Below are 72,089 nucleotides of genomic sequence, written 5' to 3'. Positions count from 1 at the left end.
GGTTTCCAGTTGCCCAGGGAGCTAGAGATCTTTTTCCAGCTCTCTAGGCTCACAGTCTTTCTCATCTTAGTCCCCGTTCACCTTGAAATGTACTGGGACCCCTCTATTCCATCCCTTCTCCCATCACACTTCAGTTCAGTTCAGTCTTTCAATAGTTTCTTTTACAACTATATATTAAATTCCTATTATTTTTTAAGACATTAGGCTGTAGAGATTACAAAAACCAGAGAAAAGGGCACATTTCCTGCTCTTTGGGAGCTTCTAGTATTGTTGGGAGAAAAATATAAATACACAAAAAAATTATAACACAAAGCAGAATGTAGCAAGTGATTTAACAGAAGTATAACACAAGTTCTAGGAAAACTTATCATGAGGAGGATTGATATTTATTTGGGAATATTGATAGGGAAATAGTAGTAGATATAGCTAGACTTGGGGAGGGAGGGTTTAGGGCCAGATTATAGAGATTTTTGCTGAGGAAATATAACTAGACAAGAAGACTACCTCTAGTTCTGATTTATATCTTGCCACTGGACCCAGATGGTTCTGGGGAAGAAAGAGAGACTGATGACTTTGCACAGTCTTCCTTCACTCAAATCCTTTTCAGTTGCATTTCATCTCTTCCCCCATGCCATATAACTCTTTGAGAAAAAAAGACAATTAAAAAAAAACAACCAACATGACTAGACATTTTGGTTAGGGTCAGGTCATGGAAGTCCTTGTGGTAGAGTCTTAACAATAAATAATTACTAAACACCTACTGTATACAGAACATACAGTTTTGATAAAACATACTCCAGTAAGACTTATTCTTACAGGCTAATTTGGAATATAGAATGTGAATACAGAAAATTATAATAACAAACAAAATAGGACCAACACTTTAGAAAGGTACCAAGCAAAGAGCTTTGTAAAAGTGGATTTATTTGATGATATGAACCACTGATTTTTTTTTTTTAAGCAGGAAACTTATAAGATCAGATCATCAAGCAGATAGGACATTGTCTGACATTGTATATAACAAGTTAGGAAGTAGAGATAGATGCCAGAGATAAGAAGATGGGCAGTATAACATAGTGGTAGAAGACCTGGCAGTGAAGGACCAGAATCTACTTTAATGAATATGGGCAAGTCATTATTTTGCTGATCTGGGGTTTGTTGGAGTCAGTGCTTTCCAAATTGATGAGTTAATTGTTCAGGGTGAGCTTTCACATTTCGGAAATCCACAAACCAGGATTTCATTTATTGTCTTGTTGATTGTCTAGACTTAAGAAAGTGTCAGTGATGCAGATTAAGCTCAAAAGTGTGCCTACATAATTTCCCTTTCCCCCACTCTCTTTGAATGTTAAACTTTTACAATACATCCCAGTCCGTGGCCTCAAGTGTCCTCAGGTGCACAGCAGGAATGGGGGTGGGGAGATGGAGGGGGTAGATAGGATTCAGCGATCTCAAAAGTCCCTAGAGCTCGAAATCTGATGATTGTAACATCCAAATGGATTAAAAGGTTGGAAAACTCCAGGCTAGAGGTAAAGGGGGACCTACATTAGGGCATCAATAGTCAAAGAGGGAAGTTTTGGGGAAAATTATTTGCATCCTGACTAATCCCAGGAATGCCTTTCCCTATGTGCCTCTTGGTATTTTCTTATATTCCTATACTTCTCTTCCTACACATTACCACCAGTCTTAGTCTCTTCTGAACAACCATTTTTCTATTTATTCTCTATTTTCCACTTTCCTCTTCATTTAAATATACACCAGAGAATGTTCTTCCCAACTTCTAGATTTCCACTTTGAGAGAGATCTGGCATGGTGCCTATCAAATATTGGGTTTGGAATCTGAAAAACCTCAGCTACTTAATAGCTAATTACTCGACCTTTAAAACTCAGTTTCCTTATCGATAAAATGGGGTTAATAATATTCTCTTAGAGGGTTGTTTCGGGCTCAGGGGAGATGGTTATATAAAGCACTCTTAGTCTCAGATACCATTAAGCTATGCAAAATAACATTTGAGACTCCTATACCTCACTCTGAAATGCACCATCCTAGTCCGAGGCATTTTGCTGATGCTCTATGAGTAGGAAAAAGAAATGAAAGAAAGAAGGGGCAATCCTCAGAATATCAAAATCCCAGGGCAAGGATCAGAGAAGGTGGAAACGGGAAAATGGAGACGAGGAAAAGAGAGCTAGAATAGATAGAAGAGCAATAAGCATTTATTAAGCACCTATTATTTGCTGGAGAGAGAGAGAGAGAGAGAGAGAGAGAGAGAGAGAGAGAGAGAGAGAGAGAGAGAGAGAGAGAGAGAGAGAGAGAGAGAGAAAGGGAGAGGGAGGGGGGGAAGGGATGAAGGAAGAAACTAAACCCTAAATAGTATTACTCAAAATAGTATTTGAGATGGGATTGGAATTCACTTTTTTGAAACTTCATATCCAATATGTACTCTATGCACTGTGTAACACTGTTCCTCAGGAAAGAATATCTCCATAGATTTGATTCCACTGGGGCTCGAACTCAGGACCTATTTTATGAAAGGTATACCTAATAACTCTGACACTAGCATTCATTCACTCATGACATTGTGTTAGGTGCTATGAGGGACATAATAAAAGACACAGAAGACATAATTCTGAACCTCAAGAAGCTTATTGTCAAGTTGGAGAGTAAATGCAGATACACATGACATAGTTATAGGATACAGACAGTATAGCAGACATGGACCAAATTTCCTAGCTCCATCCCTATTTTTCCCCCTATTGTACCATGCTCCTTTCTCTTCTCTAAAGAAAAGATAATAGTCCAAAGGAAATGAGTTGGGCTATTGCAGAAATACAAAAATGAGTTGTTGAGATCTCCATTTTTGCTGAGGACAAAGCAATTGCAATAAAACCAATAATCAGTAGCATGTGTAAAATGGCTTTCACATCTATGGAGTGCTTTACAAACATTATCTCATCTAATAATAATTTAACTTTCTTATTGTACAGGCAAGGAAATCGAAACCTAGAAAGATGAAGAGGGTTGACTTGCACGGATTGTTGCAGAGGAAGGACTGGAATCCAGTTCTCCTTGCTTCCAGATCTGCCTTTTTTCCCCCTCTTTATAAGGTCAAAGATGGGGGGGTGTAGAGAATATTCTAAATTTAATAACACCATTAATAGCAACATAGAATTTTTAAAATAATGTAATTAGTTTTCTTAGGTTCACTTAGGTGTGTGAGTCAAAGGCATTTCTTTACATAATAAAGTTTGAGCATCACATTTTAGGAATTGTACCAGTAGCCACAAGACTTTTATATAAAGCCCTGAATTTTTTTTATTCCATCAAAAGGACTCATGCATGTCAAATAACTATTGAGTTAACTTTTCTTCTCTTACTATGTAATCGTCAATTGAAGAAACTGGGGATAGTTAGCTTGGAGAAGAAAAAAAAAATCTTAGGAGAGACATGCTCATAGATTCAGAATTCTAGAACTAGGGTTCTTAACTTTTTGTGTATGTATGATTTTGACTTCTTTGGTAGGGAGAATAAATCTAAATCTCCTTTCTACTACCAACCCTCTCAATTCTTGAAGATAACGGCCAGATCACTCTCTCCAGTTTCTTTTCTTTTCTGACCAAAATGTCTTAATTTCATCCAGCTGATTATTACATAGTAAGATCTCTAGACTTTTTCTGCTGTCGGTTCTGAATGCCTGATAACTTATTGACATTCTTCCTAAATATTATTATCCAAACTGAATCTAACAAACACTCTGGATATTATTTAATTAGACAGAATTATCAGTTGTTTGCCAATAATATGCTAGTGAGTACTTAACAACCAGCTCTCTTGAAGGAAAAAAAAAAAGCTATATACATGGTTCATTTTGAAGTTTAATCTTCAAGATGAACATTTTCTCTATCACTTTTTTTAAGACCGATAAATGAACAAAATAGTAAATTGAGTCCTGATTTATAGTATTTGGGAATTTCTGAGGTGTAAATGCTGACTCTGAAAGCATGACAATCAGTACTGGTTTGAACTGGCTCTGGGAATACTCTTGACTATAATATACTGGGTTTTAATTCACGTTAATTCGTGTTAAATGATTATCAGACTCTAATGATGATGATTCTTAAAGTCAAATCTCAAATCCAGACCCAATCTCTCAACTAACCTCCAGTCTTGCATTTCCAGCTGCCTATTAGATGTCTCAAACTTAATGTCCTATAGACATATTAAACTTCATATGTCCAAAGCAGAATATATTTTTTCCTGCAAAAAACCTTGCGGTGGTACCTTTTAGAACTCTTAAGGAAAAGGAGTCAACCAACCTCTGGAAATCTGCTCTGTCAATTTGAATGAGGATTGGGGAATTGATCTTTGCAGATGCTTTCCATTCTAAAAATCAAAGTTGATCTTTGAGTTCGTTCTCTTTAATTTCATTGGAGCAGCTCGGTGACAAAGTGAGTAGAATGTAGGACTTAGAGTTAGGAATACTCATCTTCCTGGGTTAAAATCTGGCCTCAGACACTTACTAAGTCGCCATGCGATCCTGAGCAAGTCACTTAATCCTATTTGCCTCAGTTTCCTTATCTGTAAAAATGAACTAGAAAAGGAAATAGCAAACCAGTCCAGTATCTTTGGCGAGAAATCCTCAAATGGTATTACAAAGAGGCAAAAACAACTGAAAAAACTTTCATAGGTCTCTATGACCTTTTATTTTTTCTTTAGAGTTATTTATTTGAGTTTAAATTTGTTCAACTTGGTCCCAAGAGGCACAACTAAGTAGGAGCCATAAAATTATAAAATCAGATTCATTAAAAAATATAGAAAGTACAAAATAACAATCAGATTTAGGTTCTCTATTAGGAAATACTTTTTAACAATTACAGTTGTGTTAGAATTTTACTGTAACATTTAGAGTGAATTGGACTTCTTTACTAACGTAAGGAATTCAAAAGAATTCACAAGAAGTGAATATCCTAACAAGAAGTCTTTAAGCTTCCCATATATAAAAGAAGTCATGGAGGGATTCTTATTCTGAGAGATCCAGATTTTGTAAGATGAACTCTGAGGTCCTACCTCTTCAAAGAAAAAATTCTAGTGATTCCAATCAGTGTTTTCATATGGAATTGCATAGATGAGAGAAAATCTGTGCTTTCATTGTCTGTTACATTTGGCTTCCGTACTATCTTAAAATCTTTCATCTGTTTCATCAAATGCTATTTAAATCTTGTACTGTTATTTAACTTTTTATGTGTTTGTATTTGACCTTCTGAAATAAATTTTAAGTTTCCTGATGTCGAGGGCTAGGTTTCAATAATCTCTAACTCACAAGCCCACCATAGTAGATGTATTGATAGCTTTTGTTTTTGCGTTTTTATAACGCACATACATATACATTTGCATATGTGTGCATGTATGTATGCATATCTAAGACCTCCTTCCCAGAAAGCTATAATTTATCATAAAGAAACCAACCAACATGTCCAAAAAAAAAAAAAAAAAAAAAAGTCTGACATTTCTTGCAGTATTCTTCATTTATAGTTTTCTATCTCTTCAAAGAAGTGGAGGAAGAAGTGGCATGGGGTTATTTCTTGAGACTAGATGACCTCTTTGTTTTCTTTCCAGCCTGAGAATGTAATTATCATAAAACAGAATAAAATGAATCTATGGTTTCTGTCTGGCAAGTATATAAAGGAAATAAAATGAGGTTTACCTTTTACCAAATTTACAGGAAATTCTTAACTTGTTCTGGAGACAGATTCCATCTCCCTTCACAATCTTCCCCCTCCCCTTACATTGTTACATTTCCATCCTTTTCCATGGCTTTTTTGGGGGGAAATCCTAAGAAATCTTATCCTTCTTTACCCATCTCCTCTTTCCCTTTCCAGCCTGTACCAAGAACTCTGAAATCTCAATTAAACTACCAGGCAGGATTATCCCATCAGAGTCCCTGACAAATTTCAAATCCCACGCCCTGAATTAAGCAAGCCTAAAAGCGTCCCCCTGTCCCACCAAACCTCTGGTTCTTTTCTCTGACCTTCTCCTCCCCCTCCCTTCTCCCTTCTTAATCCTCCCAGTCTCTGGAAACCAGTCCAGGTGGCTTTTTAATTCCCCTGGTGCTCTTGGCTTTTGCCAGAGCTTGCCTAGGATAACTTATTCCATATGTCTGTTCCCCTTTGTCACCCAATTCCCTTTCTCCTCCCCTCCCCCAGCCGCCCACCTGCTTTTCTTGCTCAGATTTCTTCTTCTTTTTTTTTTTTTTTTTTTTTTTTTTTTTTTTTTTGAGCCTTTCCTGTTGCATGTCTGGCTTGTGTCCTGGCTCTCCAGTCTCCTTTGCTCCCTGCTACCTTAACAAAGGAAAAAATAAGATGGATCTCATGGTATTGATTAATTTTGCTCATTTGGTTTTTGGAATTAAAAACAAACAAACAAACAAAAAGAGCTAGCATTGCAAACTATTTCTGCTGAGTTGAGCTGTTAAAAGAAGGAAAATCATAGGCTCCTATTGTTGAAGTAGTGAGACCTCACATTTATATAAAACTTTAAGGATTACATAGCGCATTTCTCACAACTTGCAAATAATTTTGCAAGAATCATTATCCCTCTTTTACAAAGGAGACACAAAGAAGTTGCTTGTGTTGCCCTGGGTAACACGGCTAGGTCTTGGGTGCAGTCATCTTTTAGAACTTACTATCAAGTACTTCACAGACAATCTTTTGCCTCTAAACAGGAGAATACTTCCAATTTTTAGCACAGGGTCTCTTCTACCAAAAAATACTTGTTGCATAAATTTCATTTGACTAAACCACCTAAGACAGATAATAATAATTCACATGGATAATGGGATCTTAGAGATTTTTTTTTAAAGACTTCCGTGTTGGAAATACCATGCAAGATCACAGAATATGTGTTAGACAGAACCCCACTGCACAATTCACCCAGTTGTATCTATATGAATAAAAATCTTTCTAAAAGTTCCTTGATCATTACCCCTAAGACAGCTCATTCCAGATGAGAACAAGCACTTATTATGCACCAGCTAAGTGCTTTAGAAATATTATTTCATTTGATCTTCACAAACAACCACTCAGAAAATTAGGTGTAATTATTCCCATCTTACAACTGAAGAAATGAGGCATAGAGATTGTTATTTACCCAGAATTACATAGCTAGAAAGTGTCTGAGGTTGGATTTGAATTTAGATCTTCCTGACTCCAAGTATAGTACTCTATCTGATGTACATCTCATTTTTGATCTAAATAATAATGACTCCAGGTATTTATTTCTTTTAGTATTTATTTTTGCAATTTTTCAGAGAAAAAGCTGATGAATTTTGGGTACAAATTGAAATACAGTTTTCTTATTACCTATATTTTTCTTTCTTTTTTGGGATATAACTAATATGGAAATATGTTTTGCATAATTTCACATAAACAATTGATATTGTATTGCTTATCTTCTTTTTGAGAATAAGTAAATGAATACATGAATAGTAAATGAAAGATTTAAAATCAAGTACAATCTGATGAACCTTACATTCTAATCAGTATTACTAGTATACCCATCTCTTCCAGAATTTATCATTTCTGATTGATGTGGGGTCTTAACTCAGAATTATTTTAATTTGCATTTCTCTAATCAATAAGAATTCAGAGCATTTTTCCTTATGGCTAGAGACAGCTTTGATATTGTCTTCTAAAAATCGCCTGATCATATTCTTTAGCAATCTATTAATTGGGGAATTTTTTTTTTCTTTCTGTAAATTTGACTAAGTTTCTTTTTATTTGAGAAAATAGGCTTTTATCAGAGAAATTTGCTGAAATTTTTAATATTATTTCATTATTTAGGATACCTTTTATCAAAATACAGTTTCCTTGATTATCTTTTTAAAATTAGGTATATTTTTGTTTTTGCTTTGTCTGAGATCATGATTTTTTATTCCTACCTTTTTTAACTTCAGCTGAATCATTATATGTCTGTTTGCTGTCTTTCTTTTTCAAGTGTTTATCTTATAAACAACATATTGTTGAATTCTGCTTTCTAATCCATTCTGCTATATAATTCTATTTTTATGGGTGAATGCATCCCATTCACATTCACAATTAAGATTACTGACTGTATATTTCTCTCCATCCCATTTTCTTCTGTTTATCCTTCTCTCTATTTTTATGCTATTCTTCCTAAGAAGACTTTTTTGCTTCTGACCATTGCTTTCCTTAATCTACTCTTTCTTTTTCTCATCTCCCCACCCTTTCTCTTATCCCTTTCCTCTCCTATTAACTTGTTGGGTAAGATATATTTCTATACTCAACTCTATGTATGTGTTTGTATTTTTCCCTCTTTGAACCAATTTCAGTTAAACTAAGGATCGAGCATTGTCCATCTGTTTCCATTTTCCCTCCCACTGTAAAAGCTCTTTCTTGTGCACCTCTTTTATGAGCTACCTTCTCTTCTCCCTTCTCCCCTTTTTCTTATCCCTTCATTTTCTTGAGATCATCTCAAATAATCAACTTATACCTATGCCCTTTGTTTATGTAGATACATCTATAATCATCATAATTAAAGTTTCTAGGAATTATATGTATTTTCTTCCCAAATAAGAATGTAAACTGTTTAACTTATTTGTCTCTTATGATTTCTCGTTCATGTACTTTTTTATGCTTTTCTTGATATCAAACCGTATTCAGCTCTGTTCTTTTTATGAGGAATTGAAAATTCTCTATTTCATTCCATTCCTCTCTCGCCCTGAATTATATTCAGTTTTGTTGAGCATTCTTGTTTGTAATCCTAGCTCTTTTACCTTCAGAAATACTATATTTCAAGCTCCCTACTCCTTTATTGTGGAAGTTTGCTAAATCTTCTGTGATCCTGACAGTGGTTCCATGACTTTTTAATTGTTTATTTTTGGCTGCTTGCAATATTGTCTTCTTGACCTGGGAATGCTGAAATTTGGCTATATTATTCTTGGGAATTTTCATTTTAGGCTTTTTCAGGAAGTGATTGGTGGATTCTTTGAGTTTCTATTATATCTTTTAGTTCTAGGATGTTGAGGCAGTTTTTCTTTAAAAATTTCTTGAAATATGTCTTGATCATGGCTTTCAAGTAGTTTAATAATTCTTAAATTCTTAAATTATCTCTCAGTTGATTTTCCAGATTAGCTATTTTTTCAATGAGATATTTTACATTTCCTTCTATTTTTTCATTCTTTTGATTTTGTTTTATCATTTCTTGATGTCTTATGTAGTCATTAGCTGTCACTTGTCCAATTCTAATTTTTAAGGAATGATTTTCTTCACTGAGCTTTTGTACCTCATTTTCTAATTTGACCTATTTTGCTTTTTAAGGAATTGTTTTCTTCAATGAATTGTTGTGTCATTCTTGGCCTTTAGCTAATACTGTTTTTTAAGGATGTTATTTTCTTCAGTATTTTGTCTCTTTCTCTCTCTCATTTTTTAACCAAGATGCTAATTCTCTTTTTACAATTTTCTTGTGCCGCTCTTAATTTTCTTCCCAATTTTTCTTCTACTATTCTTATCTTTTTTTTTCTTTTGGTCTTCCAGGAATTTTTTGTTGGGCTTGGATCCAATTAATATATTTTTGAGGCTTTGGTTATAGTTTCCACATTGTTGTCTTCTGAGTTTGAGTCTTGGTCTTCCTTACCACTTTAGCATATTTTGATGATCAAGTTCTTTTTGTTGCAGTGGTTGCTTGTTCATTTTTCCAGACTATTTCTTGACTTTGAACTATATGTTAAAATTGGAATATACTCACCTGAGGGTGGGGAGGTACTCTCTCAAGCTTTAGGATTTATTGTGCTATTGTTTTTAGAGCTACTTTTGAAGGTCTTCAAGTTTTCAGTGCATCCAAGATGGTGTGACCCAGGCAGAGGTTAGTCACTGCTTTCCTGCTCTATGCTTTGAACCCAGAAAGGGCCCCTGCTTCTCTGAAGCCACAAAGTGCTAACCCTTCAATCTATCTTGTGACTGACCACAAGCACTCCTCTATGCCCTGGAACTATGCCCTAGAATGTTTCTGGACTGAGAGCTCACGAAGTTGCTGTTGCTGTCACTATTGTGGCTGCCTCCAAGGCTCATAATTATGAGCTGCTGTGAATATGCTTGGCTGGTTCCCACTCCAGTGTCAAGCACTTCTCCTGCCAAACTCCTAAATTGCTTAAGCTAGAAAAATGTCTCATGTTGACCTTTTATTGGCTCTACCACTCTAAAATATGATTTGAGGCATTATTTTAAAGTTGTTTTGAGGGGAAATTTGAGAGTTTGCTTGGGTTGCTGTCTCCAATTCATTATTTTGGCTCTGCTCCCAATGGAATCTCTTAGTACAATTCTTTTTTTCCCATTACAGTATTTTATTTTTTCCAAATACATGCAAAGATAGTTTTCAATATTTACCTTTGCATTCAACATTTATCTCTGCAAAATCTTGTGTTCCAATTTTTTCTCCCTCTCACTTCCACTTTTCCCTCTCCAAAATAGCAAGCAATTTGATATAGGTTAAACATGAATTATCATAATTCTTTTTTTTAAATTTCAGCACAATTTTTGACACAAAATAAACATTTAGTAAATGATTTTTCATTGAGAACCTTCTAAAATTTGAAACTGCTTTAATGAAACTCTTTATTCCTAAAATCACCAATATATTCTTTGTGATAAATCCAATGGTCTATTCTCTTTTATATACTGGTAATTTTGATCACTCTTTTGTTTTTGAAAATATTTATCAGATTCATACCCTTTGAATGCTTATCACTCTCCTAGTTTTCCTTTGATTTCTTTGACTGTCTTGTTTCAGTTTCTTATACTGGATTCCACTTTGTGTAAGCCCTCACATCTCAGTACTCAAGTTTTTATTTGTTTCCTTTTCTTTGTTTGGAAGGGTCAGCCATTGTCATACTTTCACAGATCTTTGCTGATGCTGCCAAACCTACATACCTAGGTATGACCTCTCACCTGAGATGAGCAGCAGTGCCAAATCCAGTTGCCTCCATATCTCTACTTAGATTCCCTGCCTGTCTCCTCAGATTGATATGCTCCAAATTGCAGTCATCTCTTTTTGAAAGCCAGCCCCTTTCCCCAACTTTCTCATGTCACAATCCTCCTAGTCACTCAAATTCCTAACCTTGGAGTCTTATTTAACTCTTTTGATGTTTCTCTAGCTAATTACCCAAGAAATTCTATTCTTTCTGAGTTTAATGGAATATTCCTCTCTCTTTTTGCCTACTCCACTTTAACAAATCCTCAATAATTTATTCCTATATTTTTGATAGCTCAAGTGGTCCATCTTGGCTTCCTCTAATCAAATCTGATATTAGATCAATTTCCGTTAGATATGGTTTTTATCATTGTCATTTCCCTGCTTAAGAACATAAAAAAATTTCTTCTTGTCTAGTGGATCAAATCTAAATTTCTTAGACTAGCATTCAAGATTCTCTATTATAATTTCATTTTTTCACTGTTTTAGTTTCTTTTAAGTATTATTCTTTCATATATATTGGTTTATCAATTAGATTGTAAACGCCTCAAGGTCGTTTTCTAATTCTTTTTCTCTTATAGCATCTAACACAATGCTGAGAACATAGGAACACTCAATAAATGCTTGCTATCAGCAGACATTAATATGTTCATTTTACAAATAACTGAATGATATTAATATCCAAATCTTGCCTCATATTGCAATGATACACAAGAACAATCCTTTTCTTTCATGTTGTGTGAAATTGGAGTGCAGCTGTTCAACATTCTCCTTGAAAGAGACTTGGAGACTGTTGAAGTCTTTCCCTTAGTCTTCTGGCCAAACAACCTCAATTGCTTTAATTACCCCTCCCTCCCTTTGCCCTCCCCAATAGGTCTCATTTTTTAAACCCTTTCATAATTTAGAAGGGAAAAAGAGATTCCTATAAACTAGAGAAGGGATCCTCCAGTCTTTCATTTTTTCCTCCAATGGATTATGTAATTTTCACTTTTCAATGAAAATGAAATGCTCAATTAAAAAATTCATGGGTGTGAGATCAAGAGAGGGTGAACATGATTGAAAGGGATATATGTATAACCTCTTTTCAAATTCTGAGATTACATTATAAAAAATGAGATACAATTTCTAAGGTGTTTTCTGTAAATTTCCACAAAATTTCTAGCACTTTATAAATTCTAGATATGGTTTATTATTATTATTCCATGAATAAGCCTATCAAGGTCATTTGCTTGACATGTTTGGAAAAAGGGTTGTTTTGGTATTTTTAAGTCATATTCTCCCTTTCCAAGAGAAGTATTGGAAAAGGGGCCATATCGATTGCCAGTCAATGATAGGCTAGTCTGATTTGAAGATCAAGTAGGATAATCTACTGAACCAAAGTGTCCTGGGTTCCCCTTGTGAGAGCTACCTGGGATCAGATGCCAACTCCTTTGGTTGTGTCTCAGACTAAGATCAAATCCCACCAACCAGAACTGAGATGGAACATCAGTTCTGGAGGGATGAATACATCTTTCCTGGACCCTAGTCTTCTCTCCTCCCAAAGGCAGCTTCAGTGAATTTGAGAATGTAGGAAGGCATCTGCCCCCACAATACTAGCAACCCAACGACAGAACTGTCATAAACAACTACATGCTGTGCTTATCTCTGCAAATATTGACTCTGCACAATCAAACATGTACTTTAAAAACAACAATATTTTTCTATGGACAGAAGGTTCTGTTCCATTCATCAAAGACCAAGTAGGGACAGATGATAGGAGGAACACCTGAGAGGTGAAGGTCTTGAGTAACTGCTGCTCCTGTTCTGGAGAGCCTTACTGAATTATTCCAGTTGGAAGTGTGAAAACATCCTGTGCTGGAGACACCTGAGTGTATATATTGACACTGTGGTATGCCCAAAGTTACCTAAGTTGGAGAATTTCTAGAAGAATGACAGGTCATTTCTCTATGTTGCTCAAACTGTAAAAAGTACTTTCTTCACAACAATCCCATTTTAACAGATGAAGAAACAATGTTCACAGAAATTAGTAACTTGCTCTTGAGTCATAGAATTGAATAGAAGTATTGAATATGGGATCCAAACCTTGGGTTTCCTAAGTCCAAATCCAACTTTTTTTCCCCCCTGACTTCACTGGAATAGTAATGATTATTACAATAGGTAACATTTATGTTACCTTTGTACTAGGCATTGTGCTAAGCACTTTATAATTATTATTTTATTTGATCCTCTTAATAATCCTGGGATGTAGATGCTATTGTAATCCCCATTTTGGAGATGAGAAACTGAGGCAAAAAAAAGTTAAATGACTTGAACTCAGGTCTTCCTAATTCTAGGCTCAGGGCTGTGCCACTTAGCTGCCTCAAAAAGAGAAGAGATAGCTTTTCCAGGACCACCGACCTGTTTCTCAAACACACACACACATATGTATATTATATATATATATATCTTTTATAACTTTAAAGGCTCTGTCACCTGATCCTTAATCCTTGATCAATCTGGATTACTCTGATGACTCAGTGAGAACCCAGAACACAAGTCTAGTTGTATGACCTGGATGAATCTCTAAGATGGTGGATCCTAGAATTTAGAATTACAAGAAGCAAAGCTCAAATTTGAATATATTTTCTGATCCAAGTGCATATGGGCAGGAAGAAAAAACTACATGCTAGTGATTGTATGCACTCACCTAAGGTTACTAAGTAGATGAACCTGATGGGAACTGGTCCAGAGAGATATGTTGGCTAATGGCATTGTACTGAAGGTGCAGGTGTGTACTCGTGCTCGAGCACGCGCGCGCGCGTGTGTGTGTATGTGTGTGTGTGTGTGTGTGTGTGTGTGTGTGTGTGTGTGTATGAGAAATTGATAGGAAGGATGACTAGAGTAGTAGTGATAGAATCAGGTGACTATCCAAAGTCTCCCACACTCCATAGATACTCTCCCAAACCACCAATCACTGAAGAAATCAAAATTTCATCATTTTTAGGTAAGTTAGGGAAGAACAATTGGATGTAATGGCAGAGGAAAGGACAAGAAGTAAAAATACTAATGAAGATAATAGTGAACATGAAAAGGATGGATAGGAGGGAGAAAATTCAGCTGAAAGATTCTATGAAAATCAAATATAGAGAGGGAAAAAAGGGAAAGAGAGGTACAGAGGGGGACCAAGATGCTTTGGCAGGAGGGCAGAAGGGAAATTGATTTGGGGGTGGCAGTTGGAGAGAGCACGGTGGGAAGAGAGCCGGCACACAAAGACTGTGGAAGTGAGTGGGTGAGCTGGTGGGGGTGGTAGAGGGGGAGGACTTGGGAACAACACACAGAGATGGGAACAAATGGGAGGTACCCCCAGACAGTCTCTGTGCAGATTTTCTTCAGGCACCAATAGCTGAAAGCAATGGGAGACATGAGAATTACAGAATTTCAGCATTGGAAAAAACTCAGGAAGTCACAGGATCATAGATTTGGAAATATAAGGGAACTTGGAGAACCTCTAATTCAGATGAGAACACTTGGGTCAAGTGACTAATCCAAAATCATAGCAGACCTGGGATTGAAACTCACATACTCTGATGCCATATCCAGCTTTCTTTCCACAATTTCAGAAATGTCCATAACTTCACTTTACTCTCACCCTTTGGCATTCTCCTTCTGGACAAACACTTCCAGTCCTGGAGAAACTTTTGCCTTGGAGCTCCCTCTCTCCTAGTTGACCATCACTCCCAGACCACTGATTCAGGAACATTTCTAGTCATGCTCCTGACTTTTTGACCATCTCTTCCATGGCCTTGTCAACACTTCTCCCCCTAACCCTTCCCCTTTTCTGCAACTCTGAGTCATGCCATTTAATTAATTCATTCACTATATCAGCCTGCCTCTTTCTCATTTAGTTCAACTCAAGTTGTTGTTCATTCAGTTGCATTGACTTTTTGTGACCATAGCATGTCAATACTGACCATGTGGTTTTCTTGGCAAAGATACTAGAGTGATGTGCCATTTCCTTCTCCAGTGGATTAAGACAAACAGAAATTAAGTGATATGATTTGGGGTCACATAGCTAGTAAGTGTCTGGAGTAAAATTCAAACTCAGATCTTCCCAACTCCTGGCTTAGTGCTCTATCCAGTGATTCACCTAGCCTAACCCATGCCAAAAATCCCTTTTATAACGTCTCTGACCAGTGATTATCCATTATCCATTTGAAAACCAACAGGGGTGTGTTTGGAGAAACCATTACCTCCCAAGGCATACCATTCTATGATTAGACAGTCCTAACTGTTATGAATCTTTACTTTCTTTTTCACCAATATTAGTTTTTCTGTGACTTCTTCAACTTTTCTGCATATATATGCATATAAATACATATGTATACATATAGTTCATATAATGTAACATATAAAATAACATATACATATAATGTAACACAATACGTATAATCCATCTTCTTTATGAAAATCCTTCAAAAATCTGAAAAACAAAACAAAACAAAACAAAAAAAAACCTCATTAGGTTCTCCCCTTAGCTTCTCTTCTCCAGGAATCTCTAGTACTTCAGCTAAGCCTTTTATAGCGTAGTTGCCAATTTCTTTGCCATTCTAGATGACTGCTCTGGTGATTTTTGTCAATACCTTTCCTACAATGTGGCTCCCAGAATTGAGCATGCATTATCGAGACAATCACACAATTTCATCTCCCCTATTCCTTCCTCCTCATAGGTACAAGAGGATTCTACCTAATGAAGTCATTAAAACTCACTAAAATGTTCTCAATTATCCTCAAAGTACAAGCTCATGATTATTTGCAGGAAGGATAATAATAAGCTATAAGCTGTGACAGGGAATTGTTGCCATTATGCAGAAGGGAATATGAAATTTAGGAAAAAGCAAACAGGATTAGTCCAACTTGCCAATGAAGACTGGTCAAATCTTTCCATGAAGCCCGGTAATTATTCTAAAATTCTAAAAGTGGATGTCCCATTCCTCTGCCCACCAAACTCCTACAATGGTTTCCCTCCTTTTCTTTGCCATACCAAATCTAACTTTCCTTCAAAGTCCCTAAGAGAGAGGATACCTGGATTCTGCTTTTATCTTCCATCGAGTAGTAATCCTGTGGCCTAAAACAAGGATAATCTCCTGGCCTCAGTTATCTTATCTGTTAACAAGACATCATAATGTACTGAAAACAAAGATAGGTCTCATTTTGGGCTTGTTTACTCTCTGCATTTCCCATCTTGGCATCTGGCAATATTCTATTCCTAGTTGCTTTCTGTGTGTAAGACTGGTCTTTATTTTAGAGTTCTTAGGGGCTGAAATATCTTCTAATTCTTTTGTCTCTCCTATACCATCTAGCACAGAAAAGTGTACCTTCAAGAACCACTGATTGAATTGAATTCTTTCCTCCAAATTTTTTCCCTCTCTTGCCCTTCCCTAGATGTCAAGTAATCCAATATATGCTAAACATGGACAATTCTTCTATAGATATTTCCACAATTATCATACTGCACAAGAAAAATCAGATCAAAAAGGGAAAAAAATGAGAAAGAAAACAAAATGCAAGCAAACAACAAAAGAGTGAAAATACTATGTTGTGATCCACACTCAGTTGAATTGAATCCTTTTTTTCCCTCTTCACCTTCTTGGAAAAAAAATTTAAAAAGTTATTTACCCAACAGAGTATACATATGTAAGTTCACCCTGACTTAGGTTTTTAGATATAAGACTATAAAGGACTTTGGAGGACACCCCCTCCCATTCTAAGCCACAGAGAAGATAGATGGCCAGGGCCAATGGTCAAACCATCTACATTTTTTTCCACAAATCATCTATGTCCAGGGTTAGATTTGTGAAGACAATGTGCTCAGTAATTGCTTTCCATGGTAAGAACAACAATTCATATTTTTATAGCACCTAGATTGTAAAGAAAGCAAACTTTACTCTGTGAGGTCAGTTACGTAAATGTTATCCATTTTATATACAAGGAAACTGAAGCTGAAAGAAATGAAGCTACTTTTGGTTTTTACAATTAATAAATATTCACATGAGACTTGAAATCAGGTCTTTGTTGACTCCAAGTTCAATACCTTTTCCCTCATGATGAGTGAGTGGAGAAGGCAATTCAGTTTTTCTTATAAAAAGCATTATGCGAAAATTTGAAGGACAGAAAAGACTTAGTTCCTGCCTGCAGAAGGTTTAAAGTCTTAGAGAGTGAAGTATCCATAGATTGGGACAAAGTTAATGTATAAACCCAAAATTAATTAGATTGTAATGTTCTCACTATTCATAAGTGGGAGAAAGGATTTTGGAGTTCATTATGGAAAATGAATGAAAAATGGTTAATTTGGGAAGGCTTGATAGGATGACTTCCTGAAGGAGAGAAAGAAAAGCACACTTTTAATGAAGAAATCTCCCAAATTCAGCCTTGAAAAAATGAGCTGATTTGGGTAGCAGAAGGGCTGGGGAAGGGTCCCACATTCCTTTTTGGAGAAGATTAAATTTTTCCTAGTGCTATAGAGGAAGGAATTGGGATTTTGGAATTAGGAGGCACAGGTCCGAATCCCGGCTTTTTTAAGAAAATCCTGCATAATTTTTAGTCCTTTCCTCTCGGGGCTACAGTTTCTGGGTCCCTCTTAATTCTAGTGTCTTCTCTCTGTTGATCATTTCCATTTTATCTTGCATATAGTTTGTATGTACAAAGTCCTTAGCTCGTTGTCTCCCCATGAATTTATGAGCTCCTCAAGAATAGGGGCTATGTTTTACTTTTCTTTATTCCCAGCACTTGGCATAGTGCCAGGCACATAGTAGTCACTTAGAGATCTCTAAGAGTCTTTCCAACTTGTAATTTGTAATCCAGGGTTCAGTTTTCAAATTGGATTCTACAACAGCCTGCCATTTCTTGGTTTGCCCTTAGGTCTTCCTCTACTTTTCTTTCCCCCCTCCCCCCAATCTCAGAGCTGAAGCAATCTCACAGGCTGGCATTGGATCCGTGCAGAGAGGCTCCGCTTAATTACAGAGTGAACAAGACTTGCCTGTAGAATGGGGGTCTATAGATCATTCTCTTAGGCGGGAAATAGCTTGGGGATGGGGGAGGGTGGGGGTGGAGGTGGGGAGGAGAGCACGGAAAGCTTAGTAGCATTTCAAACTGATTTTTCACAACAGAAGAGTTTTGCAAGAAACCATTTTGCTTGTAGCAGCTGCTTTGCATGCCATTAAACTCCTCTGATGGCTCCTGGGGAAGGATGCCTTGGGGACAGGAGTGGGGCGGGGGGAGGGATGAGATTTACCCATGTGGATCAATGTTGCACAGATCAGTTTCCCATACCTCATGTAGGGTTGTTTTTAAGACAGGGACAGCTGCTGACCAGGCCTTGGGGGGGGGGGGGAGACTTACACAGGGTTTTTATGTTCAAAATAGTGATGAAGGGAGGGGGGGAGAGACAGTGGGCTTGTGTGTGTGTGTGTGTGTGTGTGTGTGTGTGTGTGTGTGTGTGTGTGTGTGTGTGTGTGTTTGTTAAGACAGTTTAGAGAGACAAGGGAGAGGTCCAGGGAAGAAAGCATGCTGAGTAAATTTTCTTGGGATCTTAACATTTTCTTCCCCTTGGAGAAGTTGGCAGCTTTTTTTCTTCTATTTGCTTGGTTTCTGCCTACTACTCCTTGGGCTAGAATCTTGGGAGTGGGGGGGAGCCAGCAAGCAGGATGAGATAATGTGTGTGGGGGGAAGGACTAATTTACTTAGTAAGTAATCTGTGTGCCTGGTTTTAATTGAACCAACAAGAAAGAGGGAGGAAGGAAGGAAGGAAGGAAGAAAAAAAAGGAGAGAGGAAGAAAAGGAGTGAGGGGGAAGGAGGCAAGGAGGAAGGAAGAAAGAAGGAAGGGAGAGATGAGGGAGGAGAGAACAAGAAAGGAAGAAAGGAAAGAAGGAAAGAAGGAAGGGAGAGAGAGAGGAGGGAAGGAAGGAGAGAAAGAAGAAATGAAGGAAGGAAGGAGGAAAAGAGAGAAGGAAGGGAAGGAGAAAAAAGAAAGAGAAAAAGGAGGGAGAAAAAGAAGGGAGGGAGAAAAAAAAAGATAAGATGAAAAAGAAAGAAAGAAAAACAGAGAAAGAGGAAAGGGGAAAGTTAACAGGGAAGGAAGAAAGGAATGAAAAAGAAAGAATCAGGAAGAGGGGTATGGAAAGAAAGAAAAAGGACAGGAAAAGAAAAGAAAAGGAAGAGGAATTCAGAATAGAAAAGAAGAAAGACCAAAAAGGAATGAGGGGCACCGAGCCAGGAATAATTAAATGTAAACTCCCCAACTCTCGAGCCAGGGACTTTTCCAGCTGAGAAGAGAAGGTGGCCATACTCTGGCACCCTGGCAGAGGCTGCATATTTTCCTTCTAGCACGGAGAGAGAGAGAAGATGGAGGGCGGGGGTCCCGGGCTGCGGGGTGGGGGCAGGAGGATACTGTAGACAGCTTTAGGATTCAGAAGCCGGCTCTGTTTCAGAAGCTCTCGGGTTCGGATAAGATGGAACTCTTGTTCCGCAGGGTCTGAAAGGTTTATTTCACCATTCTAGATAGGCTATCGCCAAACAGATGTAGTCTTGTTCCTCGAAAGAAAAGCTCTGACTGGGAGGAGGGGAGCAAGCACCGCTCTGGGAGGCAGCAGCCGCGTTCAAAATTTTCACAGATGCTCCAGGGTTTCTAGAAACCTTTTCAAAAGCCAGTTCTCCATCCTTCCCTCCCTTCCTCTCTCCATCCCTCTGGTCACTTCTCTCATCCCTTGCAGCCAGCAGCCCCGCTCCTCCTTCCTCCTCTTTTCCCTTCCCTGTCCATGTCCCCTCCCTTTAAGAATCGCCAGGGAACTCTCTCCCCCTTCTTTCACCCCCTGTACTTTCTCAAAAATGGTCTGAGAGAGGGTTACTCTGGCCTAACTATAATTGAACTAACAGAATCTCCTATTCACAAAGGGCTCCTTTGCCAGTACAAAACTCTCCTTTCCACAAGTGGGGAAACTGAAGCTTACTCAAGGTCGCAAACTATTAAGTGACAAGGCTGAATCTTGAAACCTTTCTCTTGTAACTTGCCTGGTGCTTTCCTTCAATATACCAGGCTTCTTCTTATCTAGGTAATGTGACCCCAGGAATGGAACCTCTTTTTGCCTGGAGATGGGATGATCTAGAAGCTTGACTATTTAAAATTGGAAAGGATGTTAGTAGTTTTCTTTGTCTTGCCATAGAAGAGAGGAGACTGGGTGATTGGGTTCCCTTAACCCCTCAAAAGGAGGGAAAGTAATAGAAACAAATAAAAATGCAAAAAAGAGAACAGGAGGAAGCCCAGGGGAAAAAAACAAAAACAAAACAGGACAGTTTTGAAAGTTAAACACTGAATTTTATTATTTCTTTTGAAAGGAAAACAAGCTGAATATGAAAAGAGATTCAAGGTTTCATCTATAAGCCTCTTTTTCTGTTCTACTTTGAATATAGAAGTGCTCATTTTTTTTTGGTGTTTGTTATGTTCAGAATTTAAAAAAAATAAAAATAACATAAAGATCAATACTTTAGAGATCATCTGGTCTGTTTCCCACCTCTGGCTACAACCCTATTTTGCAACACTAACTATTGTTCATCCATTCTTAAAAGCTCCAGTGATAGATGCTTCATTACATAGTCCATTTCATCAAATCAATTCATTAAAAACAAACAGCAAAACACTTTTAAAAGCTTCTACCATATGCTAAGCTACAGATTAGATTAAATCAGTCATTTATTTTGTACCTACAATGTGCCAGCACTATGCTAAGAACTGGATGACCAAAAAAATCCAAAACAAAACAACCCCACAAAAATTCCTGCTTTCAAGGAGCTTACATCCTAATAAATTAGTCTATCAAAAGTATTTATTAAGTACCTCTGTGTGACAATGTGCTAGAGATACAAAAGCAAAAATGAAGCTCCTTCTGACAAAAGGTAAATCATTCTACAGAGGGAGACAATATGTGCAGATTCAAAATGCTAGAAAATTCTTATCAGTAGTATGTTGCAGGAATAATTAGCTATGGTGTTATTATTAGTTATGGTGTTATGGTGATGATTGCAGTGTTCCTGTTGAGGTATATATTCTTCAATTTCTGATATTCCATTTTCTTTAACTTTTAAATGACTTCACTCAAATGAGAATGGTCAGCTATCATTCTGTCATTCAGCAATAGCTGTGATATAATCCCCCCAGAGAAGATAGAAGTATTTCTCAAAGAAGATAGAACTATTTCTTTCTGATATTAGAAGATTTGTTCTGCAAATTCCTTAGAATATGTTATCTAAACTTCACAAGCTTAGTATCCCCCATCTGGCAAGGAAAACTCATTAAAAATAAGAAAAATAAATAAACTTCCAAGCCTGGGAAGTTGACTCAACTAAGCAGAAGCTCTGAGACTTTGGTGCTCAAATGAAAAATAATATTTTAAAAAGTCCTTTAAAATGTTTCTCTAACATCCCTTATGAACTAAGGATATGAGCGTTCTGGGGGCTTCTTTAAGGGAAGAGAGAATGGATAGAAACTGGGGACCCCGCTCAAAACTCCCTATTGTTAATTGGTTAACTTTTTCAACATTACACTCTGTTGCCCCCTGGGGGTTAGAGATTCAAACACCTCTAGAAGTAAGGTCATTTAGTGGGCAAAAACGAAGTGGAAGTGAATAGGACCCTTTAGGATGGGATATAATTATATGAGATAGTTAAATGCGGTCCAAGCAAGTCTCATATCAATAATGTAAATTTTGGCGACCTCTTTTACAGGGAGAACTACTTCCAAATGCCCGGAAAATGGCCTTCATTAAGATAAATACTTCTTGATATTAGAACCCTATAGGTCTGATTTTATCTACATGTGATATTACATATAAGTCTGAGACAGACTTATGTATTAAGGATCTGGAGTTACTTTCCCAATCTACAGGTTGGGTTTCCAGAATATGGCTGGCTAAATCTTCCTGTCAAGGTGCTCTTGAGAGGCAAGAAAATTCTTCTAATACTATTATTACCTTGAATATTCATTCCTGTCTGTTCTCTCCAATGTGATAACTAATGATCAGTGCTTTAATATCACTGAATTCATTGATATCTCTTTGATATCATGGATAACCAATTAATACCAATTAGTTATCACAAGGAGATATCTACTGAAAACCTATAGCAAGAACTAAGGTAAAAGCTGGGGCACAATCTCCCCTCTACCACTTTGGTCCCTAGGGAGAATGGGTTCAAAATAAAGGGAGCTGTTACAAACATTTGCCCAGGCAATTTTACTTATGAATATGGCATAGAAAGTGAACCAAGGTATTTTCTTCCTTGCAGGGTGTAGTATCTTTGTTGCCCAGTCTGTCTCCTGCTAGGCTAAATCAAGAAGATTGTTCTTCCTTTCCCCCCCCCCCCAATTACATGTAAAGATAGTTTTCAGCATTCATTTTAGTAAGATTTTGAGTTGCAATTTTTTTCTTCTTCTTTTACTTTCCCTTCCAGAGAAAACAAGCAATTTGGTATTGGTTATAATATACAGTCATTTAAAACATATTTCTATATAGTCGGTTGTGAAAGAAAAATCAGAACAGAAGGAGAAAGCCATGAGGGAAAAAACCCAACAAAAAGTGAAAATAGTATGCTTAGATCCAAATTTAGTCTCTGTAGATTCTTTCTCTGGATGTGTATAGCATTTTCCATCACACATCTATTGGAATTGTCTTGGATCACTGTATTGCTGAGAGGAGCTAAGTTTATCAACTTTGATCATCACACAATCTTGCCATTACTGTGTACAATATTCTCCTAATTAAGCAGATTGCTTTAGGGTCTCACTTCCCAGTGGGTTTGCCCAATGGCAAATTATAGTATAGACTTCAGAACCTGACTCTCGGCTGATCTTTTGAAGTTCAAGGCCATGGTCTTTTTTTTTTTTTTTTTTTTCCTTCTCCCAATACTCATTCATGAGATAGAACAGAAAGAACAAACAAAAAAGGTAAGAAAACAGCAGGTCATGTGTTCTGGAGCCACATGGAGGTCTGGGGTAGGAGATAAGGGCTCAAGGTCTCTTCCCACCCAGAGGCTTATAGCATGCATTCCCTTGCTAGATTAGTCTTTTTTTTTTTTTTTTTTTTCCTTTTTTCTTTTTTTTCATACACTCTCAGTTCTGGCACAGAAGCGAATAAAAAAAAGGATTTTATTCACAATTCAATAAGCAGATAGAAAGTAATCACAGAAGACTTATGCATGCTCTGAAGTGGGGAGCAGTTATATACATGAAAAAACAGGCTGACCATAAATTGGCTACAATGCAAGTCTACTTCTCACATTCCCAGGAATGGGATTTTACTGGAGAGTCCCTATTATACTGCAAACACCTCAAACATATCCCCTTCTCTCTAGTTGTTGAACCTTTTGTCCAAGCCCTTACCAAATCTGTCCTAGACTAGCAGCCTCCCAATGGATCTTCCTGCCTCTCTCCAACTCAACTTTCTCTTAGATGCCAAACTGATGCTCCTGAGTTATTAGGGCTGATCAAGTCATTCCCCTTAATTCATGTAGCTTCAGGGGACTCTAGTGCCTTCGGGATACATTACAAACCCCTATACTTGATTGATACTCAAAGCCCTTCAAGATCTGACACAAGCCAGTTTTTGTGGACTCACTTTCTCTTAGTTTCCCTCATTCACACTATGTTCTAACCAGACCACTCTTACTTGTTTGTTCCCTGTACAACAGATTCTATCTCCTGTCTCCACATCTTTGTACAGGATATCCTTGAATTTGTTTGATCTTCATTTCTGAACTTGGCTGTTTTCAAGGTTCAGCTCCAGACTCTGCCTCCTATAGAAAAAGCTTTTCCTGATTAATCTCTCCCCACCCTTATTACTTTGTACATTCTTCATTTTTACTCATCTCTGCACACGTTGCTTCTCTCCCTGATCCCTTCTTCCTGATTAAAATTCTTTTGGATAGTCACTATATTTACATATATAAATATATTTATTATATATATTTATATATTTTGTAAATATGTTTTACATAGGTATATGCATGTTTACAAAACATAGATTTATAAAATACAAAATACACAAATATATTACAAATATAGATTATAGATAAATATATATAGAATACATAAAATCTATGTATGTAGATTACATACAAAATATAGATTCTATATAAAACTTATTTACATATAAACTATATTTTATATAAATATATACATATGCTTACAAAATATGAATTTATACATAAATATGTGTACATATATGTGTATATTTATATGTCCAAATACAATGGTATCCCATTCTTAAAACTGTACCTTTTAAGTAGGGAAGTGTTTAAAAAATATTTGTTGATGAATTCTATTATGATATTTATCATTTTTCCTCTTGGTCTTTTACTTAGTCCCTAGAAAGTATTTAGTTCAGAACACCTCACTTTACAAATGAAATTGTGGCTAAGGAAAGGTAAATTATTTGTCCTATTTGGGATTTTATTGGCAAGGAGACTGGAGTGGTTTGCAATTTCTTTCTCTGGCTCATTTTACCGATGAGAAAACTGAGACAAACAGGGTGAAGTGCCTTGCCCAGGTTGTCACAAAGTTAGTACGTATCTGAAGATGGATTTGAACTCTTGAAGATGAGCCTTCCTGACTCCAAGCTTGATGCTTTATCCACTGCGCCACCTAGTGCCCAATGATGCAATATACCTTATAGCTCATTACCCTCTGTAAAGTTACATTTAAGTTCCAAGCTGTTTCTTTCCCTATCTCCTAATCCTGTACTTGTTTCATATATATATACGAAACAGTTCAATATATATTTCAACATCAGTTCTTTCTCTGGAGGTAGATAGCATATTTCTTTATATGTCCTTTGTAGTTGATTTGAATATTCATATCTCTTAGAATAGCTTAGTCATTCACATTTACTCTTTATACAATATTCCTGTTGCTGTATATAATGTTCTTTCAGTTCTGCTCATTTCACTCTTTATAATTTCATGAAAGTCCTTCCATGTCTTTCTAAAAGCAAACAGTTCACCATTTCCTTTAGCACAATAGTATTCCATCATAACCACATACCACAATTTGTTTAGCCATTCCTCAATTGATTGGCATCCTCTCAATTTCCAACTTTTTTTCCCACAAAAAATCTGGTATAAATAAAAATAAAAATAAATAAATATAAAAACATAAGTTATTTCCTTTTTTACTGTTCACCTTAGGAAATAAACATAATAGTGGGTATTGTTGGATCAAAGGGTATATACATAGCTTTATACTTCTTTGAACATAATTCCAGATTGCTCTCCAAATTGGCTGGATCACTTCACACTTCCACCAATACTGTATCAGTGTCTTAATTTTTCCATATTCCGTCCAACATTTCTCATTTTCCCTTTCTATTGTATTAGCCAATCTGATAGGTGGTGAAATGGTATCTCAAAGTTGTTTTCTGGGGAAAGATACTGGAATAGTTTGCCATTTTCTTCTCTAGAGGATTTTTTGGGGGTCAGGAAATTAGAGGTTAAATGACTTGCCTCTCATCACACAGCTTGGAGATATAAGTGGATTTGAACTCAGGTCTTTTTGGCTTAAGGTTTGAACCCAGGGTTGTTAACCTCAATCTTTCTATTACACCATGCAAATTTTTGATTCTCCTGTCTTCTAAGCTTACTTCTGTGCTCATTCCAGAGCTCTTAAAATACATTGACACTTTTAAGGGGGTGTTCTAATAAAGAGAATTGTTTGAATAAACTAGTCAAACATGCTTTTTATACAGTCAGACACGGAATATTCTCTCTGTGCCCTCTGTATGTCTGGCCACACCACATCTACATGATTTAATCCAGCAAGCCCCTAGAAGGCAGGATCTGTGTCTTTCCAAATCATCTGTGTCTTTCTAAATCACTCTATATAAAACCTGGCCCTGGTCCACATGCAAATAGGTGCTTGTTAAAAACATTTTGACAACAAAGATGATGAAGATGAGATAAAAATGTTGGCAAAATGCCTGGAATATAATCAAGAGGTGGCCACGTTACTTCCCCAGCATCTCAGATATGTGTATGTGCCTGCATTTTTATTTTTAAACTTAGATCTCATGCTGTGATGCTCCTCAGTGTTCAGAAGAGAAATTTTCAATCAGGGCATTGGCTCAAAACATTGATGGGCTAATGAACTTTAGCTTCCCTTGACTTTATGCCCCTCTGGATATTAGGAACTGGGGAAGAAATCAGTGAAAGTAGGTTCCAAGTACCAGGTAGGAGAAGAGAAAGGAGGGCAGAAAAATAGAATCACCCCCAGCATGCTCTCATTTCATCCCTCTCTCCCCTGAACTTTTGTCCTTCATTATTTCTTAAGGAAAAGGCAGGGAGAGTGACTAGATGGAAGGAGGAGACAATCTAAGCAAGTTATTCTTTTAAATGGACCTTCAGTTGCAGTCTGACTTTGGAAAATTATTTTTTAGACAAGAATCACGAGATCCTTATGTAAGCAAAGAGCAGAAGGACTAAAGAGGGAATCTTCAGAAAGGACCTCAGTGGCCCTATGTCCTACCTGAAAAATGACTCTCTCACAAAGGTCTTCCTGCCTTTGCCTCAAGATTTCTCCATTGAAAACAAACCCACTACTGCTGAAGAGCTTTAATTTTCCTGAAACCAAGCCGAAATCTGCCCTTTTACAACTTCCACTGTTATTACTATTTATGCCCTTTGGGGCTAAACCGAACAAATCTAATTTCTTCCTCCCCCCCCCCCCTCCCCGACAACCCTTCACATCTTTGATAACAGCTGTCACGTCTCCTCCTCCTCCTCTTCTCTTTTCTTCTTTGGGCTAAACAAATCCCATTTCTTTTGACCGATCCTCATATTGTCCTTTACTATCATGGTTGCCTTTCTGTGGATACCTTTCAGTCTAACAATCTCTTTCTTAAATTGGTTCCCAGATTTAAACACATTGTGCTAGATGGTGTCTAAGCAGGCAGAGTACTAGTGGACTATCATCTCTTTATTAATGGAAAACTGGACCTCTATTAATTCAACATGCGATTTTCCTAGCTCTTTTGGTCACCCCATCTCACTATTGACTTACAATGAGTTTGCAGTTCACTAATTCTCCCCCACTGCTTTTAGACTCCCAACCCTCTCCCAACAGTTATTTTTGTCTTCCTCATCTTCTCCTTGTGAAACTGATTTTAAAAAACAAAACCAAACCTCTGTTATAAGACCTTACATGTAGCCTAACTCGGTACTTTTCTGAAGTGAGAACACAAGACGGGGACTGAGGTTAATCTCGTGAATGTGAACAAAGTTAGTGGGCAGGGATTTTGGAAAACTGCTTAGGTCCATCAGAATAGTTTGCTTGTATGTAGTATTTTGGGTTTACAAAGCAGCTTACACACATTATTATACTGAGCTTTATGACTGTTGAGGTTGTTAGGACCAAAGAATGCTATCCTCAGCTCACAGATGAAGCTGAGGAGTTTCCCCCAATATTTTACAATTATTAAAAAACAAGCTGAGATCTGTCCCCACCCACGTCTTTTGATTTCCAGGGTTTCTGATTATGAGTCCAGTGCAAACATGAACTGATTCTATATCTCTACTCCCATTTCTGGGAATCTAGGATCAAGATTAATAGTCCTTTTGAAGAGGTGGACAAAGTAATATCCAGAAATCTGTCTAGTCAAGAGATTAGGATGATGTAAATAGAATGTTAGTCCTGAAGGACAAAATCCTGGCGTTGTCTCTTTTTGATCACCTACAAAATGAACTCGATCATTAAAATCCCTTCAATCTCTACATATTATATTCATGAAAAAGTCTCATTTCTCCCGGCTCCCCCCCTCCCCCCCTTTGTTCTTTCATTGGAGCAAACTGGACAATGTCTTAAACCCCTATATGGATCCGGATCTTGTTAGTTTTTTTGTTTGTTTGTTTGTTTGTTTGTTTGTTTTTTTTTTTTTGTTTTTTGTTTTTTGTTTTTTTGGGAGGGGGGGAGTTGCTGTTGTAATTCAGGTTGGAGACACACCATTTAACTTTATAAAGGCAAGGGTTCTTAACGGAGAAAGGAGCAGTTGTAGGGCACTTCGATATTAAACCTAGGTAGTGAGCAGTTTAATGGGCCTCCAGATATTAGAGCTAGAAACAGGAATTCTTCCTGACAAGGGTCTTTGTTTGGACCATTCCCAGGGAGTCTGAGAGGTAATTAAGCAGGAGTCTTGCCTAGAAGGAGAGTAGGAGGGATGATTCCATAAATCAAAGCGTACAAAGAATGGAGACAACCCTTGTCCATCTGCTATTGTTGGGGTTTGGGGGGAGTTGTAAACGACAGAGCCCTTGGGCTTTCTCTTACACCTGGTAGATTGAGATGACCTCTCAAGGACCTTTTCCAGGGTTGTGGTCTCTGGAGTTTATAATCCTACACCAATGACTTCTGAATTTGGGAGCATTGAGGGAAACTGCCCATTAGAATGGGGGAACGATTCTGTTTAATTAAACCGAAGGAGTACCAAATACCACGTAAAGAAAGGGAGCAGGACATAGTTCTTTTACCGCGAAAAATCTCCCTGCATGACCGGGGAGAGCAGGAATGTGGCAGGATCCACCAGAATTCAGGAAAATCCAACGAGTGTTGGTTAAGCACCTACTATGTTCCAGTTTCTATGCTTGACGTTAAAAGTACAAACACAAGAACGAAACAAATTCTTCCCTCCAGGAACTTCTATTTCATGGATTGTAGGAATTTAAAACACATGGCGGTCCTTGGCGGTGTCATTATGGAGGGGCTTGGCGGGATAAAGTTAACTCATTCGGTACTGAAGATTCAGGGTAGGGTCCAAGAGTAACTTTCTCGCCTCTCCAGTTCAAGAAAGTGCCGAGAGAGGGGGACCCGAAAAGGGTTGTGCGTGCCATTGTGGAGGGGCTTAGCGAGATAAAAGTTAGCTCATTCCGTCCTGAAGATTCAGGGTAGGGTCCAATAAATTTCTTGCTTATCCAGCTCGAGAAACTACGGAGAGAGGGGGACTTTAAAAGAGTGGGAAAGCCATTATGGAGGGGCTTAAGGGGATAAAAATGAGCTCATTCCGTACTAAAGATTCAGGGGAGGATCCAATAAAATTATTGCTTCTCCAGCTCGAGAAACTGCCGAGAGGGACCCTAAAAGTGTGAAGCGATTATGGAGGGGCTTAACGAGATAAAAATGATCTCATTCCGTGCTGAAGATTCAGGGTGGGATCCAAGAGTAACTTTCCCGCCTCTCCAGCTCAAGAAATTGCCGAGAGAGAGGAACCCGAAAAGGGTGTGGGGCTATTGTGGAGGGGCTTAGGGGAATAAAGTTAGCTCATTCCGTACTGAAGATTCAGGGTGGGATCCAAGAGTAACTTTCCCGCCTCTCCAGCTCGAGAAAGTGCCGAGAGAGGGGGACCCGAAAAGGGTGTGGGGCTATTGTGGAGGGGCTTAGGGGAATAAAGTTAGCTCATTCCGTACTGAAAATTCAGGGTGGGATCCAAGAGTAACTTTCCCGCCTCTCCAGCTCGAGAAAGTGCCGAGAGAGGGGGACCCGAAAAGCGTGTGCGTGCCATTATGGAAGGGCTTAGGGGGATAAAGTTAGTTCATTCCGTACTGAAGATTCAGGGCAGGATCCAATAAAGTTCTTGCTTCTCCAGCTCGAGAAACTGCGGAGAGAGGGGGACCCTAAAAGCGTGTGCGTGCCATTATGGAGGGGCTTAGGGGAACAAAGTTAACTCGTTCCGTACTTTAGATTCAGGGTAGGATCCAAGAGTAACTTTCTCGCCTCTTCAGCTCGAGAAACTGCTGAGAGAGGGGGACCCTAAAAGAGTGTGAGGCCATTTTGGAGGGGCTTAGCGAGATAAAAATGAGCTCATTCCGTACCGAAGATTCAGGGTAGGGTCTAAGAGTAATTTTCCCGCCTTTCCAGCTCCAGAAACTGCGGAGAGAGGGGGACCCGAAAAGCGTATGAAGCCATTATGGAAGGGCTTAGGGGGATAAAGTTAGCTCAATTCGTACTGAAGATTCAGGGTAGGGTCTAAGAGTAATTTTCCCGCCTTTCCAGCTCCAGAAACTGCGGAGAGAGGGGGACCCTAAAAGAGTGTGAAGCCTTTATGGAAGGGCTTAGGGGGATAAAGTTAGCTCAATTCGTACTGAAGATTCAGGGTAGGATCCGATAACTTTCTTACTTCTCCAGCTCAAATCACTGCTGAGAGAGGGGGATCCTAAAAGAGTGTGAGGCCATTATGGAGGGGCTTAGCGAAATAAAAATGAGCTCATTCCGTACTGAGAATTCAGGGCAGGGTCTAAGAGTAATTTTCCCGCCTCTCCAGCTCGAGAAAGTGCCGAGAGAGGGGAAGACTAAAAGAGTATGAAGCCATTATGGAGAGGCTTAGGGGGATAAAGTTAGCTCAATTCGTACTGAAGATTCAGGGTAGGATCCGATAACTTTTTTGCTTATCCAGTTCGAGAAACTGCGGAGAGAGGGGACCCTAAAAAGGTGTGCATGCCATTATGGAGGGGCTTAGCGAGATAAAAAATAGCTTATTCCGCACTTTAGATCAGGGTAGGATCCAAGAGTAATTCTCCCGCCTCTCCAGCTCGAGAAACTGCCCAGAGGGACCCTAAAAGTGTGAGGCCATTATGGAGGGGCTTAGCTAGATAAAAATGAGCTCATTCGGTACTGAAGATTCAGGGCAGGGTCCAAGAGTAACTTTCCCGCCTCTCCAGCTCGAGAAACTGCCGAGAGAGGGGAACTCGAAAAGAGTGTGGGGCTATTATGGAGGGGCTTGGCAAGATAAAAATGAGCTCATTCCGTACTTTAGTAAGTTTCCCGCCTCCCCAGCTCGAGAAAGTGCCGAGAGAGGGGCACCCGAAAAGGGTGTGCGTGCCATTATGGAGGGGCTTAGGGGGATAAAGTTAGCTCATTCCGTCCTGAAGATTTAGGATGGGATCCAAGAGTAACTTTCCCGCCTCTCCAGCTCGAGAAAGTGCCGAGAGAGGGGAACCCGAAAAGGGTGTGCGTGCCATTATGGAGGGGCTTAGGGGGATAAAGTTAGCTCATTCCGTCCTGAACATTCAGGGTAGGATCCAATAACTTTCCCGCCTCTCCAGCTCGAGAAACTGCGGAGAGAGGGGGACCCTAAAAGCGTGTGCGTGCCATTGTGGAGGGGCTTAGGGGAACAAAGTTAGCTCATTCCGTACTGAAGATTCAGGGTAGGATCCAATAACTTTCCCGCCTCCCAGCTCGAGAAAGTGCCGAGAGAGGGGGACCTTAAAAAAATGTGAAGCCATTATGGAGAGGCTTAGGAAGATAAAGTTAGTTCATTCGGTACTAAAGATTCAGGGTGGGAATCCCATAACTTTCTTGCTTCTCCAGCTCGAGAAACTGCGGAGAGAGGAGGACCCTAAAAGGGTGTGCGTGCCATTATGGAGGGGCTTAGGGGAACAAAGTTAGCTCATTCCGTACTTTAGATCAGGGTAGGATCCAAGAGTAATTTTCCCGCCTCTCCAGCTCGAGAAACTGCCGAGAGAGGAGGACCCTAAAAAAATGTGAAGCCATTGTAGAGGGGTTTAGGGGGATAAAGTTGGTTCATTCGGTACTTTAGATTCAGGGTACAGCTCAAGAGTAACTTTCCCGCCTCTCCAGGTCGAGAAACTGCCCAGAGGGACCCTAAAAGTGTGAAGCCATTATGGAGGGGCTTAGCTAGATAAAAATGAGCTCATTCGGTACTGAAAATTCAGGACAGGGTCCAAGAGTAACTTTCTTGCTTATACAGGTCGAGAAACTGCCGAGAGAGAGAGGGGAACCCTAAAAGAGTGTGAGGCTATTATGGAGGGGCTTGGCGAGATAAAAATTAGTTCATTCGGTACTGAAGATTCAGGGCAGGGTCCAAGAGTAACTTTCCCGCTTCTCCAGGTCGAAAAACTGCCCAGAGGGACCCTAAAAGTGTGAAGCCATTATGGAGGGGCTTAGCGAGATAAAAACGAGCTCATTCGGTACTGAAGATTCAGGGCAGGGTCCAAGAGTAACTTTCTTGCTTATCCAGCTCGAGAAACTGCCGAGAGAGAGAGGGGAACCCTAAAAGAGTGTGAGGCTATTATGGAGGGGCTTAGCGAGATACAAATGAGCTCATCCCGTACTGAAGATTCAGGGTAAGGTCCAAGAGTAACTTTCCCGCCTCTCCAGCTCGAGAAACTGCCCAAAGAGAGGGGGACCCTAAAAGGGTGTGTGTGCTATTATGGAGGGGCTTAGGGGGATAAAAATTAGCTCATTCCGTACTGAAGATTTAGGGTAAGAGCCAAGAGTAACTTTTTTTGCTTATCCAGCTCGAGAAAATGCAGAGAGAGGGGGACCCTAAAAGGGTGTGCCATTATGGAGGAACTTAGCGAGATAAAAATGAGCTCATGCGGAGAAAGGGAGACCCTAAAAGAGTGTGAGACTATTATGGAGGGGCTTAGCGAAATAAAAGTTAGCTCATTCCGTACTTTAGATTCGGCGTAGGGTCCAAGAGTAACTTTCCCGCCTCTCCAGCGCGAGAAACTGCCGAGAAAGGGGGACCCTAAAAGAGTGTGAGGCCATTATGGAGGGGCTTAGCGAAATAAAAGTTAGCTCATTCGGTACTGAAGATTCAGGGTTGGATCCGATAAGTTTTTTTGCTTATCCAGTTCGAATATGTGCGGAGAGAGGGGGACCTTAAAAGAGTGGGAAAGCCATTATGGAGGGGCTTAGCGAGACAAAGTTAGCTCATTCCGTACTGAAGATTCAGGATGGGATCCAAGAGTAACTTTCCCGCCTCTCCAGCTCGAGAAAGTGCCGAGAGAGAACCCTAAAAGAGTGTGAGGCCATTATGGAGGGGCTTATCGAAATAAAAATGAGCTCATTCCATACTGAAGATTCAGGATGGGATCCAAGAGTAACTTTCCCGCCTCTCCAGCTCGAGAAAGTGCCGAGAGAGGGGAACCCGAAAAGGGTGTGTGTGCCATTATGGAGGGGCTTAGGGGGATAAAGTTAGCTCATTCCGTCCTGAACATTCAGGGTAGGGTCCAAGAGTAACTTTCCCGCTTCTCCAGGTCGAGAAACTGCCCAGAGGGACCCTAAAAGTGTGAAGCCATTATGGAGGGGCTTAGCGAGATAAAAGTTAGCTCATTCGGTACTGAAGATTCAGGGCAGGGTCCAAGAGTAACTTTCCCGCCTCTCCAGCTCGAGAAACTGCCGAGAGAGGGGAACCCGAAAAGCGTATGAAGCCATTATGGAGAGGCTTAGGGGGATAAAATTAGTTCATTCCGTACTGAAGATTCAGGGTAGGATCCGATAACTTTCCCGCTTGTCCAGCTCGAGAAAGTGCCGAGAGAGGGGAACCCTAAAAGAGTATGAAGCCATTATGGAGGGGCTTAGGGGGATAAAGTTAGTTCATTCGGTACTGAAGATTCAGGGTGGCACCCCATAACTTTCTTGCTGCTCCAGCTCGAGAAACTGCGGAGAGAGGGAGACCCTAAAAGCGTGTGCGTGCCATTATGGAAGGGCTTAGGGGAATAAAGTTTGCTCATTCCCTAGTGAAGATTCAGGGCAGGGTCCAGCTCGAGGGACTGCGGAGAGAGGGGAACCCTAAAAGGGCGCGAGTTTAGATTTATTTGGAAGCTCGAGGCAGATTTGTGGCGAGAACTGTGTTGAGAGTGGAGTTTTTGAAACGAGAAGGAATGGCAGATTTGGGTCTTCTCGAAGACGCTCTATAGCCATTCCCGATTCCCTTGCCCTATCTGTGTCCTTTTGGTAGTGACCCATGGGGAAGACAGAGAGAAGTAGACAAGGAGAGGGCAGAGAATGCAAGAGACAAAGACGTGGACAAAGGAGCTGCCTAGGTGGAGGGCAGAAGGAGATTGGGGCTTGGTGATGGGGCGAGGTACGTGAGCGCTTCTGGGTCGTTTCGCATAATACTGGTGAAGAGGGGGTGGTCTCCAAAAGGGGGAGGGGAAAAGTTCGGGGGGCGGGGAGAAAAGGGGCCCTTTAGGACCCGGCAGCACCGGGTGGGGAGGAGAAGGACCAGAAGGAGGCGGCTCTAGAGCTTCGGAGGTTGCCACCTGCCTCCACCCCGCCCTCGTTGTCACAATTGCCAACATGCTGCCGAGGCTGAGTGGCCCCGCGTTGCTGCTGCTGCTACCTCTGCTGCCTTCGCTGCTGGCTGGAGGAGGGAGCCCCGGGGCCCTAGCCGAGGTGCTGTTCCGCTGCCCCCCTTGCACCCCGGAGCGCCTGGCCGCTTGCGCTCCCCCGGCCGCGGGACCAGCTGCGCCGCCAGCGGTGCCCCCAGCTGCCGCGTCTGCCGCCGCCGCCGCAGTCCTGCCCTGCACCGAACTGGTCCGGGAACCGGGCTGCGGCTGCTGTCCGGTCTGCGCTCGGCTGGAGGGCGAAGCGTGCGGTGTCTACACCCCTCGCTGCGCCCAAGGGCTCCGCTGCTACCCAAACCCGGGCTCCGAGCTGCCCCTCCAGGCGCTGGTTCAGGGCGAGGGTACTTGCGCCAAGCGACGGGACACCGAATACGGCACCAGCCAGGAGCAGGTTGCAGGTAACGGAAGGAGGAGGCTGTGCAGATAACTATTTTGCAGGGGGAAACTTGACGGCACCGAGGGGCTGCCGTTCTAGTCTTGAGGAGAGAATTGGGATGGGAGGTGGGAGAAAAAGAGCCACTATTTCCAAAGATAAATTTTGATTAGAACGAGGGCACTTAAAATCCCTTTTAGGAGGGAGGGCGGATGGCTAGGTGAAAGTTAGAATGGCAGAATAAAGGCAAAGGGAGGGAATGAGTATGTATATAGAACCTACTGTGTGCCAGGAACCACGGTAAGTGCTTTCCAAATATTTCCTTTGGTAAAGACGCGGAAAGAGTACGGGTTTTTATAATATAATCCTAACCTGGGTTACTTACTTTAGACGAATCATTTGGTCTCAGGCTTAGTTTTCTTATCTGTACAATGAGGGTATTGGACTCTTACAAACACCTTTCAATCTAACGATCCATGAAAAAAAAAAAAAAACCGCACACACTCACCAACTTTACTATTTTTTTTTGGGGGGGGGAAAGGAAAGGAAGAATTCTCCTCTTCATGTGGGGAGTGGTGCAGAGAGAAATTGGGATATAATTTGGAAATAAAGAACCTTCTTGGATCCGAGGAGGGACCTTAAATACACTTCTTATGTGGGTGGAGGAAAGATTCTTGCCTACCTCCTTTGGAAGGGATGTTGAATGGGGACAAAGGTGCTCCTTACGCTTTTAAAGGTTTTCTCACTTTTAAAGGTTTTCAGAGTCGGGTGCTCTGCCCACCAGAAAGTACACTTTGCTCAATGCCCTGCCTGGATGAAGGAAGGCAAGAACGCTTACCACTTACCACTATTGTAGTAGCAAGAGCCCCGGGTTTGAAGTCAAAAGACTTGATGTCTGCTTACAGCGATTTACTTGTGTGACCTTGGAAAAGTCCTTTCCATTCACCAGGGCCCGATTTCCATTATTTGGTAAAACGAAAAGGTTTTTTTTTGTGTGTGTTTTTTTTTTACTAGTTGATAGATTTAGATGATAGAGAGAGGAAGAAAAAGACATGGCTATTATTTTGGAGGGAGAATTGCTTTTTAAAAAAGGCAAGACTTCTATTTTGGGAGGGAACAGGGAGGATACTTCCTACAATGTTGGAAGCATAGAAAGGAGGAAACATTTAAGTGGGAGAAAGAGAAATGCTGCTCTTAGGGAAGACAACGAACATTCGGGTTCTGGATAATTGGGTGAACACTCTTGGGTGATGGTGGGGACAGTAGGGAGGACCAATCTCAACTTTTTAATAAAAGTCCCTCCCTTCCAGATGGCAGAATAGCGTGTATACTCTGTGGGGGTGGGGGAGGGTGCTGATTAGCTTTTAGGCATATTTCAGGGAGGCCATGTGGCATAGTGAAAAAAGATCTTCAGATTACGGTCTGAAGACTTGTATTCTAATGTTCACTATGCTTACTTTGGCATATGACCTTGGGAATAAATGGCCTCACCTTTCCAAACCTCAGTTTCCATATATTGAAAAAAGGAAGAATACTGATCTGTGTGATTTCAAATGCCGTCTTCTAGTTCTCTAATTCTTTTATTCCAAGACTCCCCCAACTCTTACCCGTTTCAATCTGTGGCTTATGCCTCTGCCCACATTTCAGGAATCTGAGAGGTGCAATTAAGTCTCAAACAATTTACATTTATTGTTCAACTGGGAAAGTCCTTGAAGCTTCATTCAAAAGATGAAAGTAACATAACTTTTTTTTTTTTTTTTTTTTTTTTTTTTTTTTTTTTTAAGTGATGGTGGGAGGGAAACATTTTCCAAGTCATTATCTTCCTTCATTAGAGAGAAAGCCCATTTCATTATTAAAACCTCATTTAAGCAATCTTTAAGTGTGATTTTTTTTTAAAGCCCTCAACCACCCCAAACAATGAAGCTCAGCAACATGCTCAGGGTAGGTTGGTTTACTTATTTTATTTTATTATATTGCCACCTGTACTAGTCGCCTGGAGTAAGATGTCTAGGAAATTGTAATTCTTTTCTCCCCTAAAAAACAAACAAACAAATAAATAAATAAATAAATAAATAAATAAATAAATAAATAAATTAGGCAGTGCCTACATATCTGCTGCATCAGAACAGAGTGGGAACAGGGTTTCAAACTTTAAAGAGCATGAGACCATGCAGGCTTGCTTTCCCAGACTTTCCTTCCAGTCAATCTCTCCCCTTCTTTGCAATACTCCTCCCTCCCCCATTCCAACCTCCTCCTTCTATTGTTTTATATTTTTTTCCCCGGCTCTCTCTCTGAATGGAATTATAGAGGAATTATGGGTCAGAGTTGAAATCTTTCTCCTACTTCTATAACACATTTTAATCTTAGCTGAGGAACCAGAGTACCTTTTTCCCTTCTCTCCTCATCCTTTGCAGAATGCTTCCCCGTTTCCTTTTCTTTGCTTCAACTTTCAAGTAATTAAAATGAAACCTCCATAGAATAGTTTTTCTTGCATTCTTTCTTTTTTAAAGGTCTATCCTTCTACCCATTTTACACCTGCCGGGCTCTTCTCTCCCCTCCCCCGCCTTGTCTTTTCCCCAGACTCATTCATTTCTTAGGCTCTCTGCAGTTGGGGTAAAAGCACTGTGGTTTATGAATTGCACTTTTGGACAAATTAAATATTTTCACTTGCCAGGTTGAGCTTTACTAAGGACCCTGGATGAAAAGAATCATTTGAAATTTAATTGTTTTAATGATATGTACTAAGTATTTTGGTTTTTTGCTTCTTAAATTTTTAATTACAAAATAAAGCATATTGCCTTTACCCCAATCTTGAAACTAATTTCCCAGTCCCCAAATACCACAAAAAGTTAGGGTGTTGAGAAGGGAACAGATGTAGGCTAATTCTATTCAGCCCTCTCTTGCAGCAGGGAGGGGGGAGGGGATAAGGATGGGGGTGGAAAGGGAAGGAGGGACAATGGGGTGAGTTCATGGGAAGAGTGTCGCTCTGGATTTTCTATCTGGGCTATGGGACTTCCTTCTGCCAGAGAACTCCAGCTGCTGCCTTCTCATCCATCCATCTAACCCTGAGGTCCAACCTGAGATTGCCTTTGGTCCTAGATGTCTGTATGTCAGGGTGGATTTAGGAGAGAGGCAGCAACCGGGAGTGAAACTGGAATAGGAGGAAGAGGCAGGAATAGAGCATTTGGAACTAGAGAAGGGGCTGGGGCTGGCTCCTCCGTGTTCCCAGAATCATATTGTATCCCCATTGTCACAAACTAGGGACACTGGGGAGAAGGGATAGCACACAATAGGAGAGAGCCTGGGACTGGTAGGGACACCGGCGGGATAGAGGTTTGGGACTATTGGGACACTGGGCCAAGAAAGGTAAGGGTATAGAAGGGATATTGGAGAGAGAGGAGTTGAGGAATGGATACTGGGATAGAGGGGTTGGAATTTGAAGGAAGAGAGTCTGGATCTTAGGGGAGACCCTCGAAGCAGGATTGAGAACATGAATACTAGAGAGAAAAAGAAAAACTGAAACTGTGGGGACACTGGTCAGGGTCTGGAGATGGAGGAAGGAATACTGGAGGGAAATGGGCTGAAAGGGACACTTGGACAGAAGGAACAGTGCTTGCTTGAGAGTGGGTGGAGAGGACAAGGAATGCACCACCACCCTGGGGAGAGAAGGGTTTGGGAGGAGCTGGGCTGGGGGAAGAGTGTGTGTGGGGAAATATAGGCTAATTGTGAGTGTAGTAAGGCCCAGGGGGCTGAATGGAAGGATCCAAAGACTTCCTAACTCTGGAGTGACCGTGAGCTTGGGAAGACATCAAGGTTCAGCCTTGAATCCTACTTGTCAGCTCCAAGCGGGCTCATCCTTTCTCCTGCCCCCTCAGAAGAACAAACCCTGGGAGCTTAAATTCCTCTCTGTGCAGGTTGCTTGCAAGAATTTTAAAAATACCCTCTTATTTCCAGGCAGCAAAAACTCAGCAGTTCCAGCTCTGTGCTCGGTTCCTTTGTCTTTGTTCCCAGGACTGGGGGCTGCGGGCGCTTGCTTCCGGATCCCAAGCCTGAAAGAAGGGGACAGAATGGGATGGCATGGATCTGGGCTGGGGCTGGGACAGGACTGGGCTGGACCGGACCTCATGGCATGGGCGAGGATGGGCAGATAGTGGAAAGGGAGAGATTTCAAGCAGAAGAAAGAACAGGGGTGTGTGTGTAGGGGGGGGCTTGAGAGACAAGGAAAAAAGAATGGGGGGGTCAAGGGGAAGAGAAAGGGAATGAAAAAGGAAAGGTAATCTTTGCGGAAGATGATAGGAAGTAAAGCACCCCTCGGGGAAACTGGGGAGGGGGGGTCACCTCCTTTAGGTGAATGGGGGAGGGGTGGGGCAGGAAGTGTCTGGGAGAGCCTTGGAGTTCGGGGCCAGGGTTTTTTGCCCCAGGCTTGGCTGGGTGATTTCACCCTCCCTCCCTCCCTCTCTAGCCTCAGTGTACAAAGGGGGGGATTATGCTGAGGGGAGGAGCCAAGCGAAGTAGCCGTCTGGCCCGGTGCTGATATAAAGGTACTATAGAAATGCTAAGTAATTCAAAGTCCCCTGGCCAGCCTTCGCTTCTGCCGTTGCTGGGGGAGAATAAAAAAAGGGGGGGGGGAAGGGAAGCGTTCTGATTTACAGTGGTTGCAGCCTTGCTTTTCTTTAAAAAAAAAAAAAAAAGGCACCCGGACTTTTGGCTTAGAATGCTCCTTTACATCCATCTTGCATAAATTTGCATACCGACTTCTGGAGCTTGTAGGACTTCAAAGATGTGAATGAATGGAACTCAGTGACGCTGACTCCCTTCTCTTCTCTCCCCCAGCCCCCACCATCTCCCTTGTCCTCCCCATCGTGGGTTTCCAGACAGGACGCCCCGAACTCTCTCTCGCTGCTCTCCCTGACTCACCACTGCAGGTTGGAGGCGGGCGGAGCTGAAGGCTGCTGCCCACTGGAGAGACACGGAGTTCCTTGGCTGAAAGGACAGCCAGGGTGTGGCCTGGGTGCACTCGAGGGCCAGGCTTGGGCCGGGGAGAGCATCCCTGCCTACACAGCCTTAGGGCAGAGAAGTTCTGATTTCTCCAATTAGGATACTTTGTGTTCCCATCCCGAGCCAGCTGTTTTCCTAGATTAGGCCACCTGTGAATTGTGGCAGGAGAGCCCCAAGGTTGGCCCAACACATAGGTCTTCTGTTGGGGTGCTCAAAACTTCTGTGCTTGGGGATTGAGACAGCCCCAGGAGGTAAATGAATCTTTTGTTCATGTTCTACTGAGCCTTACTTTGCTCATCTGTAAAACAGAGATAGTAACTGACTACTAGGGTTGTTGGGAAGAAATTTGAGGATATAAAGCCATAGATTCAGTACTGCAAAGGAATTTAGAAGTAAACTTGTCCCTCTTTTTCTCACTGTCATTCATTTTCCAATTCAGTAAACAAAGTGCTTTCATGTAGAAGGTGCTTAATTATTATTATGACATTATTTAATTATTAATTATTATGAAATTATGACTATTATTAACTTCCTTCCTATGTACAATAAAAATACAGAGATAAAAACCAAATGGTTCCTCCCTTCAAGAAGCTTATATTCTTCTATACAAATAGATACATTTAAAGCATAAACAAGAGGGAGAGAGTACTAACAACTTGCCCTGTAGATGGTACCTAGCTAATCAATTCTTCCTCTCCCTATTTTAATCTAGAGAGATAATTAATAATCATAATAATAGATCATATTTTTATAGCTCTTTAAGGTTTGCAAACATCGTGGTTATATTCTTTTGATCCTCATAACACTTTTGAGGAGTAATTACAATTATTTTCCCCATTTTTACAGTTGAGGAACTAATCATTTAATTGCTCTGAGCCTCAGTTTCCTCAACTGTAAAATTCTATGCTATATCACCAACATTTTGATAGGATTTCAGAGGCCATCTGTCCCAATCCTTATATTTTACAGTGAAGAAATTTATCCTAGGTCACAAAAGTAATAAAGTGGCAAAGGTAGGTTGTTTTTTTTTTTTTTTTAAACTAGGTTTTCTAATAGTCATTGATGCTCTTTTATCTGGATTATCAGATTAGCTAACTGGTATCCAGCAGAGATGCCATTAAGAAGATATCCATTGAAAAGGTAAGTTTTGATATGCAAAAAGTAATGAAAGTGATTTATGAAAATGAAGTGATTTACTTAGAGTTGGAGGGAAAGGAATGTGAGCCCTGGGATAGGGAGCTAATAATGCCAAAAAAAGGGAGGCTAGTGAACGTAACATAGACTTCACCTCCATTATTTGACTATTTCTTATTGATACTTTTGGTCATTTTCAGATATGCCTACCCCTCCACCCCCATCCAGGACATCCAACCTTATAACAAAGAAAATCAATTAAGTAAAACCCACCAATGTAGTATCCCACACTTCTAAAAGTGTATGTCACTTTACAAAGTGATAGTCTCTCTGCTCCATGGGAAAAGGAGGGAGGTGTCAAGTTGGTCATTAAAATTACTAGCAATTCCAGCATTGACATTTAAAAAAGGAAACAGGAAAGAATGATTTCTGGATGATACAGTGGGTGTCAGGCTGCATGGAAATCTGCCTCTCTTCCTCCCAGCTCCCTCCTTCTTTATTCCTCCCCCCACTGGCACTCATCCCAAATACATAGTGCCCCACTGTGGCCAATCTCTCCTGGGAACAACTGGTTGGGATCTGCCTAAGTGGGCTGGGACCATTTGCCCCTCTTGTAGTCCCTGTACCACTTGTCTGATAGAAGAGGTTGAAGCTATGTAGTTGAAAATAGATTTTTATATCAACGAACAGTTATTGAGTTATTATTATTATTTTTTGATCAAGGCACATTTAAGTGTTAGGTAAAATGTATTATCACTGGCTCAGAGCACAGCTTATTGAGCTTGAAGATCTGAATTCAAATCTCACCTCAGGTTTTTATTTGCTTTGTGACTGTGGGTCAGTCACTTAGTCTTTCTGAACCTCAGTTTTTTTTATCTATAAAATGGAGAAGATATTTTATGGTACTTAATTCACAAAGCTATGGTGAGCTGTGGTAAAATAAGCATATGTATATATGTGTATATATATATATATATATATATATATATATACATACATACATATAAAGATTGTTATTGTTCTTCATGAGCCCATTTGAGTGTTTTTTTTTTTTGTGTGTGTGTGTGCTAGATACTGCATTGATTTGCCATTTCCTTCTCCAGGTGGTTTTATAGATGAGGAAACTGAGGCAAATGGGTTAAGTGACTTGACCAGGATCATACAACTAGTAAGTGTCTGAGGCTGGATTTGAACTCAGGAAGATGAGTCTTCTTGACTCCAGATCTGATGTTCTCTCTCCTGTGACACTTAGTTGCCCCCCACATACACAAATATATTACATACATACATACACACAAATGCATATATGCATATAGAAATAGAAATACAGATGTAAGTTAATTTATCGAGTGGTCTCAAACATTGAATGGTCTCAATTTCCGGTCCTAAATCTAGATGACATTGAGTGCCCATTAAGTGAATATGGAAGGGGGAGATAAGACACAAATGGGGCATGTCCCCAAGAACTCAGACAATAGAAACATGGAATGAGGTCATAGTGAACCAAAGCATGATTATCTGAAGGAGTGAGAGAGGGAAAAAGAGAGAAGGAAAAAGAAAGAAGGAGAGGTAGAGGGAGGAAGGGAGGAAGGGGAAGGCAAAATAGGGGGAGACAAACAGAGACAGAGAGAGAGACAGAGAGAGAGAGAGAGAGAGAGAGAGAGAGAGAGAGAGAGAGAGAGAGAGAGAGAGAGAGAGAGAGAGAGAGTCAGAGAGAGAGAGAGAGAGAGAGAGAGAGAGAGAGAGAGAGAGAGAGAGAGAGAGTCAGAGAGAGAGACAGAGACAGAGACAGAGAGAGAGAGAGAGAGAGAAACTATGTGGTAAAGTGGATAGAGCACCAGCCCCAGAATCAAGCCCTGAATTCAAATGTGACCTCAGATACTTACTAGCACTGTGAGCCTAGGCAAATCATATAACTCTAATGATTCATTCTGACTTCTAGGCCAGAAATCTTTCTATTTAACTACACTGTCCAATCTTAAGGAGTCTTAAAGAGCTGTGGGATCTTGCTTAGGTTAGTGGTGGACTAGATCTCAGGGGTTTGGCCCAATTCCTTTGATTGATACCTCCTGCTGTTCCTCACAGCCTCTTTACTCCACAACTGGAACCTGGACAGAGCTGATATTTCTTCTGTTTCCCTCTTATGTAGATAGAGATGTTGCTCTTCCAACTTAAAGTTTTTTCCTCTTCATTTTTTTCCTCCCTTCTCCTTCCCTCCTCCTCCAGCACATATACCCTCACCCTGCTCTTGGCTCCCTGGCTCTTTAACAAAGCCAGAGAAGGTCCTTGCTGGCTCTGATCCCGAATGTCAGTCACAGCTCAGAGGGAGATCTTGCTCAGAAAGCCTTCTCCCCGGGAAAGGAATACAGAGTCGGCTGCAGTCAGGAATTTTTTCCCCCTTCTTTTTTTCCTTGGGGGAGGTGTTTGGCAGCCGTGTCCCTCTTTTGGCTTGAAGCCGCCTCATCTCTTCCTGGCTGTTGTGAGGTAGGGCAAGGGTGGGAGATTGGAGAGAGGGGGCAGGGTTGGTTTCCTTCCAAGTTTCTCAAGGGGGAGTAGATGAAGGGGGTAGAAAGGAAGACTGGCCCACAGGCTCTCCTATTAAGCTCTCCTTGGAAGAAGCCTGAGGAGGTTTCTAATTAGTGGATGGGTATAGGTGTGTCAGGCTATGTTCAGGAGAGGGATTTAAGAGCAAAATTTTCTGCCAAGATCTCAAGTGATACGTAAGAAATGTTATGGGGTCCACGAGGGTTCTCTAAGCCTCAGTTTTCTTGTCCATAAAATGAAGATAATAATAGTGCCTACTTCCATTATGATTGCAAGTTTTGAATGAGATAATAGTGATAACACTGTTCATTTCAGCTCAGGCCAGAAAAGAGAGACAAATTCCACCCCCCTCCTCCTTTTTTTCCTATTTAAGGAAGGATTTTTATCCAATTTGGGGAAAAGTTTTCCTGGATCATAAAATTATCAAATGTCAAAACTACTAGACTATTATTGTAACTAACTATATTTATGATGTCATTATAGCTAAAATAATTTAATAATAGCTAAGATTTCTGTAGGGCTTTTAATGTATGAAAAGCAGTTTCCCACATTGTATCATTGAGCAGGTAAGTTTCTTAAATAGCTATAGGTTCATATGTAAAGAAGATCATATATATTATATGTGTGTGTATGTGTGCATATAAGTGTATATATATACATATATATATATATACATATACACACATACACACCTATGTATATTGAATCATATATAAAGAGTTTGAAGGGAACTTAGAAGTCATCAAGTTATATTACATTATTATCTCCTTATATTATTGATGGAGAAACTGGGGGCCAGACATTTATCCCCACTTAACATAGTAGGAAACCATAACCATTTATAGACATGTATGTACCTTGTTCATAGGAATTAGGTAATTTAGAATATCAACAGATAGCAAGGTTTTGATCTTATAGTTTCTGACACTATTACATAGTCCTGCTTTTCTCTAAAAGGGGATTTTGAAGTGATCGAAGCCCCTCTTTCTTAGTATCTCAGAAGATGCTAATCAAGTCACAGTTCCAGTGATGGGTTAATAATTATATAGGAGTCATGATTCTTCCTTCATTCTCTCTTTTTTTATAGAAACCAAAGGGCTGGTAAGAGGCTGGGCCCTTTTGTAAGTCAGGAGAAGAATAGTGATTCCCATGCTGACTTTAAACAAAAATATTTCATTTTTATATTCTTCTCTCTTGGAAGAACTCTTTCAAGCTTGAGGAAGAATGATTGAGGCAAAACTGCAAGGAAGCTTTCCTCATGCAAACTGGGAAGGATCTGTGGGGTCCATTTCTATCACCTCTGAGTGTGGAAGCCAAGAGGTCTTTGGAGGGTGGGATTTTCCTCTCAGTGTTAGAGACTGATAATATGAAAATAGTAACTCCCCAGCAGCAGCCAGATCAATCTGTAGAGTTTCCATAGCAACTGTGGCAGGAGGTGTATGGGGTATAGTTATGGGGGGGTAGTAGAAGGTCTTGTGGATCACAAAAGCTTTTGAAGTTGGATGGGGCCAGCTGGTGGATGGATGACTGGAGTATTTGTTCTTTGTACTGCTGAGGTTGTGATTGGCAGAGGTGGGTGGGTGGGTGGGGAAGAGGAGCTGAGAAAATGGAGAAGGCCAAGGTGGAGATCAAGGATTTGTTGTGAGGGAAGGAAGGAGAGACCAAATCTTTTCCCTTTTCTCAGTTATCAGATCCTGGAGTTTCAGAATTTTAGAGATGGAGAGCATTTAGACAGAACAGGGATCTCCTCTATGAGGTAGTGGCTGCTGGTCCATCCATCCCCCTTCCCCATTTAGAAAGTGGTCATCCAGATTCTGCTTAATGACCCCTAAGTGATGGCAAGCCCATTCCATGGGACAATCTTTCTTCTAGCAACTTCCTTAGTCCTCAGACTCCAGACAGCATCTTTCTTCCATATCTTAACCTGTCAAATCTTGCCATGATTTTGTTTGTTTTCATATTAAATACCACCTCAATTTACCAATTTATGGCATGATGGAACTCTATAGATGCTTTGTTTCTTCCCTCTGGCTCATGATGTTTGAGATTTCATAGAAGATTTTTGATCATCTCTGAAAGAAATGAGGTTTTGCTTTTGAGTTTGCTTCTAAAATATAAATAGTTTGATGAGGATTGGAAGGAAGAGAAATATACATGATACTCAATAGTCACTCAATTCGAAGAGAATTCTGAAATTGGAAAGTACCTCATTTGTTCCAAACCCAAGCTGAAGGACATATAAAACATATACAGAAATAGTCATCCAGCCTCTGCTTAAAAGGTCTTAAGCACCAGGAAGTCATACCTTTTGAGGTAGGTCATTTTTGGGGGAGTACTCTTAATTAATTATTGGTTTTTAGGAAGGTTTACCCCTTAACGTTTAGCATCTGCTTCTCAGTGACTTTCATTCATCCATTGGTCTTGGTTCTTCCTCTGCAGCTATATAACATGTCTAATCTCTTATCCATCTGATGAACCTTAATATGGTTAAAGATAAGTATCAGGTTCCTCTAAACTTTCTTTTCTCTAGTCTAATCATCCCCAGTTCACAGGTTCATACATTTAGAAATGGAAGAGATCTTTGAGGTCATCTACTTCAACCTTTTCATCTGGTAAATGAGGAAATTAAGGTACAGATTTGACTTTACATCTGCTTTTTTTTCAGGTAAGTACTTGAGAAAAGCAACATGGACTACTTAACTCCATGATAACTAATTTAGCGTAACCACAGGAAGTAGAAAGGCATAGTCTATTGAGATTAATAGTAATATAATAATGTCTAACGATCATTGATTAATTATGTCTACAAAAATTGATTATAATTACTTTACTTAATATTATGTGATAATTAATTTAAGCTAATATTATGTCTTAAAAGATGGTGGCTCCTTGAACCACTCCTTTAAATATCGTACTTTTGAGAGCTTTCCCACTTTGACTAGCTACCTGAATGTATAATAGACACCCAATATTCCTCCTCAAATGTGCTTAGAAGAGCTCAGAGTGCTCCAGAGTAGTCTGACCAGAGCAGAGGGTACAAGAGAATGAACAGCCAGCATCCTTATTCTGGATCCTCTGCTTTTATTTATGCCTATTAATCTTTAAAAATTCTAGACAATAATTTCCAGAGGAGGTCCTTAGCTGAGAAGTATTCAATGGGACACATGCAATAAAACACTCTTTTGAGGAGTGATTCTCATTATGAGCTTGTAAGCAACTAATTGCAAACAGTTTCTAATTTATGTCCTCCTGGGGTCAGAGTTCTCCCCAGAGTTAAGAGGCTATATTGGTTGTCTCTTTTCTGCTGCCTCTTCAGCCAAAAGAGTAGAAATGGGTGAGGCAACTAGCCTCACTCATTATTTTGAAAGAAAATTAGTGAACTCTTAGTAGCCAAGAATAAAGGAAAAAGAGTGGTGACCCATTTAAAGACACTTATTTATATTCAGGATGCTCCCTGTGCTGGTTAGAGAGAGGGTGCAGTCCTGAACATTTTTGCAAGTTTTCTGATTCTTTGCATTCCCTCTATTCAATTTAATCAGACCAGGGCATCCGGGAGCAAGCTTCCACTTTGTTTATGGTCATGAAGGAAGCTCTCTGAATGAGGAAAGGAGATTGGTTTGAGGGGAATGTGGGTGATAGGAAGATGGATCTAATTTTTCTTAATGTTTTTGAAACTCTTGGTGGTTGGATTGTATCATTAAAGTAATGCTTTATGACCTATGATAGGGGTGTTGCCTTAATGTACCAAAAGATACAATGTAAGATAAGATAATGGAAAAAAAATGTTGGAATTGGAACCCGGAGACCTGAATTTGAATTGTAATTCTAATCCTAATAATTTCATATCTGTGAAATTCTTTGACAAATGACTTCCCTTATCTGGGTCCCAGTTTCCTCATTTGGAAAATGAGAAGGTTGGGAAATAGTTAAGATATTCCCTTAAAGTACCTTCCAACTCAATCTTCTTATTCTTAGCCTAGTTCAGTAGGAGAAGCATTGTGTAGCAGGAAGTGTGTTGGATTTAGAGTTGGGCTATTTATTTGGGACTGAGTCCTAGTTCTTCTTCTCTATAGTTGGACAAGTCACTTAAGTTCTTTGTGCCTCAGTGTCCTTGTCTGTAAAATAAGTGCCTGTAAGACCCCTTTAAACTATTTTTTCTATGACCAAATGATCTCTCTCCTTCTGTCATCAGTTCCTGATAATATGGCTATGGGGGGTATGCCCCACAGTGGAATGAGAAGTTAATAGTGAGGAATTTAGAAGAGATTGGGCTGATAAAGTTCTCTTTTGACAGTGTCTTATGCTGTTTTTCATGAAGTCCAATCAATACATGTTTACCAGGTGGGAAGCAGCATGCTAAGCTGTAGAATCAATTACTTTTTGATGGGGGAAGAGGATGGAGTTGAAACCTTGAGGGGAAACAAGAATGAGCATTTTGAAATAGAAAATCACCTCAGAAGAGTCCAGATAGTGTATAGTGGTACATGCAAACCATTTGCAAACAAGCAGCTCTCTCGTAAGATCATAGAAATCATATGTTTTCATCCTCCTCATTTATCTAGAATAGCTCTTAGAAAAATCTTAGAGAATGAATAATATTAGGAACAATGGTTTCTTCTGGACTCAAACTGCATTGTGACCCTAGTCACAGATGTAGGATTAATTGCTCTTCTCTGGCCATTGTCTACCATAGTTTTTTATTTTAAAAGCATCACCCAGAAGGAGACTCCTTGATGCTTTTTCCAATGATAATATGGTAGCTTGGAGAAGCAAGCTCTTTCTTTTGCAGAAAGAAGTGTGGGCTTACTGAGGGGTGATCAGATCTTTGGTTCTAGTCGATCCTGCCATTTGTTAATTATGTCACCTGGAGGGTCACTTCAGGGTTTTAGAGGTTTCTTGGTGTCCTCATCTGTAAAAAGGGAAGAGTAACTGGATGTTGTGAGGATCACTTGAGATTATGGGGCTTTACTTTGGTCTTCCTTCTTCAGTTTTCTCCTGGACTCTAGAAAGTCACATAGAACTAACCTCACACCTGGGAATAAAGGAAGGAGGATCTAGCCTGCTTCAACCTGTCCAGCCTAGCCATGCATTCACCTTTTAAAAGTTGGATTGAATGTCTTATCCTTTAGCTTCCAGGGTCCTCATCATGCTTGGTATTCAGCAAGTGAGGACCCAAGAGGAATCAGCCTCTTATACCCCTTTTGTCCATTTGACAGATGGAGAGGTGGATGAAGGGGGTGGAAGGAATGGGAGAGAAGTGGCAAGGAAGCCTTCTTCAGGGTCACCTGGATCATGGGCAGTGTATTTGGGATGAGACACCAAAGGTCTCAACTCCCCTCCCACTCAGTACTCTAGCACACTAAGTCACCTTGCCAGGATTCCTGGAGAGCTTTATTTTAATAACAGCTGAATATCAGGGGGAATCTCCCTCCTTCCACCACTCCCCATTCTTTGAAAGACATTGCAGCTAATAGCACCATTTACCATCTCCATATTAATCTCTCCTAGCACTTCAAGGGCAGAGCAGCCCACAAGGCCAGAGAAGACCTTGGCAGAACCAGCTTGTTTTTGTTTTCCCAAATGACCCAATCTCCACCCCTTTCCTAACCCCTGCCCGAACACCCCCCACCCCACCCCCATGCCTTCCAATTCCAGGAATGACTCTGGTGTTTATAGAGCAGCCATCTGGAGAGCACCCAGCCAGGCTCCTGAGATGGCTGGCATATTTAGCTTGCTAAGGGGGTGACTGAGATTACAGTGAGATAAATACACTTTCTAGCAGCCTCTGTAGAGTATGGGCCAGGAAGGGCTTTCTTTCCTCTTTATGTTTGTGTATGCATAGGTTTGATTGTGTAAGTCTGAGCTTGTAACACATGTTCAAAAGTGAATATATACATGTGTGTAATGTGGATGAATGGATGGATTGGATCCTTTAAAATATATATAATTTCAGATGATACAACTTTCTTGGAAACTAGATAGAGGATGATTAGACTTAGTGGACATCAATAAAGACTCATCAATTTTGCAGAGTTTTAGTTGTGAGGCGGTCCTTAGAAGTCACCTGTTTTAATCTCCTCATTTGTTGGATAAGACAATGAAAAATTCATTGCCATTGTTTAGGGGCACACTCGGTGTCAGTGGCAGAACCAAAACAATACCCAAGTTCTCAGCCAAGGGTGTTCTCTATAAGACTAGGTGGTGTAGTGGAGAGAATACTAGAATTAAAATCAGGAAGGCTCATCTTCATGAGTTCAAATCCAGCCTCAGATGCTTATTATTTGTGTAATTTTGATCAAGTTTGCTTCAGTTCCTCATTTGTAAAATAAACTGGAAAAGGAAATGGCAAACCACTCTAGTATCTTTGACTTGGCCATAACTGAAAACAATTGAACAACGTGACTCTGATTGGGCAAAGGAATCATAGGATTCATTTCAGTTCAGCAATTGGCAGGTTCTGTTTCTAGGATTTAGATTGGCAGCTGGAAGGGAGCTTAAACATGAGTTCAATCCCTACATTTTCCAGATAAGGAAACTGAGATCTGGAGAAGTAAAAGTGACTTACTCAGTGTCACACACCATAAGGATGGTGACTAATGATCCAGTGTCTAAAGGAGTTGATGGCCATGAATTGCTATTACCTTTTATAGAGTTTACCTTAAACCCGGAGGCTAGCAATAAAGATATGTATCTATATAGTCTAACATCTGGTTGAAGAAGAGACTTTTGCTAGATTTGATAAATGGATCTTGAAAATACTGGCAGTACATTGCAGAATTGGGATTCCAGTGGCAGCTAAGATGTAAATGAATCAGTGGAATGAGGAGAGGGGGCTATTTGAGACCCCAACTCTTAGGAATGTAGGGCAATGGAAGATAAAAAGGAAGAATAAGAGTTCTTTACTTTAGCTGAGATTCCCTTCTTCCCCTTCTCATACTCCCATGAAAGTATGGATGATCACATAGTAGAGAGATGACTGATGGTTGAGGATGACTCCAAAAGTATTTTCGAGGAATGGGCTGAGATCTAAGGGGGACAAACTAAAGGGTTTGACTAGGACTCAATGGAGAAAACCTGGGGGGTTAGCGAGAAATGGGGTGTTTAGGAAGGAGTATATATCAGTAAGGAGAACATGGGCTAGGAGAATGCCATTACCAGTTGGAATCCAGTCACACACTTGCAAATTTGGGGATGATTGGGTTTTATCTACTGTCACTGAGTGACAGGTTGATTTTTTTTTTCTTTTTAGTTTGGGAATTATATAAAAGCAGTAAATTTGAGAATCTCTAGGTTAAACTTAAGCCAATGATTAACAAAATCTTTCCTCCTTTCCTCCCCACTTTTTATGGATCCTATATCCTCCTCATCCCTTGTGCCACATCAACCTGAATCAACAATTTACTCTGTGGATGAGCTGTGTTATTGAACGTAACAGTCACATTCAAGAATCTGGTTCACCCAGCTGCTCCACTGGAACTGTGGAACTGTGTCTTTGAATTCTCTCATTCTCAAGAGCAGTTTCTAGTGGCTGGTGAGCTTAACTATATAGGCTCCAATCCCCATGGGCAAATCAATTTATGAGCTACTCCCTATTTTTGCCCTGCCCTTTTCACTCATCATCTTTATTGTTCACAAGAAGTTTAAATTCCCAATCACCATATTATCAGAAAATCCTTGAATCTGAGTGCAGAATCAAGAAACTGATTTCTAGTCATTATTCATTTTCTCTTTAATCTTTCCCTTCATGGTTCAGTTTACCCATTTGGAAAATGGGAGAATATATCCCTATTCTTTATTGCTCTACCAGGTGCTGGGAAGACACATTAACAACTAACAACAACAATGATAATATGATATGTCCTTTCAAGTCCCTTCAAAATCTAGAATTGACATCTGTAATTTTTTTTAAACCGTAATTTGTTTTAGGCACTAATGGAAGCAGTAGGCCATAGAGGAAAGAGTGAGTCTGGAAAAAAGGGAGCAGAAGAGAAAAGAAACTTTATTTGTTTGTACTAGGGAGGGGGCCATCTTGCCAGGGTCCTGGGGGATGATGGGTGGGTTGAAAAAATCCATGGAGGGCCTGGAGTGGATAGTTTGAATTGTTCCTATGCTGCATTAGTAGGCTGGACTGGATGGCCTCCAGAGAACCTTTCTAGTGCAAGGATTCTTTGACAATGAAATGAGTGCTGGCTGCCTCTAAAGGCATCAAATAACCAACCTCATTCTCTTCCCTGAAGTATGGGTCCTTGGAGGGAGGATGTTTCTATCCAAACCCCTGTATGCTCCATTTGTGAAGCTGGGTCCAAGGTCCCAGCCCCAGGTGGGAGAGCTGGAGTTTCCGGCAATGATACCTCTCTGAGGGGCAAGAAAGAAAAGGGGAGCCAAGATAAATGCTGTGAAAATGAGTTTTGCATTTCTCTAATTTGGAGATTCCCAGCTTTTCAGAGTTGCGACACCCTGTTGTTTGTCTGATTTCACCATACCAGTTCTCCAGCTCTGTCCACCTCCCCCCGGAATTGCGTATATTTATTTTGCAAATTAAAGTGAATTATTAAAATTAATCTTGATTGGATAATTTGAGGTAATTGGACACATCCTGGGGTGTTGTGAAACTGGGGTTGGGTAGCATAGACCAACCACTTTTGCTCTGAGAATTTCCATATTCAGGATCTTGGGTTCCAAGTAGTCCTGTCACGTGGACTGGGAAAAAAATTGTTGCTTTATGGGACAAATGGAGAAACTAAAGGTACTTGTCTAAAGTCTTTTAGCTAGTTATCAGTGGAGTTAAAAATAGAACTCAGGCCTGTACATCCCAGTCATAATTCTTTCTCTTATCTCAGGATAAAAGGTTATTTTAGAGGCAGTCTTTGCTAATTTGTGGAGAGCTTTTTTAAAATAATCTCTCAAGTAAACTTTTGCTTTCTTTATTACCTTATTTCAATTAGATTTCTGGCTTCAGTTATGGCATCTGAAAAATGGGAATATTCTTCTCTGATCCCATTTATATTGAGGAATATAGAGACATCATCTTCTACTCTACATTTTGGCTTTTAGCTCCAGGTTAGGGAGTTATACAGATGTCATTATCAACTCTTCTCACGTGTGCATCTCTACTGTTCCTAAATTTAACAAGGGTCTCATATTCTCACTAAATATCTCCTTCCAGGGCCTTTCTGGGGCAAGAGATAATATTTTGTAACCATCCTTGAATACCTTTTCTCAATTGTTCCTTAGTGAAAAGGAAAAAAATAATAAATCCAAGCTGTTGTCCTCCATTATAGTAATCTCTTAAATGATCAAAAGACTAATGAAAATCCCCATGCCTGCTTTTTTTAGGTTAAGGAATTGTGGTTCCAGTAAGTGGAACCAGATAGAGGGCATGAAAACTTGTGCTGGAGCCAGAATTTGGGTAGATGTTACAAATCAGGCCTTAGTTGATTGTTTTGTTGATTGTCTAGGCCAGATGTATCAAACAAGGTATCAGCAAAACTATAGTATGTAAGCTATGTAACAAAATAGCAAAAACTTAGATAACATGATATTTAGAAACTAAGTTAATATGCCCAGGAATCTTTATTCTATATTAGTGGCCCCATTTCTAGTTGAACTTGACATTTCTAGCCTAGACTTAAGAAAGTTATGGGAAAATTTTAATAATTTAAATTAAACTTAAAGATATGGATAGTCAGTTGTCCAATTTTTACCAGCATAGGTCTGGGATGAAGTTCAAAAACATAAATATTGTGTCTAAGCAGGTTCTTTTAGACAGCAAATTCTATCTGGTTTCCTATATGTTCAGGTTTGCTGTGTTAATCAGTTCTAGAACTTCAAGGAACCAGATTTCACTTATTTGAGTTTCCTATATACTAGCCAACTCAGTGCACTTCATCCCTTATAAATAAATAGTGATGTTTGTAACTGTAATCTGGGGAGCCAACAGCACTACTTCAGGCACCATATCTGAAGTATTCCAAAAGTATTAATGACTGTGAGATTTTATATTAGAGCAGAACAAGGGGGCTAGAACCTCTTACTGATGGGCCAGTGTAGGTTAAACAAATCTCAAGCACCTTTGAATTCATCCTTTGGGAATAAGCCAGATAAAGCTAAACATTAAGACTGGTAAAATGTCTTTAGAGTCAGGGGCTACTCTACTCATGGATATTCAACAGTCATATTAGCTGTCTCCCTGAATACATTCTAACTACTCTCTGAGTGAAGGGACCTGATTTAACCAGTTTGGCACTGAACATTAGACTTTGGTACTAGGATCTGACCCAAAAGGGAGGAATGCCCTCAGTGCCAGCAGGAATCAAGTCATAGAATTGGAATGAGATCTCTAATCTATCCAAACCCTTCCATTTACAGAGAGGGAAACGGAGGCCTAAAGGCATTAAGTTAACTTGGGCCAATGGCAGTGCTGGGTTTTGACTTTAGGTTTCCTGACTTTGAGACCATCACTCCTCAGCTGCACCATCTGCTTCTCAGACTAAACACTGGCTAGATCTCAAGAAATTTTCAGATGAGGGAACTGGTAAAGGGATTACTCTTGAGCCAGGTGCCCTCCACGAGACTGGGAATAAATTTGTCCTTCAGCCCAGAGATAATGAGGCATCTCAGAATAGAATACCAACATGTTAGTCATGTGAAAGGTTGGAAACAAAAACTGGGCTGGGGATAATGATAAGAAGTTCCGTATGTCCAGCACACTCAGATAGGATTTCAGTTTGGCTGAATTCCTTCCTTCATCTTCCCTTCCTCCCCTGATTCAGGGCAGATCAAGCCCTTCCAAATTCTACCTCCTAAATTCTTCATAAAGACTAAGGAAAAGTCTCCTTTTTTTAGGTTAAGGAATTACGGTTCCAGTAAGTAGAATCAGATAGGAGGTATGCAAACTCATGCAGGAGCCAAAATTTGGGTAAATGCTACAAATCAGGCCTTAATTGATTGTATTATTGATTGTCTAGGCCAGAAGTATCAAATAGGTGTTCTAGCCAGTAACACAGTGGTGTATAAGCTAAACCAAAACTCCATCTAGAATCTGAAAGAAACCTTTTGTCATTTGGGCTGGTCCCTGGGTACAAGATTTACTGGAAGTGCTTATGGAGATCAAGGGAGAGAATGAAAATTAGGAAAGGAAAGTCACCTCTGCAGGATCCTAGTATCTCTGTGCCCAAAATTCAAAGCCATATGAAGCTGAAGAGAATTAGAACTATTTCTCTAATACTAAAGCATTAGAATTAGAACCTCAAGATATTGATTTGAGGGCCAGCCATGAATATGTGACTATGAACAAGTGACTTCATCTGTGATCCTGTTTCTTCACTATTAAAATAGTGGTAATGATGACATTTTGACACTATGTGGTACAGTGGGTAGAACACCTATCTAGAGTTAGGAATATTCATTTTCAAGAGTTCAAATCTGGTCTCAGACATTTCATAATTGTGTGATTCTGGGCAAGTCATAATCTTGTCTGCCTCAGTTTTCTCATCTGTAAAATGAATTGGAGAAGGAAATGGCAAACCTCTGCAGTATCTCTGCCTAGAAAACCCCAAATGGGGATCATGAGAAATGTGATATGACTGAAATAACTGAACACAAATAGTATTATGTATATAGTATCATATTACCTTATACTATATAGACATTATTTTTGTCTCATCAACAAGCAATCTTGTAATGATGAGTTGAGGGGGCATTTTAAGGAGGGGCAGACATTAAATGCAGTTCATTTTATTCAGGTAATTCAGGCTTGGAGTTTAGATCCTTCAAAAAGTCCCTAATGCCACAATAAGGATTAGATGGTCCCTTCATTTCTTTACCCATACAACCCGGAGTGAGAAAGTAGGAATCACATACAGGGAAATACTAGTAGACTCTATCCACAGAAGCAGGGCACCAAAGCTAAATTTATAAATGGGCAAAGGAAAGTTCATGGGGAGAATTACCTAGGTGAGCTTTTGAAATTTTAAAACTGCAATAGCTAGAGCTGTCAGTAATTGAAGGAGAAGAAAAAAGAAAAGAAACACATTGAGTGAGCAGATTTTCAATCATCCTTATCTCTGATTATGTCATCTTTTAATTTGATAGTTGCTAGTCTGGGAGGGTCTTATGAGTACTGGGATAGGTGTTGAGGTCTCCCAAAATTGTTCTCCTCTCCCACCACAAAGTGAGATAGTGTTTGAAACTGTCTGGGCAAGGGGCGGTGGTGGAAGCTGCATGGAATGAGGTCAGTTGAGGATGTGATATCTGGCAGTTGAGGTTGAGGGTTTTTTTCTGCACAGAAGCCATTTTAACATATGGCACGTGTTCTGAAGAGATAATCCTAAATTAGCTCAAATAGAAAAGTTCAGATCCTAGAGCAAGGATAATGCTTTTCCTCTCAAGTTGTAGAGTTATTCCTAAGAGGTTTAAGGTATTATCTGGCCTAGGAGCCCTTACTGGTCAGTGCTTTCCACCTTGATTACTAATTGATTATTAATTTGTCAGTAAGGCTTAAGTAGTTTTTAGAAAAGAGTATTTATTAAAATTGTATAATAAGAAGAGTTTGTATGAATTATTTCCCCAAAAGTCAGTGGCATCCTCTACTGGTACATAAAGAATCCAGGGGAAAGTGGGCTAAGTTTGGGGAACATGTGTTGCAAGGGGTTAAGGTCCTAGAAGTCCTTTTGTAGGAGTCTTCCCCTTAAATGTTATTTTCTGCTAGACTCTTAGACCTTTGAATCTGCATCATTCTTGGCTCCCAGTACATATAGGAAGATGGGAAGTCCTCTGACAAAGCTCATGAGATCCTTCTCTGGTTAAAGTGAGGAGGAAGGAAATCTGGTATCAAGGCTTAAGGGAAGGTAATCTTCCCTAGTTTCACCTCTGGGGCTTTGCTGGTAAACTTTATCCTGACTTGTGCTCTTGGATCTTCCTCAGACCCAAACCAGCTTGCTATCTTTGAGACAACCCCTAGAATATGATTGAATGTCCTCAGTCAGTTTGAATACTCTTCTTTACAATGTCACTTCTAGTTCATCTAATGGTTCATTGGAGACATTTACACTGATCAAGATCTTTTCATACCTGTCTTCAATCATTTCCACCTGGCTAAGGTACTGAATATAGCATTTATTATTTTCCATAGGGAGAGTAAAATAATTTGATTGATTTACTCAGCTGATCTTTAAAGTCTTCCGTCAGTTTAGCTATTTGCTGTTCCCAGCAAATCTACTGGAGTATAAAGTTTCAAATGCTTCCCAATGCTTCAAGAAAAGTCTACATAACACAGTTCATAATCAGATATGATAATTGACATTCTTTTATTCTTTCAAATACATAGTGGTATAATATAATAAATCAATGCCTTTTTACAACTCATTATAGGTTACTAACCATGTTGGTATTTGTAAAAAGGCCATCCCTTAACTAATATGATTAAGGAAAAAAAAGGAAAAGAAATCAAATATTTCTTATCAGAGAAAGCTTATATAGCATGTCCTTAAGGACATCGGGCTCTCCCCACAAGAATTAGGAACCTGAGATTGATTGGAAGTCACCCTTTCCTCTTACCTAGGAAACCAAAGAAACGTGGCTTTGAGTTTGCATAGCAAAATTAGTTTGATGGATATATTTAGGGATTCCTTGTGCTCTCTCTTTACTTAAAGAGAGCAGAGCTCAAGGTTGAGTCAGCTGCCAAGTGCTTCAACAAAAGTGGCACCAGGTCTCAGGGGGCTGGGGTATTTTACCCTCTCTCTTTCCCACTAAAGGGCTTTTTTACTCTAGAACCATGAAAAGAGTTTCAGTTTAATTACAGACTAACTTAAAAAGAAAAAGAAAATAAGTTTCCTAATTCAGAAAGAAAATCTTAGTTCCTAAGGATGACCTGGAGTCAATTGGAAGTCTCTCTCTTCCTCATTTTTCAGGTGAGAAGCCAAACTCTCCTGGCTAAGAACTCTTAGATGAGACAATCAGTCAGTCAGTGAGCAAACCTTCATTAAGCATCTGTCATGTTCCAGGCACTGTGTTAAGTTCTGGGATACAAAGAAAGGCAAAAAAATAGTTCTTGTTCTCCAGGGGCTTGTCGCAATGGGGAAAAGCAAACAAGCAAATATATACCAAAAAGCCACATAAAGGTAAGTTGCATATAATTGGTAGAGGGAAGGTACCAGAAATAAGAATGTTTGGGAAAGGTTTCCTATAAAGCAAGTGGGACTTGAAGGAAACCAGGAGACAGGGAAGAGGAGACATATATCAGGCATTGGAACAGCCAATGAAAATGCTCGGAGTTGGGAGAGGGAGTGTGTTATATGGGGAACATCAAGGAGAGGCTAATGTTACTGGATTGAAGAAAGGAGAGATAGAGAGAGGCAGAAAGACAGAGATAGAGACAAAGAGACAGAAAGAGACCTTCTTCATAGATTTTCTGCTTTGGTGTACAAACCATCAGAGCTTCACTGGAATAGATTTCAAGAGTCCGGAATCATTTCCATATGATGACTAGGTAAGTACTGATGTAGGACTGTGATAGAGATAGATGGAATTCAGTTGGCAAAAATGTCAACTTCTACACTTATATTAAAAAAAATCAACTGGACTAATAGAGTGTGTGGGATACTAACTTGACAACTCATGAGGAAGACTTTAGTGAAGTACAAGCTGCATGTGAGACAAGAGTTGAAGTCATTGCCAAAGAAGGTAGTTTGCTCTAAGCTTCTGTCAGTATAAATAGAGTGTTTACCAGGGAGGTGATATTGTTCATTATTCAGGCTACACTGGATAAATGGCAGATAGTCTGTGGAATCTAAAAATGCATGAGTGTTTCTGGGCAGTGATTAGCACATTATAAGCCCTCACATCATATATACCAAGGACTGGGGGTTGATAGAAAGCCTTCCTTTTCTATACTCGATCTTCACTGTCTCTTTATGGTTGATTATGATGCTGTAATACTAAAAGATGACCTTGCCTGGCATAAAAAGTTAGAATTTAAAGGGCTCTGGTTCAAGTTTTGACTTGTTCTTTCCATCTTGCAGAACCCTAAAGTTGAAAAGGTAAGAATTGAAAAAGAATCTTTATCCTCATCTTCAGGTTCAGGAAATATTGTAAGGGGTCCATTCTCAAACCCAGTGTTCATGGAACTAAAGCATACTGTTTGTCTTTCATCTGGGGTTCTTTTTTTCCCCTTCTTCTCACTATTATACTAGTGGTCCTCCATTGAACAGCCTGTTAGTCAAACTCTATTAAATGCTAGGCTTTGTGCTGTGGGGAGCTAAGTGATTCAGTGGATAGAGCACCAGGTCTGACATCATGAAGACCTAAGTTCAAATCCAACCTCTGACCTATATTAACTGGGTGATCTTGGCCAAGTCACTTAATCCTGTTTGTCTCAGTTTCCTCATCTGTAAAATAAGCTGGAGAAAGAAATGGCAGACCACTCCAGGATCTTTGTCAAATGAGGTCATGAAGAATTGCACATGACTGAAAAAATGAAGCAAAAACAAGAGGCATAGTGTTAAGTACCAAATATACAAAGAAAGGTAAAAGATAACTCCTGCCCTTAATAAGCTCCTTCTCTTATTTACTTCCCCTCCTCATCTACAGTTGAATGAAAAATTAGAAAACCACCATTTTGGAACTATCTGTATTAGAACCATATACAAAAAGCCTGAGGGGATCTTGAAGGAATAAATTAAGAGAGCTTCACGCAATTAACTTTGTGATATCTGCCTTGACTGAATTTTTAGTTCTTGGAAATCTTCTGAGTAAGTGAGGTTGCCATGAAAATTACATTAAATAATGAATAAGAAAGTGTTTGCAATGCAAGCTCTTAGCTTTCCTATTATTATTTACTATTATTAAATGAACCACTTATGCCAGAACTCCCTTGTGTCAGCAATGCCTGAAACCCTTTGGAGGCCATTCTATATGTCAAGGCTAAATTCTATATACCAACTCCAATGTCAGTAATGACGATATTTTATACCAAATTGGTTAAAAAATGGAAAAAAATCTGTTAAACAGATTAGGGAAGGAGGAAATGGAAATAATAAAACTCAGTCATAGAGTTTAGTAAAGCTAGGAATAAAAATTCTTGGAGAATTCCCTATTTGATAAGAATTGCTGAGAAAATTAGGATGATTGTTAAGTTCATAATAAAATAATTTCAATAAAAAAGAAAAATGGATCTCTTTGGCAGCGATAAGGTTTACAATATACTATATATAGTAAGGCCAAAATGAATATATAAATTTAATACAAAGACTGCATATTTTTAAAATAGAAGAGTATCAGATCAGATAATTTTCATAGCTATGTCTAGAATGAGAATCATTAACCCACGGAACAAGAAGAGATCACAATGTTGCATGAGATTAAAAAGCTTTAGCATAAGCAAAATCAGTAAAACTAGGATAAGAAGAAAAACTGTCCATTGGGAAGAGAGAGGGTAGATGGGGAAATGAAGGGATGGGACCTTTGCATCAAATATCCCTGCATGAATATATGGTTAAGAGATTGGAACAAATAGTTCCCAGAAAAATTACAAATCATCTAAACCATGTGCTCCAAATCAGTAATAATTAGAACTACAAATCAAAACAATTCTGACATTCTGACATTTTGCCAGTAAATTGGTAAAGATGACATTAGATGGACAGAGTCAAGGTTGGAGGGGCTGTGGAAATACAAGCACCTTAGTACACTATTGGTAGAATTGTAAATTGGTTCAATCATTCTTGGAATTATACTAAGAAAGTTTCTAAAATGTTTACATACTTTGACCCAGATATATCAACATGAGATATGTATCCCAAGCAATTCAAAATATTTATAGTAGGACTTTGGTAGAAGAAACTGAGAATGAGGGGATGATTAAATAAATTTTGACACATGAATGAGTAGGAAAGATAGGAGATAATGTCTTGAAATGAAAATAGTATTAAGACAGAATTTACCAATTCAAACTTAAAATAATTAATACTTATTGCGCATTTTACAATCCCTGAAATACCCTTTATTTATTTATTTAACATAACTGCATTATAGGAAGGTACTGCTAGGTAATTCTCATTTTGAGAATTCATTGAGGAAAGTGAGGCTTGCTTTGTTTCATAGCTAAGAAGTGACTGGTCTGGATGACTCCAAATCAGGTCTTTTGATTCTCTAGGTTTTTTCCCTTTCTATACACCATGTTGTATCCTAAGTCTTTTTCTCATAACCTATTTATAAGGAGCTAAAAACTAGAGAAAGAAGGTAGTTGAGGAGGAAAGAAAAGGTTTAAGAGAAGATGTACTTAGAAGGGCAAAAGAGTCTACCACCAAACTGATTCCTTTTCCAAAATTGATTTCTTGTTGGGACCTGTCAGGAGAGCAGATCTGGGTGGAAAGTCCTGACTTGCTCCCTTGCTATCCATCCTGCTGCTTGGACTAGGGGAGGGGGCTGGGCTGTTCTCTTCCTCACACTTTGCATGGAGACCTTTTGGGCCTTGCTCAGGCATGTTGTCCCCAAGTTGTTTCTGGCACATATTTTGCTGTCAAATCTTGCCCTGTCTCACTATCCTGGGAGTTCAGAGCCAGAGTGAGCACTGAGACAAGGAGAACATGGATGCAAATATCTGATCCTTTCCTTGCTCCCCTAGAAGTAAGACAGAGGCAGTGAAAGGTTTCTATCCTCATTGAAAGGCTGAGGTTAAGAAAAGTCTTGACTATGACCTTATAACAGGAAAAGAATGAGAATGAATATGCAAAATTCTGATGGAAACTTTAGGGACTAGATGATAAGTTGTTTTTACGTATATAGGTATTTTTAAAAGTAAATTTATCCAATAATAAAAAGGCACAAATTAAGTTTAGTTATTGAAATTCAATATTATTTATACTGTCATTTTAAATAATAATAATAATTATATAAAAGTAAGGGATGCAATGGAAGAATATTAGAGCTATGTCTCTTCATTCCTTCATCTTTTCTACCCTTTCCTTATTCTTGTCTTATGCTCAATAGTTCCAAGATCCCCACTCAGCAAGATACTATTTCATGAATTCACTCAGTTGCTGATTAGCCAATGGAAAAATATTTATTAAGTGCCTATGGTATATAAAGCATTACCGTAATATGGAATCATGGAATACCAAAGATTTATCTTGTTCAAGCCCCACATTTAAAGAGAGGGAAAGTTCAGCAAGGCTAAAGTCTTCTTAGTGGCACAGTCAGGACCAGAAGCTGGGTCTCCAGATCCTCAGTTCCATTTTTCCCATGCTGTACTGCCTTTACCCCTTGTTCCCTCTTTCTTCAATCCTTCCCTTTCACTGTAACTCTGGAGAACAGGCACGCCCGAACTAGCCCCTGTGGACATGGGGAGGACATGAATTTACTCACAACGGTCATATGGCCAAAGAGGGTCTAAAACCCAGATGTGCTTAAAACAATCAGACACACAAAGTTATTTCCTTTGCTCAGTAACGTGCTTTGGGGAGTCTCCTGTGGCTGAATCTTGCAGTTTTCCTTCAGCCTCAAGATGTTTCCCTACAGATTCTTGGCCAATTGGAGGGCGATGTTCAAGAATGAGAAAAAACAAAACAAAACACTGCAGTGTTGTTCTATGTCTGAATGTTCCTTTGGGTTCATTGAGTTCCCACGGATTCAGTGATCCTGGGAATAGGATAACCTAGGTTATAAACTCAGTTATCAACCCCCCTTTTCCCTCCTTGTTCTATGAATTTGGATTTAAGTGGGGACTTAAGCACCATAGGAGAGGGCAATGGATGTGCAGAAAGATTGAGATGTAGGTTAACTATAAGAGGGGAAAGAAAAAAATCCCAGTCCCCAATTTTTTTTGGGGGGAGAGGGAGTCTACACTTGTGATATCATCAGTGTGGATAACTCCCAGTATGGAAACATCTTCCATGGAAGAAGCAAATTTCCATGATTTAAATTATTAGAAGGTGGCCTCAGATACTGAGAAATTAAATTGATAAATAGTTTGTTTCAGGAGCAGCTCTTGAACCTAGATCTTCTTTACTGAAAAGGTACTTCTCTATCCACTATACCAAAGATATAAAAAACAGGATGTAGGGCATCCATTAACACTTCCAAGTTTTGCTTGAATCAGATGAAAATGTATTTGGGAAATATTTAACAAAATAAATGAAAATATAATAGAATATAGATAATGTTCATGTGTGGTTTTCTAAGTCAATCCATGAAGAGCCTTCAAGGATTCCTCTGTAAGATTTAGTGCCTCTCATTTCGGTTTAGGCTTGACATATATACCATGCTGCCCTTTGAGATCTTTTAAATTGGAGAAAAAATGATGGGAGAGTTTTTAGAATTTGAGATGTTGAGTGGCTGCTCCAATCAAAGATTGATCTATAATTCTTACTCTGAAAAAAGAGGCAATATAATTTAGTTTTTGGAGACTTAAATTTAACTAGTCTTAGTTTGAAGTTTCATTTTCAATACATTTTAGACCAGTAAAATAACTTTTCTAAGCCTCCGTTTGATCATCCCTGAAACTGAGGTATAGAATTATTGTGGTACCTTCCTGAAAGGATTTTTAGAAAATTGAGATAATATATTTAAAGTAAATGCTGCAAGAGGAAATTGCTTTATATTGTCACTTCCTTTGCCATAAAAACTTTAATTCCCTTTGGATTAATCAGTGGCACTTTGTAGAGTATGGAGGGCACTTCATCCATATCATTTACTTTTTAAATAACATGGACCTTTTTTGGCTAATTGGAAAAGCCTATGTATTCTTTTTTCAGAATGTTTTTAAATCATAAAATCAAACATATAGAATTGCAAAGAAAATCAATTATATTGAAATATAGTTATTAAAATAAGAAACAAAAATAACTTTACAGATAGAATGTCAGAAGTTGAAGAGGATGATTCCCTGAACAACTTTTAAAGCTGCATACATATACAAAGTAACAGACAAAATAACATACTTATAAACCTTGTTTGGAAAAGTAGGAGTCACATTTTTCCTTTCTCTTTCCTCTAGATACCATTGATGACTCGGATGGCGGACTGGCAGAGAATCATGTGGATGGGACCGTGAGCGTGCTCGGGGGTGGCGGTCGCAAGCCCCACAAGTCGGGCATGAAGGAGTTGGCTGTGATCCGGGAGAAGGTCATAGGGCAACACCGCCAGCTGGGCAAAGTCAACATGCATCATCATATCCATGAAGACACCAAGAAGCTGCGCCCTCCTCCCACTAGGGTCAGAGGAGAGGGAGAGCGGGGTGGATGGGAGAGGGGAATCACATATCAATAAGAATCTCCACACAGAGACAAACTAAATTTCTCTGCATTAAATGCCAAGGAGAAGACACATAGATGGTGTACCTGCTAAGAGAATTGTGGCAATGGGGAAGACAAAGATTCTAATTCCTCTCCTGTCCTTTAGTGGAAATGTGACTTTGGACAAATCACTCTGAGCCTCAATTATCTTTTCTGCACAGCTGGGATAATGACGGATCCCTATGCTGGATCAGCTAGTTTGCTACTTGTGTGATCTTGGATTCCAGCCTCTCTGGGATCCACGTGTAAAGTGACAGAGCTCTACATTTGTTATCTCATTGGATTCTCATCATATTCTTGTGTGGATGCTGTTGTGCACAGTGCCAGATGTGGAACTTGAGCCTTAGAATGAGTGATTTGTCCAGGGTCACATGAACTAGCACATGCCCAGGGTGGGATTCCAAGAACTTTGTTCTGATTCTACATCCCGTGCAATCTCCCCTCTGCCATATGACTAGATGTGACTAGCTAACACTAGTTAGCCATTCATATTCTTCAGTTATAATTTCTTCCTGCAAATGGTTTTTCCAAGCCTCTGTAGCCTCCCAAGCCCAGTCCTTTTTGAGTGCACCAGAGCCTTTCCCCAGAGCTGTGGCATTGCCAGGGAGGGGAGAGAGAACTCAAGCTTGTCCCCTTGTCTGCTGTGTGGGAGTTGGCTCCCCTCCTTGTCGGTCAGCAGACAACTTCTCCGCCCCCAGCCTTCTTTTTCTCTGTCCCTTCTCTGAACTTCCTCTCTTTCTTTCTTGGCTCTACATAGACCCCCTGCCAGCAGGAGCTGGACCAGGTCCTGGAGCGGATTTCTACCATGCGCCTCCCAGATGAGCGGGGACCCTTGGAGCATCTCTACTCCTTGCACATCCCTAACTGCGACAAGCAAGGGCTCTACAATCTCAAACAGGTAAGTGGGCAACTGGCACCTCGAAAACAAGGATGGATTTGGGAGGTACCATGCTTAGCCCTCAGGGGTGGTCATTTTCTATCCAGCTGGACACTTGAGAGGCCAAGGAGTTAGGTGGGAAGATAAAGATCTAGAAATAAAGTAATCCTGATCCATCCCAGCCCACCTTCTTCCTCTCTTCCAACTTCACTCCAACACTATGTTTACTCAAGTTGTTCCTTGTAAATAGCATTCAGGTGAACAGACTTGGTGAATCTTAGGAGGAGGTTTAACTTACTGGCCACTGGACTGAGTTTCAGAGAGCTAGTGTTCTTAATGGATGCTGCCGAAGGTGATGATTAACTCTCTTCCCCACCCTTCCTCTTTTTCTCTCCTCAGTGCAAGATGTCTCTGAATGGTCAGCGTGGGGAGTGCTGGTGTGTGAATCCTCACACTGGCAAGCTGATCCAGGGGGCTCCCACTATCCGAGGAGATCCTGAGTGCCATCTGTTCTACACGGAGCAGGAGGCTCGAGGGGCACATGCTCAGCGGATGCAGTAGTTGGGAGCCCACTTGTGCCCTGATGCCATCTCCTCTCAATCTTCCTCCCCAAAAAATCAGCAGAGAGAGGAGAGTGGCTGGGAGGGTGGGAATACTGGTGGTGGTTGGTGATGGTGATTCTTCCACAAGTTTTGACATGTGTATTTATATTGGAGAGAGACCAGCACCTTGCTTGGCATATATCCTACATTCCCCCTTTCCTGCATGAAATGCATGCTCCCTGTCCCCTTCTCTTTTCCCTCATTGGGGAGGGAAGGAAGTGGCTGGGGGTATGGAAGCCAGTGAAGGTCTGGGGAGGGGAGGAAGTTTTTATTTTTGAATCCCTGTGTCTCTTCCACTTAAGATTAAAGAAAGGAATAAAAAAAAAAACACAATTGTGTCTTGCACATTTCTGGGACTGGGAGAACAGAGGCTATCTCTAGACATGGCAAAGAGGGACCAATCTCGGAGTAGGAGGTTTGGGGCGGGGTCTTCTCTGAAATTGTACAACTTCTCCAGGAGGCCACGGTAGATGCAAATTTGAGATCAAACCATATCAGCCAAGAAACATATTTCCTTCTCTCTTATGTGGACTATGGGATTGTGACCTCTAGTCCTATTTTGTCCTATTTGCCCTAAAGGAAGATAGCTTTATTTATAGTAAATAATCATTCTCACTTTCTTTTTGCTCTACCAAAAAAAGGGAAAGGAGAATTTGAGGACCCAAATGACAAGAACTTGTTTGTGAAAGGAAAATGGGGAATTTGGAAGTAGTTGAGGAACATGAGAAATGAGAATCCTCAAACACTGAAGTTAGAGTTATACTCTTGTTTTATTACTTTAAGAGCCTGAGAACCAATCAACAACAACAACAAAATAAACAAAACTATTTCCCTATCATCAAATGCAGGGTTTGGGGTTCTGGGGTATGTCGGTGTTGCAGAGGCAATCTGGCCAAGGGAGTCTGGATGGTGGGAATGAATGAGCTGATTTTCAGTAAGAGAGGGACTGATACCCATTCAGGCTAACAAGTGTGCCTTCTCCATTGCCATCAGGAGGCATTATTAGTTCAATTGCCAAGACAATCAGCCAGAATGCCCTACGATTAGAGGAGTGATGGGATGGATTCTCTAATGGAATCATTTTACATAGGAGGAAACTGGCTCAAAAAGAGGAAGGAACGGGCTCAGAATTGCACAAGTAGTTGGTAGCAGGACTGGATTTGAACCCTGAATGCCTCTTGACTATAAATCCAAAACTGGTCTATAGTGACCAGAGTCATCATTCTTTCAAGCCATGTTGTGGGGGGGGGAAGGATTTACTAGCCTTCTTCTTTCTTCCTCCCTCACCAAATCCAATATCTCTTCAAATCATAGAAAGCAAGAAGGAACCAAGAGCTCATCCCACTCGTTTTACAGATGAGAAAACTGAGGCTCAAAAAGGAAATTGATATGATTACAGAATAATAGCAATAACAACAATAAGCTTAAAACTGCATTAATACAAAGCACCTTGTATAGTGCTTTAATATTTATAAAGCACCAGCACTGAAGTCAGGAGAACCTGGGTTCAAATCTGATCTCAGACACTTAACACTTCCTAGCTGTGTGACCCTGAGCAAGTCACTTAATCCCAATTGCCTCAACTTAAAAAAAAAAAAGAAAAAGAAAAAAAAAAGATTTGTCAAGCAGTTTATAAATGCTCTTTTGTGTAGGTGCTTTTATTATCCCCACTTATAAATGCTCTTTCATTTTGTCCCCATAACAACTCTGAGAAGTAAGTGTTCTTAATGAAATTACTTGATCAGAGTCATACAGCTAAGTGTTTGAGGCTGGATTTGAACTCAACTTCTCCATTCATTTTGTCACTTAAGCCTATCTTATCACCTCATTGAGCAAGCTATTTAGCAAAAAAAAAAAATGTCACATCTTCCCAATTTCATCAGTTCCCTTAGCAGGGTGTCTCCAATGAATTGAAGGGTGGGAGACTGAGTATACTCTGGTACTCATAGGTGAATGTGGATAATTTAAAGGGATACGTGAACATCAGTGGTAGATTTTGAAATTGGAGAAGCTTCAGATAGTGAGAAGATTGAGCCCGAACCCAAAGTCCATGAGGGAAAATCCTTGAAAAATCATTTATACAAAACTAAATCTAAACCTTCGGAATATTCAAAGTGGGACTGTGCTGCCATCGTGTGTCAGGATCCGAAACTCAACTACAATTCTCCACAATTCACAACTATTTGCCTTTATTGGGGGGGAATAGTGTGAGGTGTAAAGATTGACAATCTAAAATTTTTTGGCTTCCATTTTGACCCATTTTTTTATCCTCTTCTTCTTAGAAAAAAGACTGGGCAAAAAAGAGAAGAGTATTTAGATTTATTTGTATTGGTCTTTAGGAGGTTTTTAGATTCCCCCAAGCTTAACTTGATGTTGTTAAAACCTGAAATGTAATGGAGAATCATTTAAGCCAATGGTTCCCAACCTATGCTATTGCAAGAGGTCAATATTCAATCATATATTTTCTTCACTATTAGATTCTAATCACTTATTTCTCTCTCTCTCCGTGTGTGTGTGTGTGTGTGTGTGTGTGTGTGTGTATGTGTGTTCTGAGATTTTTATAAGGCTAAAAAAAACCCAAACCATTCCAAACCCAAGAAGATATGGGGCAGTATAGCACAATTAGATGTGCATAGAATTTGAATGAGAAGACCTGGATTTCATTTCTCCCTCTGCCGTCTATTGTCTATATGTTCTTGAGCAGCATAAACTTCCTGCATTTTTCCCCCCCTCAACTCCATAAGGCAGTGGTACTGGATGAGCTTTAAAATCCTTTCCAATTCTAAATTCTTTATTTTGTGATGATCAAATGGAAAAATTGACTCTCCCTACTGGAAGAATCAAAAAGTTGAATTTCAGAGCTGGAATGAACCTCAACAACCATCTGGTTGTTTGTCCTTTATTTTTCAAAGAGGACCAATGACAGTACTGAGTGATGTCTTGACTCAAACATGATTTTGAGTTAAGTGAGGTAGTTACACAAAGATGTTAACTTCACTCTCAAATTCAGTGGCAAGACAAAAGTCAAAATGACTGGTGATGGTTGGGAGAGCTCTTGATGTCCTTGATGATTAATGAAGCTCTAAGAGCTCCACAGGACCTGCTTTGGCTGCCTTTGTAGCCATTGGAACAAATTGTTCCCCTCCACCCATTTTGCCAGGGGAAGTCTTCACCTACTTGGAGTAGACACCCCTTTATCACACCAACTTGTCTTGTTGTGTATTTGTGGATACCCTCAATCTAGTTTAATCCATCTCCCAAGACAGTTTACTAGGATTTGGCCATCTGCATACCATAGCTTCTTGGAGCCAAAGGTGAGTGTTGGGTAACAGATGGACACCAAAAATGGATAAGCAGCCCTGGACTCAACAGCCCTCCCACCAGAAGTACTTCCTGAAAACTCCATAGATCCTATCAAGTCCAACTTAAAACTCCCAAATAATTTCTTCTATGATATATCCAATAAGTGGTCATGCAACATTTGTTTGAAGATGTCATTGTTGCTACATATTGTTGAGACACATTCTACTTTGGGGCATTCCTAATTAATAGAAACTTAAAAAAATGAAATCAAATCTAAATTTTTCTCTTTATAACTTCTCCCTTAGTTCTAGTTTCTGGGTACAAATAAGTCTTATTCTTTTTTTCCTTGATAGCCATGAAGATGGATAAAACAAAATAACAAAAGCAAAAACCTTTCAATTATATTTCTCCTGAGCCTTCCCAAGTTCCTTCAACCAATTCTTATGTGACAGCAACTAGAGAGTCTTCATATATTAGTTACCCTCCCTCTAGCCTGTGAATTTCTTTCCTACCATGTAACCTCTCAAATTAACAACCATATTTAGATGTATTTTGGTTAGGGCAGAGTACATTTTCTGTAACTCTTAATTTAAATTGTATTTGCTTTTCTACAGTCAAATCATATTATTAATTCATATTGAGCTTACAGTACACCAAAACCCTCAGTTTTCTTATAGATTGCTGTCCAACTATACCTCCACCATCTTATACTTGTGAAGTTAATGTTTTGAATAGAAACCTAACACTTTGCATTTTGCAAAGTTTCATCTTAGTTAATGTTTCATCTTATCAGATTCAGCCCAATGTCTAAGCTCATTAAAACTGTTTTGGATCTTGACTTTGTCACCCAGTGTGTTAGCTGTACCCCCCAATTTGTGTCACCTGCAAATTTGATGATTGTACCATCTATGCCTTTATCTAAGTTATTGATAAAAAATGTGAAGCAGTATAGGCTAGGCTCAGATCCCTAAGATACTCTACTTCATTCTAATGGAGACTTCTTAAGTTGATCTTGATCTCTTTTCTCCATCCTCTTCATGGTAGTTTCCTGGTAGCTTCAAGCCCTTCTTCAGTAGAGGGATAGGGTTTGAGAGATATATGGTGCTAGAGTAGCTGAAACTACTTTATGGAAAAAGTGTTGTTCTGAATGATGTGAATAGGGGTTTGATGAGAAACTTTAGATTCTTGGCTCCATTTCCCCCATGAAATATATGATATTTTATGTAATGGATAATAAATATGTAATTGTCAAAATTCTTCTTATGTGAAAGAGAAGAATATTTCCAGGGCATTTAGATGGTGCAGTGGATAGAGTACCGAGGAGGACCTTAGTCCAAATCCAGCCCCAGATACTTACCTGGCTGTGTGACCCTAGATAAGTCACTTAACCCCTATTGATTACCTTTTCCCCATAAAAAAGATAAGAATCTTAATGTTTCAAGTTAAGCATGAAAATAAGTTTCTTTTCCATGATATTCCACCAAAATTTTCATAATTTTCCTTTTTCTCCCTTATTCCAAATGGCATATCCATACCTCCATACATCTTGGACCAGCATAAATGTGTCATAGCAATAGAATTTTAATCCCCGAGTGCCCTGTGGTCAGCCAGGGAAAATTAGGAACAGTGAAAGCATTAGACTTGAATTAAACTTGGGTTCAATTCCTGGCTCTTACTAAATATCCGTCTATGTGAAAAAAAATCACATGCCCAAAGTGACTTGGGATTGCTTGAGTATTAGTCAGGCAACCTGGCTTCAATTCTGTCTCTGCCATTTGCTACTTAGGTCACCTTGGGCAAATAATTTTCTGGACTTGTTTCTTTATTTGTAAAGGTAAGATAGTAGGACCTTTGAGGACCCTTGCAACTTTAAATCTATTTAGATTCTGTAGTTCTTTCAGCTTTTTCATCTATAGAATAAGGGGATTTGATTAGACTCTTGGGATCCTCATGCTGCTAAATTTATGAGCTTTTAAAGCTATGATAGCTACTTGTTGGATTTGTTGTAGTGAGCATTCTTTTTGCGTATATATTAGATTAATGCCAAATTAAATTTCATGATTCCGATTACTTCTGCAGGCCTTGATTTCTTCATGTTTAAAATAAGACTAGTTAGGTATCTTAAGATGCTTATATCTCTAAATCTAGGAACCTGTGATTTTTCTCTGTCTCAGTTTCATTATTTAAAAAATAAAGGGATAATAAGTTGTCTTCAGTAGTGCTCTCCCTATCACTCTGAAAGATTTAAGTAATCTCAAGAATAGTGTAAAAAGGGATTTGGAAGCCTAAATGGAGATGGAACTAGATGATCTCTTTCACTTCTGACAAGGGATAATTCTATGAATAGGGTGATCTCCATGCTGCATTCACTAGACAATTTCATTAAGCAAGAAATCTCCTACAGTCATTGTCTCATCTTTTTCAGCATCCTGAATACAGGAGCCTTGTGATGGGATTAAGAATTCATAGTTTGGAGCAGTATATTCTCTGCATTCTTCTACCCAGATGGATGGACAAATGCTTCCCATTTCTGGGCTTTGCTTTCCTCAAGGGTTTGGGAAATTCTTGAGGGGACTAATGATAGTACACATAGGGAGAGGCAGAGGAAGTCACCAAACTGAATGTGTCAGGTTTTAGGATCCATAAAAGGAAGTAACTGGGGAGGGGCAAGGAGATATAGGGAGCCTCTGAAGAAAAAACTTGGGTGATTTAGTGTAAAAGAGAGTAGTTTAGAGGATTCACAGAATGCATAAATTTATTGTCCAGTTATTTCCAAGACTTTTTGACCCTATTTGGGGTTTTCTTCACAGGGATATTAGAATGGTTTTCTTCTCCAGCTCATTTTAGAAAAGAGGAAACTGAGGTAAACAAGGGTTAAGTGTCTTGCACAGGATCACATTTTAACCAGTGTGCAACCTTTCCTATGAATGAATGAATGTTTGCTAAACCTGTGTAAGATAACTATGCAAAGGGTAAAATAGTATCCTTCCAAGTGAACAGGAATTTAGAATGGATGGAATTTCCCAGGTAAGAATAGAATCTGTGAAGTGGCTTAGTTTCAATTAGAAGCACTGGGTTGAAATTCTAACTTTAACCAATCACTTAACTACTTTGGATTTCATTTTCTTTAGAAATAAAATGGGAAAAGGGAGGTCAAATAACCCAGAAAAAGTCCTGATCTGCCTGCTGTTATTGCCAAGAACACTTTCTCTAGAGAAACAGCCATGGAGGTCTTCAAGGAGCCAAACATGTTAACTTGACTAAACTGAAAACTTTTTAGTTAGAGTTAGGTGTGCAATAAAAGTTTTAATCCCAGCTTTGCCATTTAGTTCTATAACCTTGGGTAAATCTTTGAGTAAATTAGCCTCGATCATCTCTAAGGTCTCTTCTTTCTTCCAAATCAATTAATCAATAAGTATTTCTTTATTATAGTTTTAACATTGGATGACTAGCCTGACCACTGAAACCCAATTCAGGAGGGGAAAGGGACACATTACCCACCTCTGCCTCAGACTGAGCTGGCTTTTTTGTTGTGAAAAGCAAATTAGGGACAAATGGTTCAAGTCACAGGAAAAGAGCTTTGAACTCAATGTAAAACAAATACTTCTTCATTAATACTGCCCCCTAGTATCAGGCAACAGTGAATGCCCTCAGGCTGAGGTTGGATCCATGATTTTGCCAGATGTTTTAGGGATTCCAGTACAAGTTGAACCACGTGGCTCCCTTTTTCCCTGTGAGACTGGGAGACAAGATGGCCCCTGGAATCCTTTCCAGTTTGGCCATTCTATGATTCTAAGTATGAGAAATCTGAGGGATTGTAGGATCTCCTTT

At 39.7% G+C, this 72,089-nt stretch overlaps 1 protein-coding gene across 1 annotated transcript; it reads left to right on the top strand.

Moving 5' to 3' along the window:
• Positions 1-33,936: 33,936 nt before the first annotated feature.
• On the top strand, positions 33,937-65,283 carry IGFBP2 (insulin like growth factor binding protein 2). Its single transcript, XM_074298733.1, has 4 exons — positions 33,937-34,534; positions 63,179-63,396; positions 64,234-64,374; positions 64,753-65,283. The coding sequence occupies exons 1-4, from the start codon at positions 34,090-34,092 to the stop codon at positions 64,912-64,914; spliced, it is 966 nt and encodes a 321-aa protein (XP_074154834.1). The 5' UTR covers positions 33,937-34,089; the 3' UTR covers positions 64,915-65,283.
• Positions 65,284-72,089: the final 6,806 nt, after the last annotated feature.

Source organism: Sminthopsis crassicaudata, chromosome 3 (assembly GCF_048593235.1).
Source record: "Sminthopsis crassicaudata isolate SCR6 chromosome 3, ASM4859323v1, whole genome shotgun sequence".
In the NCBI taxonomy this organism is placed as follows: domain Eukaryota; kingdom Metazoa; phylum Chordata; class Mammalia; order Dasyuromorphia; family Dasyuridae; genus Sminthopsis; species Sminthopsis crassicaudata.
The sequence above is the reverse complement of the archived record's forward strand: the minus strand, read 5'-3'. Positions and strand labels throughout refer to the sequence as shown.

Coding starts and splice junctions, on each gene's coding strand:
- IGFBP2 (XM_074298733.1), top strand. CDS start 34,090: ATGCTGCCGAGGCTGAGTGGCCCCGCGTTGCTGCTGCTGCTACCTCTG. Junction 34,535..63,178: donor CAGCCAGGAGCAGGTTGCAG/GTAACGGAAGGA, acceptor TCTTTCCTCTAG/ATACCATTGATGACTCGGAT. Junction 64,375..64,752: donor GGCTCTACAATCTCAAACAG/GTAAGTGGGCAA, acceptor TTCTCTCCTCAG/TGCAAGATGTCTCTGAATGG.